Here is a 69,115-nt window from a genome sequence, read left to right as displayed (position 1 = left end):
TTGGGCAATAATTTATTTTATTCCTTAAATTTCCGCCTAAATTTCAGTCAGCTTTGATTGCACTGCGCAATGTTCGTAGAATGGTCATAACTTTCTCTACAGAACTCTGATTAAGACGTTCAAGGTATCCACGCGAAGCTCTTTTGAAGAGAAAGAGAATAATATGCATTCATCACTGATTGGACTCCAAAACTGCCAGGAAACTCGGCTTGAACTGAGGATGCTGCACCTTGGCCTTTTTGCACCTTTTTCTATCATTTATCAACAAACACATCAAAAATACCAAATGTATACCATATGCAATTTAAGAACAATAATTTGCATGATTGACATTCAAAACTAGTCAAATCTAGTCCTTAAAATCATGCAAATTTTGTGTTTGTCAAAGGAGCATAAAATTCCAGGGAGATCAACCTAGAGCAAGATTAATTCTTTCGGGTTTTATCTAGGTTTTTTTAGATAGAATTATCTATCTATTTGGATTATCTATCTAAGGATAACTAAATTTATAGAATCCTAGTGGATGAAAGTAATTGACTCTATGTAGTTCTTTTTATTTGTTTAATGTTCAGAACTCGTTTTACTTTAATTATTCCATAATTTATTACTGCGTGGTTGTTACTTTGATTATTGTTAATCTCTGATCGGTGATGACTTTGATTGGTTTATATTTTATGTGTCAATACAATATCTGTGGCATGAGTATTGATACACGATAGAAATAACTTTTAGTAGAGCTCGACTCGAATGAACATGGAACTAAATAATTAAAATTACTAATGAGTTGTATCAACAACCTAGAATTCTTTTATCTCCTAGAATTCTTTTATCTCATCTGGTGACATCCTGATCCAAAATATACATCATCTTATCCGAAATATAATATACATCATCTTGTATTTTATCATATTTTATTATCATCACATATCATATTTTCATTTCTATGGCTGCCAAATGATTTAGTTATGATAGTCTTATGTGTGGTTACTTTATAAGGTAGTAGAGACAAAATAGTAAATTTATTCCTTTTCTTTTATTCCATGCAAATTAGTGACGCATGGTTAGAGAATATTAGTGATTATTATTTTAGTATTTCAGATATTAGAACATAAATAATAATAGAAAAGCTTCTTTTATTTGTAACAATACACGTGTGAGGAGTGTGACTGAAAATATCTAAGTTATTTCATGTATATCTCAGTTATAGACTATATGCATATCTAGATTTAGAGTTCTCCCAGTTTAGCCAAAAAAAAGGAGGTAGAAAAAAGAAGAGAGATGAAAGTCTTAGGAGTACTCTAATCAAAGTTGAGAAATATTTGAAGATAAGATGCTTTATTCTTCTAGTTATATAACTAAGCATTGATATGCACATGAACATATAGGAGTTCATATAGGACTGTGATAAAATGCAAATTCTAAATATTGTACAAACTTTAAATTATGATCCGGATCGTTAGAAAATATCAATATATGACAAAATAACAGCAACAAAAAATGTCTACACATTGTCAATACAACATCAACCATTGACACTGTGTTGACATTTTTTAAAGGCAATGGGACTTTCGGGGCATATACAATGGAATCTCGGGCAAATATCAAGCTTGATTTGTCACAAAATAATAAATCGGACAGGGTGACATAGGGAAGTATTAATATGACAACCCTCTTTATTGTAACACATACCACCATTTTAGGCCGTTAGATCTAAAAATCGTGTGATTCTCAAGCTGCCACGTGGCAACCCAATTTAATTAAATTGGAGCATAAAAAAATATTTAATGGAAAAATCGACATTCTCTATTTTTAGTCTATTGCCAGATTGCAGTGTTACTCTATGCACATTGCAGTGTTACTCTGTGAATATTGTTGTGTTACGCGCCTGCAACATTCGTAACAGGTTTTTATCTTACTAGATTGCAGTGTAACCAAGTAGTATTTGCAGTTTACATACTCCCTCCGTCCCGTGTTACTTGCACTATTTTTCTTTCTGGGCATCCCAAGTTATTTGCACTCTTTCCATTTTTAGTAAAAATTAAAATTCCCTTATTACACTTAATTGAAGCTAATTTAATGACATTTATTAAATTAGAAATTGGGGCTACAATAGCTCTTCTGAAAAGAGGTCGATTCACATTATGACGGTATCTAAGTGGAGGGCTACGTCTGCGGTAACGGGGGGGGGGGGGGGTGTCAGGAATGATGGTGTCCGTCTCGGACACCATTGAGAGAAGAGATATGGGGACAATATGAACAAGAGAAGAACGATGATTCAGGCCCCAAATTTAGAGTTTCAGTTTTAATTTTGGGTTGGAAGCAAAATATTGGATGAACAAGAGAAGAACGATGATTCATAGGGTTTCAGTTTTAATTTTGGATTGGAAGAAAATATTGGATAAAAAATGACCTTAAAATTCACCAACTTTATTAGCAATTCTACTTAAAACAGTAATTACTCATTCCTTAATCTCCGTACCGAAAAGTAAACGTGCAACTAACCCGGGACGGGGAGAGTATTATTTTATTGTACTTGATTTAATTCTTTTGTAATTGACTAAAATACCCACACCTACAATATCCAACACATAAGAATGCAATCCGAACTCTATTTCATCAATTCAATCTTAGGCGTTCATCTTATAGATCTAATGGCTAGGATTAGTGGTATAATGTCACTATAAACATGGTGGTGACTAGAGGTGCCCACGATTCGTAAACCGGCAGTTCCGGTTTGGAACCGCCGGTTCCGGTTTTGAGAAAGGCGGAACCGGAATCGAACCGTGAGGCTATTTCACTGTTCCAGTTCCGATTCCGGTTCGAAAATCGGCGGTTCCGGTTTCGATTCCAAACCGCCGGTTTTCAAACGGTTCACACAGTTCCGGTTCAATTTTGGCAATTTTTTTTTGCTATGGAATTTAAAATTTGGACTTATACAATAAATTGTAACAAGACAATGGATAATTTAAATTGAAATAAGACGAATAATGTGAAAATCATATCAATTTTATTGAATTTGAGTTGTAACGGACAACGATACATTACAATTTACAATACATATACAAGTATACAACAATGTAATATAATTTACAAGTATCGTCGGAACATAAATGAAAAAAACATGAAATGGGGGGGAAAGGAAAAAATTGAAAAGGGCTTGAGCTCAACTTAAACTTTCAAAGTTAAACTTTTCAAATTTAAGTTGAGTTACCTACGTATCCACAATTTTATTGAGGAATCAAAGCCCACGTAGTTCTCTTACCTTGCTTACCTTTTTGGTCGGTCGTGCTCGCCATTCAACCCCCCTCCCCCGGTCATTGATATTGTAAAGCGCCCTCGCTTCCGACCTCGTCATCGGTGGAAAAGTCTTCGCAATCACTCTCTACACGGAAGTCGAAATCCGGCTCTTGTGCTCTTATGTCCGCCTTTGCCCAATCATCAAGTAACATAATGGCTTCCATGTTTTTGTTGGAGAGATTGCTCTTTTGTCATCTAGGACACAACCGCCGACACTAAAAGCTTGCTCAACGGCGACGGTCGAAGCGGAAACGGTGAAAATCTCCTTAGCCATTATCCAGAGTATCGGAAACTCTCGATAGCCGATCAGTTCCCAAGAATAGATACGTAAGGTTGCTTTTACGTTTTACCAGTGTTGTCTTGCCTCATAAATCCAAATCAAATAGTCAAATCCAAACCGCCGGTTCCGGTTATAACCGCAGGTTAAATTGATTTTTTTTATCAACGATCATTTTAAAAAGGTACATTACCGTCTCCCCTCTCATCTCTCTCACCATAAATACAGTCGTTTCATTACTTAAATTCAGCCGATTCTGAACTACACTCACCTTCTTCACTTTTTCAAACCACCATTCTCTTCACAATCCCTTTTTTATTTGCTCAATCTTAGCTATGTCCAGTGTAGGAAGTGAGAAGAGAAAATGCAAGAGGCTGCGGGCAGTGCCACTACCCAAAGGTGGCACTCAATTCGAAAAGATAGTAGATCTGATCGCCGGAGATCTCAAAAATAGAGGGGAAAATAGATCAATTTGAATTCAAAATCAGAATTAAAAAAAAAAATTGAAAATCGATCGAAACCGGCGGTTTTGGGGTTATCGATCGAAACCGGCGGTTTTGGGGTTAAACCGGCGGAACCGCCGGTTTCACAGTTAACCGTCGGTTTTTACCGGTTCCGGTCAAAAAACCGCCTGAAAAAGCTGCCAACGGCTGACGCCTCGGATACCTCGCCGGAACCGTGAAACCTGCAGTTCGGAACCGTCCGGAACTGGCAGTTTGGTGACGGTTTAGGTTCGTAAAATCTTGAGCCGGAACTAGCCCGCGATTCCAAATACGACGGTTCAGGTTCGTAAAAATTGTCACGGTTCCGGTTTGGAACCGGAAACTGTGGGCACCTCTAGTGGTGACAACCTAATGCTCCCCGAGTGGCATATTATTTATATAGAACCGTTTCTGAAATTTGTTCATTTTATTTATATTGATTAAAGAATATATTTGATAGTTGAGATATGAGAGTGGGTAAGAGAGAGTTAGCCGGAAACATGAAGTAAATCGTTAGTAACTTCAAGATACACAATATAAACGATATAAGAACTAGAACAGAGCAGTAAAACACTATATCAAAGTGGTTCGGCTTGCACCAGGTACAGCGACACAGATCCTTTGATATCTGGCCAACAATATCCAGCCAACTCCGATTTGCACCAAGGGAAGACACAGGCAGATCTCAATCTGTCTAACTCGATCACATTGGAACCTTAGATCGACATCCACACTTGACGCCACACAAATGGAACCTCAAACCTCCACAGTAACATTCACACTATAAGAAGCTTCCTCGCACACCACAAGAACTAACAATCGGTCTAACTCTAAGACCAGAAACCACAAATCCCTCACACTTGCAGAGTATACACTCACAAAGAAGAAAGAGTAAGGCAAAGAATCCTCAAGCGCGCACACAGAGAGGAGGCAAGAAACAATAGAGTGGAAATCCTAATTGCATTGTGAAAGGTAAGCAATGCTCGAAAGAGAGAGAGAGAGAAGAGGGTGGGGAGGAATGAGTGAATAGTGGAAGAGAGAAGTCACCGAGAGTAAAAAAGAGTCAGTGAGCTCAAACCACCAAGCGAGTGATACGTGGCTAGGGTTACACAAATTGGGCCACCAATTTAGGAAGTGGATATTTGGCCCGCGACATAACGTGATTGGTCTTCCTGAAAATGGCCACAAATTCCACATTGATTTAGTATTGAGTTGCGATAAGTTATTTTGTTGCAAATTCTCAAGAAAATAACTTAGTAGGAATTGAGGATTTTTTTTTATAAAAATCTCTAGTTTGGGGTGTGACATTATATAAGAAAAATGATAATATTAATCATTGTTTGAAAGAAATTCAGTTATTGAGTGATATAAATATAGTTTGGAGTAGATTGAAATAGTCAAAACAATTGTGAAGCAACGCAACGATCTGTCTAACAGAAAACTTCCCCACCGTCTCTATATTAGGAAGAGTAAACCTTGACTGATGGTTGAAAACTGCATTACCTGAATTCAACCTTAGAAACTCTCGCTCGCATATCATCTTCTATTATACACAAAAGGTCCATGACTTCAACCTCGCTCGAACTCGAAACATATATGTTGTAGCTAATGGAGAGTCTGAACCCGAAGTTCGATCAAGATAAGTTGTAGGCCAAATAGAAAAGAAAATGAGAGAAATAAAGATATATCCATGGTTGTTAATGGTGTTATTTGGTTGTTGTTGGATTTTAGAAATCGTTAATGGTAATATTGGAGAATGGGATGAGGTATGGAAGAAGCGATCCGAGGAGTCATGGAATCGAACACTTGAGACGTATGAGCCCGTCCCTGAACACATAGTTAGTCATTTGAATGTTCATGCCAACAAGTAAGCCGAGTAGTATTTGTTTTTTTTTTTAATATGAAAATGAAATAGAGTTATTTGGAGTGATGCGTTTGTGCAGGGCAGTAAAAGAGGTGGAAGAAATAAATGCAAAGGAAAATAGCACTCGAAGGGAGCTACTAAAGGGCTACACGGGTCCGTGCATGGCGACAAACCCAATCGACCGTTGCTGGAGATGTCGGCCGAGGTGGGCGAAGAAGCGGTTCAGGTTGGCGGACTGCGTGCTAGGGTTTGGATACAAGACGACAGGCGGCAAGAACGGCGACATCTATGTGGTGACGGACTACACCGACCACGACATGGTAAACCCTAGGCCGGGAACCCTCCGGCACGCGGTGATCCAGAAGGAGCCGCTGTGGATCATTTTCGAGCGCGACATGCTCATCACCCTCCAGCAGGAGCTGATCATGCAGGGCGACAAGACTATTGACGGGCGTGGCGTCCGAGTCGACATTGCCTATGGCGCCGGCATCACCATCCAGTTCGTCAGCAACGTCATCATCCACGGCATAAGAGTCCACGACATCTTAAGCAAGAGCGGCGGCATGGTTAGAGACTCTGTCGACCATTACGGCTTCCGCACTGTCAGCGATGGCGACGGCATCTCCATCTTTGGGTCACAGAATATCTGGATCGATCATGTCTCGATGAAGAATTGCACCGATGGCCTTATCGACGCCATCGAGGGATCCACGGGCATCAGCATCACCAACAGCCACTTCACTGATCACGATGAGGTATAGTATATCAATCATAATATGGACTCATGAATTACTATCAAATCCCTATATATATATATCTCTTATTTGTTATTTTTTGGCAGGCATTGCTCTTTAGTGCAAATGATATGGCTACTTATGATGATAAAATGCAAGTTACGGTAGCTTTCAACCATTTTGGGAAAAGAATGGTGCAGAGAATGCCGAGGTGCAGATTTGGTTATTTTCATGTTGTTAACAATGACTATACTCATTGGAAAATGTATGCCATTGGTGGAAGCAGTCATCCCACCATCATTAGCCAGGGCAACAGATTTGTTGCCGATCACCCTTTTGCCAAGCAGGTACGAAACTCTACTTATTATATTTTCACATTTAAACCCAATTTGCATCACCAAATCATCAAGAATTACAAGTCAATTACTCCATGATGTTGAAGGTGACAAAAAGGGAGAAATCTCCAGAATCAGAGTGGATGACATGGACATGGGTATCAGAAGGAGACCTATTTCTGAGAGGGGCGTATTTTGTCGAATCAGGAGATAGAGATTGGACTAAGAAGCATCCTGAACTTTATGACAAAATTCTGGCCGCTCCAGCTATACACACAGCAGAAATGACTAAATTTACAGGTGTACTTAATTGTATTGTAGGAGAACCCTGTTAAACCATGCTTTATTTAGTTTACTACTAGTATTCACACAACCTACATCTGTTATCACCAGATTCCCTATATCAATGTTAGAATTTCAGTTTACTAATCTTTTTGAGATCCATGTCTTGATTTTGTAAGATTCGAATTTATATTTTTTTGGAAATATATTGTTTAAGATCCCCAATGCAATTGTGTTTTAGATATGATTCAAACTTTGTGATTCAATGTCTAGTGCAATTGTTTTATAATCAGATATGATGCAGAATTTGTGATTCAGGTGTTAATTTAAATGCAATACCATATAACTAGGGATGTCTATCGAACCGACCTTCTCAGATTCGAGCTACTCACATTATGATTTTTTTGGATTAAAATTTTTCAACCTTAATCCTAACCCTTCGAATTTCGAGCTAACACGTCAGGCTAATTGAGTCAAAAAGATTTTTCAGCAATGCTAAGTTCCAATTCTTGTTCAATTAAAACTTCGAATATGTTTTACATCACAATAATTAGCCGCTTTATATCGTGATGTATATTGGCATCATTTGCTTCGAGTATATGCATTCATGATTTTGGATGTGAATATCCAAATTTCAAGAAAAAACGTTTGTGACAAATCATGTTCGTCATACAATTAGAGGGTGACGTTAATTTCTACAACAGTCGACTTGAACAAATAAATGAAGTTCACAAAGACGTTATCCTTTTATATTACACTTTTTCATCCATCTGTCTTTTCCATTTATTTTTACTTAACTTTTTATAGGTAAGTTTTAGTCCTTGAGTTTAGCATACAAGAGCAAAGGATTCACATATATTTTCATATTGATCAAAGGAGTGTAACTCAAAAAAAAAATCGATGGTCCGCATTTTGTGTCTATCTCCCTGCTATCATTTTCGGCATATTTTTTCATTAATTTTAATTATATAGAGTTTGTTGCACCATTATATAATTATGTTTATAGAATTTGTTGGTATTTTTATTAGATAAAAATAAATTATTAGATATAATAAATGAAAACAAGGGTATATGATTTTAAAAAATTGAAATAAATTATTTCTTTATAACACTACAAAAAAATCGCAATTTAGTGACGGAATTATCCGTCACTAATCAGTGAAATTTAGGCACTTAACAGATTTCGTGACAGATTACTTATTGACAGATCCGTCAATAAAAAACATGTTAGTAAAAAATATTAGTGACGGATAAATCCGTCACTAAGATTACAATGACAGAAATATAAGGTGGCTGATGGAAAATTCGGATTAGTGACGGACGATTCTGTCACCAATTAGTGACCGAAGATTTTCAGTCACTTATCTCTCACTAATTCTTGAAATTTCAGTTGCCGTCGCTAATTCCGTCACTAATATGCATTTTTTTTGTAGTGTAAAAATATCCCCTTCACCCTCGTTCATCCACATTTCCTCATCTTCATCTTCTTTCTTTCATTTCTACTCTTTTCATATTCTCTTCCTATGAATCCTAGAGAATTATAAAAAATAATTCAAAAAATAAGTTTGAAGTCTTGGAGTAAACCCACATAAGCTCACAAAATCCACCATTTGCTCTATCTTCTATTCTAAAAATTGGTTTTTGCCAACTTCCAAGAGACAATAACATTTTGGACAAAAGTTATAAATATCTATAGCGAGGTATAAGTTGATAGCGATGGTGAGCACACTAGTACTATACTCTAAGCCCACTTGAAGAGAACCAATCACAAACCTCAAAGTGGATTTCGGGTCAACCATATTCAGATCGCATGCTAATTGAGTGAATGCTAATTGGATTGCGATTTTATCGGATTAAAATTTTTCAACCATAAACATAAGGATTTTCAGCTGGCCAGCGGACCAATAAGGGTGCTACCAATAAAATTAATACTCCCTCCGTTCCAGTTTAAAAGTTACATTTTGTCATTTAAGTCCGTCCCAGTTTAAGAGTCACATTTAGAATCTACCATATTTAGACATAAAATTTAACCTCATTATTCATCAAATTTATACTCATATGCCATTACTTTCATAAAAATAAAACAAAACAAAATTCTAAACATACAAAAAGTCAAAAGGGTCTCACTTTCCACTACCTCACTTAAATTATTACACACTCCAACAACCACTATCTCACTTCATTTATTACACACTCCATCATATGACTAATCCAATACATAATTATGAAATTTAGTCATATTTATGAAATGTAAACCATTTAATTATAATAATTTTAAAGATATATGGTTAAAACATATCTTGATTAAATACTAAGATTTGAATAAGTAAAATAAAATATAAGCATATTTAAAAAAAAATTAAAGCATGTTTTTAGATTCAAAATATATCATTTGAATTTGCTAGTTTACACGTCTATTATTATAATAATAAATATTTAACAAATATGTGTATGAAATATAAAATGGTTAATTTTATTTTATAAAATTATTTTATTATATATATTATAAAAGTTCATGAATTAAATATCGAATTTGTTGTCAAATAAGAAGGAATAATAGATAATAGTTATACCTATGCTCAACCCGTGGGATTGTGAGTCAGCCAAGCTAATCGGATTGCAATCTTTTCATATTTAAAATTTTCATATTTTATCTTCCAAATTTAACGAGCTATTCAGAGCCGTCCATGGATTTGATTTTAAGCTGGACTAACTTCCCTCTATATGCAGTTAGAGCGTCTTCGATAAGAATAGCCCAGCCATAGCCCAGTTATAGCTCAGCCACAAACTCTTCCTGACACATCATCAGCACTAAAACTCCTCATGCCACATCATCAGGACAAGCAACTGGACAAGTAATAGCCCAGCCACAATAAACAAAATTATTAAAAACAAATAATTAACAATCACACAAAATACAGAAATAAATTTACGACACATATACGGAAAAATTCAATAATTTCATTTAAATTAAAAAAAGTTCATTAAAAAAATTACATAATTAAAAAAAACCCCTCTTCCACACACGAATTACGGAATTACAAAATTAAAAATTTCAATCACGCAAATACGGAATTAAATTTACTTCACAGATACGGGAAAATGCAATAATTTTATTTAAAATTTAAAAAAAGTAAATTATAAAAAAATTACATGATTAAAAAAACCCCTCTTCCACACACGAATTACAGAATTACAAAATTAAAAATTACAATCACGCAAATACGGAATTAAATTTACGACACAGATACGGGAAAATGCAATAATTTTATTTAAATTAAAAAAAGTAAATTATAAAAAAAATTACATGATTAAAAAAACCTCTTCCACACACGAATTACGGAATTACAAAATTAAAAATTACAATCACGCAAATACGGAATTAAATTTACGACACAGATACGAGAAAATGCAATAATTTTATTTAAATTAAAAAAAAGTTAATTATAAAAAAAATTACATAATTAAAAAAAAATCGACTATCCGATTCCGGGCCTACAATGTCCGCTAGCGGATCGGCTAGAGCCCGCGAATCGGCTAGAGCTCGCCGATCAGCTAGCCGTTTTGCCGCTCGCCGCCTACAATGGTTCGGCTAGCGACCGGCCAACGCCGGGAATCGGCTAGCCGGTCCGCTAGCCGATCATTGGAGATGCTCTTATGCACCAACATGCCATTATTAATGGCGCAAATACTAAATACATTTCCAACAAGAGTCTAGAATTTCCATGTCAGAAATGATGTGGATCTCAACTTGCATACAAATTTCCCCCACAGATTTTTGGCTTACATATCACGCCAACTCAATCCCTCTCATTTACAACTTCTTACGTCATATTGCTCAGGCACCGAATCCCTAACTTTGCAGATTAATTTTCCTGTTTTGTACACCTCTGTAATATATTGCGAGAGGGAAAAACTCCTACTGCCGTTTCTCAATTTCAGGTTTCGTTTTTTCCCATATGATTTCATTATTTGCACTGCACAGGAACCCTAGATTTTTTTGGCGTTGACTTGTTTATATACTTGTGCCGTGGATTCGTGGATCTAGGATCTTTGGTTTTCTTGACGGTTAATTTCGTGTTTGGTATTCCATTCTGTGGGAAAATGTTATCTTTGTTATCTCTCTCTTATTATTTGGAAATGTTCTTCGTTTAAAGAAAAATTAATTTGGTAGACTTTGAATTAGGGATGTTGTATACAATTTAATAATTCGGCTTGTTGTCATCTCTTGATTGTTAAGGAAATTACATTGGGTTCAAGCTGGGTGTTAGTATCAGTGGGGGAAATGGTGTATTTGACTTGTGTTACTTGCAGGCAATTAAGATGTCAACGCCAGCTAGGAAGCGATTGATGAGAGATTTCAAGCGGTTGCAGCATGATCCTCCCGCTGGCATCAGCGGGGCTCCATATGATAATAACATTATGCTCTGGAATGCAGTAATATTTGGGTATGTAATGTGAAGTAATCATTTCGTACTAACTGATGACGAAGGAGTCGGACTATGTTTGTCACTGATATTTCTTACTATCTTTGAATTACAGCCCAGATGATACTCCTTGGGATGGAGGTAAGAAGATTACTTCTTCTAGTTTGTTTCTAAACAGATGTTATTGAATATGCACTCATCTAATTATTTATACATATTTTGAAATGCGTATGTTAACTTCTCTGCTCTAAGAGCATCCACAACCGTGCTCTTGCCAGCGGCACGGTTGTGGGCCCGACCCCACTTTTTCTGCCTGCTCTCTGGCAAGAGCACAACACCCACAGCTGTGCTCTTCCGCAAGGACGAGCACAATTAATTTAAAATTCAATTACACAAAAACATTTCCATAATACTAAAATTCATTAAAAAACCACAATAAATATTACAAATTACAAATAAAATAAAAAAGATATAATTAAAATCCTAAAAATTAAAAATTACATAATTAAAATCCTAAAAATTAAAAATTACATAATTAAAATACTAAAAATTAAAAATTACATAATTAAACTCCTAAAAATTAAAAATTACATGATTATTGGCTAATATTACCCGAGGAAGACTACGCATCCGGCGGTACCAACCCCAATTGTTTTTTGAGACCCAATATCATGTCCTCGTGCGTTTGAAGTTGCGTGGGGGGGTCATAGTTGACCTATCGGCCATATTGAGTTGGGCCAAAAGGGCCCCACAACGAGTTGTTCAGGGGTGGAGGTGGAACATAGGGTGCGGGTTCGGGGGAGGGGGCCGATGGAGTCGCGGAGCGCCGGCGGTCGGCCGCCGCCTTCCTTCCTTGCGGTCGGCGTTGGGAACCGCTTGGTCCGGCGTCGGGGCTACCCAAGTTAGCTCCGGCGAGTTGGCTAGCCACTTCTTCGGAGCCAGAGTCGGATAGGGATACCGACCTTGACCGTTTGGAGGAGCCGCTCGAGGAGGATGTTACGCCTCACATATACCTCGGGTGGAACCGCGTTTCTTGCCAAACGTTGAGGTACTTGAACGACTTACCGTTCAAGGATTGGTAGGTGCTCAGCGCGGCAGTGATGATGTCGACCTCGCTCCGGCCGCTCCCGGCATTCCTCGACTCCTGGAGGAAATAGCCATTTAACTTGCCAATTTCTTCGTTGGCTCGGCCGATGCAGTTGCGCGCCATACTCTCGTTGCGCTCGATCGTTCCCGGCGGCCGGTTTGCATTGTACCGGCGAGAGACGCACCACCAAAAATGATCGCCGGATTGGTTCGTGCCAACCGCCGCATCTTCGGAGATTTCGAAGTACGCCTTGAACAATTTATCCATCTTCGACCGAGTGTACGGTGTTCGGACACCGCTACGAGTAGGAGCCGGCGGAGTTTGGGAGGGGGCGGTCGGCCTAGGCTCCGGTGTCCACCCGTATCGCCCTTCGGAGGCACCTTGGTCGTCTATTGGGTATGGCCGGTAGCCACCCGGAACGGCCGAATCTTGGGTGAGAGGAGGGGCCGAATATTCCGTTTCCGGACTAGGAAACGGTTGTGCACCAAACCATTCGGGGTTCCAACCGTGAGAGAGCGGGTTGTCATCGCCTTGGCCGGACATTGTTAGGGTATGAGAGAATGAAGATGAAAATGGATATGAGAGAATGAAGATGAGAATAGATATTGGAGAATGAAGATGAGAATTGTGTAGTTTGATGTGAATTTTTGGGTGTGAAAGTGGGGGTATTTATAGATGAAAGTGTGTATTTTTGGGGGGAAAAAAATAAAAAAATAAAAAAAAGTGTAAAAAACGGTAATAAACGGTTATAATTTTTTTGGGAAGTGAATTTTTTTTTATTTTTTATCGGTTTTTTTAATTAAAAACCGATTTTAAATAAAAAATTTTTTTTGAAGGCAACGGCTATGCCGTTGCCCAATCCCGTGCCGCCACGTTAGCTGCTCGCTGGCGCGGACGGCGGTGGCGACCGTCGCCACCGTTGCGGATGCTCTAATGCTTGCTTGATTGTTATCAGTCATGATACACCGGAGGGTAAAGTACAAAAAAAAATTGTGTGAAATTGTACCATAGTTTCTTTTTCCCTTAAATTGTGTTTTCCATGTAAATCCCCAAGGGGTTAGGATTTTTTTTCCTTTATAATTAATCTCGTTTCATAATCCGTTTTTCCATTAGTCTGAAAGAGATTTACAATAATGATTATACTATAATTTTATATTTTGTTTTTGAAATCATATCATAAATAATCATAGCATGACAGTTGGTTCCACTTTACATTACTTGTGTAGCATGCTTTTTTTGGTTCTTTCTTTTTGCATCGTTTGTGTTTCTCATTATTTGCATTGATGATGGTACTGTTTGTGTTCAGGCACGTTTAAGCTGACTCTTCAGTTCAGTGAGGATTACCCAAATAAGCCCCCAACTGTTCGATTTATATCCCGAATGTTTCATCCCAATAGTAAGTTAATTCAACCATTTATGGATATGGTAGTTTTAAAGGACTTCAATTGTAATTGCTTACTTTTTTCTTTGCTGTTGTCCCATTATATTGTTTGCTAAGTCAAGACTGATAGTGGACATTGTGAAATTGTAAATTGTTCGAGAGCTAGTTACTAGTGGCAAACATAAAGTTTCTGACTCCTGATATGTAAATAATGAAAGATGTAGTTGAACATTCCCTATAAAAAATATAGGCCAGGCCTGGATAGTTTTTCTGTGCTGTGTGCTCGCTTTAGTTTGTAACTATAGTATTTGATCGCTGTTATGGTTTTCAGCAAAACTATCCTTCAGTGGCTTAATCTGTGCCGAACCCTAATGTACAGAACTTCTAATCTGACTCCGACTCTAATGAATCTCTAACAACTCGACCCAAGGTAATTAATAATCATCGATCTTAATCACAAACTTTGACCTCATGGTGATATTTTATCCTGAACAAAAAAATTACAAATATAGCCTGGATTTTTCTTTGTATTACTTAACAGCCTATAGTAATAGTATAATTCAAATTATATACATTTTGGAAAGTTAATAGTTTACATCTTACGAAATATTCCATTCTTCCCATTATTTACAACACATTTTTTTGGCATATGTATCTAGGAGAGTTAGAAAATGGTGTAAAGTGGAGTGATGAATTTATATTATATAAAGCTGTTTCAGTAATTAAGGTGATTTAATTATAAAGAAAACATGCCATGTTGTATGAAACGGCCTAAAAGGAATTCATGTCATGAATTATGGGAGGGAAGAGTATAACTTTTAACTTGCACTTTTAAAAGTTAAAATATATAACACATGTAATTAAAAATGAAAGAAATGTGAAAACGTGCTGGTTATAAGATCCTCTAACCATTGCCAATCAATTTTGTTGTGGTTTCAGTGACAGCTAATTGCCAGCCGCCAGTTAGAGCTAGTTAATTGTTCGGTTGACACTTTTATCCCAGTTACCTTTTAAATATGTTTGAGCTAAAATGATAAGTCGATGGATGTGTTTTTGCCATGCATATTCTAGGAACTTACATTCCCACGGAATACTCCATCTGTTTGTTTTTTTATGTTGTCAGCTAACTGGTCGTTCATGTTTTACAGTAAGTAGGTCTATGGCTGGGCATATTTGCTCTTCTGATGTACTTTTCCTCATCAGTTTATGCAGATGGAAGCATTTGCTTGGATATTTTGCAAAATCAGTGGAGTCCTATATATGATGTAGCTGCTATACTTACATCTATCCAGGTACTGTAGTAGGGAAAATAATTGCTGTCTCTTTTTCTATCGATCAATGGACCATCAATAGTAGAGCGTTTGATCTTTGAAAGAATGAAATGACAAAGAGACTAAAACGAATGTGGAGGTTTCTTTTAAGAAGCTATAAATTGGGCTGTGCAAGATGAATAGATTTTTAGTCACATGTAGATTATTATGTCTTTTATAAGGTTGTACTATTTTGTAATATAAGCTTTTTGTTCATAAAGTAAATTGGTTTTTTGGTGTAATCTAATGATTCTAATTTAATCTAAAATCCACCATTCCAATTGCTTTGAAGTTTTGTTGCATATAAAACGTTCCAACCGATTAAAAATGTACTTTGTCCAAATAAGTGATGGGAAATTTTGTTATGTTAAAAGTCTGATTGTTTTTTGAACTGTTCTAAGGCGAAACTCGAATTTGTTTTCTGTGTGCTTCGCGTCATTTTTAGTTTAACAATGCACATCAGTAGTATCAGGTAAGAAGTACAAATGCAATCTTATTCTTTTGTTATTAAAGAAACTAAATTTTTTATGGACATAGCTAAGCTTTGATGCATTAATCCAAGCATGCATAGAGGTTATTTTCAATTTTTCACTGGAAACTGTATGCTCATGCTAAATGTGTTCCTTCCACTGGGGATATGCTAATCAGTTAAACTCTTCATTTCTGTATAACAGTCGTTGCTTTGCGATCCAAATCCAAATTCACCTGCAAACTCTGAAGCTGGAAGGTTGTTTAGTGAGAACAAACGGGAATACAACAGGAAGGTGCGAGAAATTGTTGAACAGAGTTGGACAGCTGACTAATCCTTACTGGTGATGGTAATTGATGAGCTCAGTTTCCAATCCCCTCTCCTGGCAGATGATGTTCTCTGTCATGAAATGTCTGTTTTACTGCAATTTCTAAGCTTGCAACTTCCATAGCTAGAAAATTGCTGTTATGAATGATTGTTTTAAATGATTATTTTCAGGACTATGAATTGTCTCTATCTTTGTTCTGATGCTCCAGGAGCATTTATGTACATAACCATATCTTGTATTGTATTTGCATGGGACAATTTTCTCAGATTCTAGTTAAATGGTGGAATGATTGATAGAAAATACTGAAACCCCTTTGAAATATAGCTGTGGTAATTAGACTACTCAAATCCCTTGCTAGCCTTGTTTGTCACCTTTGTGAAGACGTTTCTTTTTGTGTTTTTTCTTTCTTTCAAGTTTCCTGTTTGTTAGTTTGTTCTTTGTTTAAGTGAGACTAGTATTGCTGAAGTCGTTATTCTGTAACCCTAAGTTATGATCTTAGTAAATAGTCGAGAACATTGTTTTAGTAAAAACTAGTCTCTCTCTTCACAGTTGAAGTTAGTTATGAGGTATTTGCGTGTGTTGGCCTAGTAAGATAGTGGTTAATGTTTGAGATCAATGATTTCGGATTCGTGACTATTATATGATGCGTCCTTTAATTTTTTGTTCACTTATCACTAAAAAACTATTCGGGGCCTTCAAAAGATGTCAATATTGTTATGTTGTCAAAAGTGTTTAACAATTATTATCTCCTATTGAGATAAATTTCATGACACAAGTTGATGTTTTGTATATTAAGTCGAGAGAAATATATTTTTATATAGTAATGTGTGAGAGAATTTTTTCTAAAAAAGAAATGTTATACTCCCTCCGTCCTAGAAAGATTGTTCCATTTTTTAATTTTTGTCCTTCTCACAAAATTTGTCCCATTTCACTTTTTACCATTTTCGGTAGTGGACTTCATATTCCACTATATCATTCCAACTCACATTATATTATAAAACTAATATATAAAAGTAGGACCAACAATCCACTAACTTCTTCAACTCACTTTTCATTATATTTTTTAAAACACATGCCCGGTCAAAATGAGACAATCTTTGTGGGACAGAGGTAGACATGCCCACGGTTCGTAAACTGGCGGTTCCGGTTCCGGTTCAGAACCGTCGGTTCCAGTTTCGAGAAATGTGGAACCGGAACCGAACCGTGAGGCTATTTCACGGTTCCGGTTCCGGTTTCGAACCGCCGGTTTTCCGGCTAGATGTCACGGTTTTCCGACGTTTTTTCATGGTTCCGGTTTGGAATCGTCCAGAACCGGCGGGTCCGGCACGGTTTCGGTTCATAAAATTTGGAACCGGAACCGGCCCGCTGTTCAAAATATGGCGGTTCCGGTTCAAGAAAAAAATCACGGTTCCGGTTCGGAACCAGAACCGGAGGTTATGGTTCCGCGGTTAACCGCCGGAACCGAAAACCTTAGGCATCTCTAGACGGAGTGAGTACTTTTTATTGGATAAATTAAAAAGAAAAGTGATACATGCGACACATATGTGCTTGACGAGCGGCTCCATCTCCCCCCTTTACCATCATCACATTCCATAAGAACGAGTTAGCGTTGCTGATGCCCCTAAGTCAACAATTATTTATTACTCCATCCATCAGAAAGATAAATGTCACACTTTTCTTTTTGGTTTGTTTCATAAAAGATATCATACTTTTTTCAATTATCTCAAATTAATATACTAAAAAAATATATTCTCTCTCCACTTAATAATAAAATAATATTATTCCCTATGTCCAACTTTAGGAGTTCCGGTTGAAATATTTCATAAATGGTAATAGACCCTACATTCCAATAACTTTTTCTACTCACAATTTATTATAAAACTAATATATAAAAGTAGGACATATATTCCACTATCTTTCTTTATCAATTTTTCTTTAATTTTTTAAAATTCGTGCCGAACTCAAATGGAACTCCTAAAGTGAAACGAATGGAGTATCTCATCTCATGACATTGTCCAAAGTCCAAACGATGGGTAGAGCATTAGATTAAGTTAAAATGTTGGGGCATTTTCGAAAATAAGCAAATATCGGAATAGTGAATTTAAAATGTCATTGAATGTTGGGGCTTTGAGTGGATCTGGTTTAAACTACAAGTGGTTCCCACTCTCTCCGTTCACCTCCGCCGGTCCCGCTACGGTGTCCGATCGGCTAACGCAGCCGTTAGGAAGAATCATCTTGGGTTACGTATAAAGCTTCTGCTGTTGACTGATCATAATTTGTGGGAGAATTTGTTGCAGTTTATTTGAGAAAACAAATTTTGAGGAATGGATTTGGACCAGTGGATAGCAAAGGTGAAAGACAGCCAGCACTTATCCGAAGATGAGCTCCAGCTCCTCTGTGAATACGTATTACTTCGTCCTTACCTTTCTTCCTTTGATTGTATTTTCATAATATTATACTCTTTTCAAGCTAGTTCTTTAATAGCTAGGGTGATTCTTTAATCGATGGGCTGAACAATTGGGAGAGGATTGAGCCTTCATTTGGATCTAATGCCTAGGGTTTTACATATTTTTATTTTCGAGCTTGGGGATGGGGCCCTTGGTTCAACATTCAGCATGATAATTGCATTTTCAGACTGGAGCTTTGTCTCTTCTTTCTATCTTTCAGTTATGACTGTAATATAACATGTCTAAATGTTGGATTCAATAATTACTGTGCAATATTTGATGGATCATTTCTTCTCTTATATTCTAAATCTTAGGTAAAGGAGATACTGATTGAGGAATCAAACGTTCAGCCTGTCAATAGCCCAGTCACAGTATGTGGGGATATTCACGGCCAGTTTCATGATTTAATGAAACTTTTCCAGACCGGGGGTCATGTACCGGATACAAACTACATATTTATGGTAGATATCGTAGTACATGTCTATCTTTGCCAATTTGACTGTATGAAATAATGAAACTACATATTTCTTTGGCAGGGAGATTTTGTGGATCGTGGCTACAATAGTCTCGAAGTTTTCACAATTCTTTTACTTCTCAAAGCAAGGTATGTAGAATATGAAATTTAGTAAACTGGTAATCAGTTATGTCACATTGTTAACATTCTAGCTAGTCTGTTCATCTCATGTATCTTAGTTCTGAATTCTGATACTCTGGCTTTGCATATTTGTTGTACACCTTTGTCATGATTTTGTAATCAGCGTTATTAGTGTTGCAAGTTTGCTGAAATTCTAGCTGTGATTGTTTCTTAGTACTGTTATGTGAAAATTAAGAATAACACACTATAGTTATGGCATTTTTGTGCTACTTATTTTCTAGAATAACTTTATACTTTAGTATTGCAAAAATTCCTCTCGGACTATAGGCACTCAGCATTTAACAATGTTACTACATTACTTTCAAAAATGAGATTTTCAGATTACTCATAATGATTTTTTTTATTTACTAGATATCCTGCTAACATTACTCTCCTTCGTGGAAATCACGAAAGTAGGCAACTAACACAGGTATCTATACTCTAAACTCATTAAGTGATTATGCTTTCCTTTGCTATGTACTTAATTTTTAAGTTCTAGAAAATGAACGACATAACTTTTGGTAATTTGATAGTGCATCCATGCATACTAGTAGTATGTTGAAGATGGAAGAAGGCAAGTGTTAATCATTATCAAAATTTTACCCTCTTTGTAGATATATATGAAAATTTATCTTGCTTTAGTAGTGTTAAGTCTATCTTGGGATTTCTGTGGTTAGGAGTTGGGGCAATAGTACGTATCCTCTAACTTAGGATTTATGGGATTGATCAAGTCTTGTTTGACTTTAATTTGGTTCGAATGGTCAAGTTGGATAAATGCGATTAGTTTCTATATTTTGATCATCTGTGTTGTGATTTTTTATTAGGATTGAGTCTTATAAATAATCTTGGAAAGTAGGTTTTGGATTTTAGATGTGAACTTTTGATATTTAGTCATCTTGTAGGTTTTGTGTGGGGGCTTTACTGAGTTCTTTGTAGGCAATTTTGCATAGAAAATTACAGCAAAAACTATATAATCCATTCGTCTATGAAAATTAGTCTCATTTTTTCCATTTTAATTCGTCCACCAAAACTAGTCCCTTTTCTATTTATGGAAACTTTTGGACCGCTCTCTCTCTCTCTCACACACACTTTATCCATTTTTTCTCGTTCTCACTCTTACTTTACCAATTGCGCATTAAAATCTAATGAGACTGTTTTTGGTGATGGAGAAAGTACTACTTTTGATTTGATAATTGAAGTCTACTTTGTTTATGATGTAATCATGTAATGTATATTTTGCTCTTATGTGTATAGCTCTTGGAGACTGTTATTGTTTGTCACTGAAACGAGTTAATTGTTGATTGTAAACTACGTAGTAGTGTGTTTGACCCAATAACAATGCAACAACACAGCAAGCTTCTTTAGCAAAATGGTCCAACCAAATTTCTTCAAGCAACTGTTGCACTCATACATTTATAAATATATAGTTTGCAGTATATGTGGGACATTGCCACGTCAATGGATAGCACCCTTGAGGTGGTCCTAATACCATACAAATTTTATATTTCAAGTTTGTATTTTTACATGCGTTACCACCTTAATTCACTGGAGTATGGCCTAGTAAAAATGCAAAGGCATAAACAGAGCATTCATGCTTACTTTGCCAGAATAATTTGATCAAGTTGCTAGAGTATCCAATCGTACCCATGTATAAGCTCTTTAAACATGTTCTATCCAGTAAATGTGTGCCATTACCTTACCCAATCTGGAGGTGCAACATCCTTGTCTTATTCTTTTGAATGTAAGATTAGTACCCCACTACCCCTACGTTGATCAAATACCATTTATAACACTTTGAGCTAGATTGTTAAACTGATGCATGACAGCATGAGTTGACGCTCCCATTCATTGACCCTCTAAAATGTTAGGTAATAAAAAACCCTCATAAGAATCTAGAAGCTAGCCAAGTCAAAGGTGTGTCAAACTGACATAAACGGATGGGGAGTCACATTCTTGAAATGTAAGAAGATATGATGTTGGAGAAACCAATCATGAAAAGATCTTTCTTACCAGAAACTAGGAAGATCCATTAATATGTATCTAGAGTAACATTTGGAAGATCCACTAATATGTATCTTGAGTAACATTAGGAAGGTCCACTAATATGTATCTAGAGTATGCTTTGGAAACAAGTGGAGCATCCACACTCTGAAACATTGATGGATGTCCGTGTGCAAACACCAGGGGATGAAAAGAGTCTAATATTCATGATAGCAACAACAGGCGAACATGGGCAGGAAGTTGTATATATGTAGTTAGCAGTGTTGTTAGGGTCGAGGGGCGCATCGGGTCGATGAGGTAAAAATTCGGGTCGCGGGTCGACGAGTCGACTGGGTCGAGAGACCCACAAATCTAGGCTAATTGTTTTGCCTTTTAATATTAAATAAAATAAATATATTGCTCTAATGTTTATAATATATCAAATAATATAAATGTAGACGCAATTCATGTGAATAGAGATAAAGTGGAAAATAGAAATGATCAAAATATCAAAACAATTCATAAGTCATAACACAATAAATAATTGATACAATTGTCTGAAAATATCAAAACAAAGGAATATATGAAGGGTGGCAACAAAAGATCTTTGAATTGTTTATTTGTTTAGGAGTGAAGAGGCCGAATTCTAAAGTGTAGAAAGTAGGTTTGAAAAGTTTGATGTGGTGCATGCATATATATAGAGAATTGTGATTCAGAGAGTCAGAAAACATGTGAGAGATTTGAGAAAATCAGAGATAGCATATGTTTAGGGCGACCCAGGCGACCCACTCGACCCAACGGCGACCCAGGCAACCCACTCGACCCAACGGCGACCCTGTATCTCGATCAATCCACCCATGTTGGGGCGGTGATGGTCTCGACCCAGGCGACCCGGGCGACCCGAGCGACCCGAACGACATTTTGACAACATTGGTAGTTAGTTATTTGCGTAGCTTGTACTGCCGGTTATTTCCTCTTTTTTGCGATTTTATATGAATAACACATGTATTAGAGAAGTAGGGGATCATATTAGAAGCATTTGTAAAGGATGATGAATCTTCTTTGTAGTTCATCTTGGTGCATCTAGATTCTAGTATACATTCGCCAGTCTGTTCCTTGTTCGAGAACTTGGCTTGTGTCATCCGTCGTGCCTTCACACCAGTCACCCATATTTACGAATTCAACTACATTTATTGTGACGAAGTTGGGATGTGCTTCATATGCTGATATCTTGGCAACTAATCCTTCCTAGTAAAATGCGGCGTTTTCAAATTTTGATCATTTTTACACCACCATCTAAGCCTGTGGGCCATGTACTACCACAACTAGAAGTTTGGATGATTCAGAATGTAGCGCGGTGTTAATTACATGATATGACCTGATATTAAATTTTGGTGGTAACCAGGACACAAACAAGTTGAATTTAAAAGAGAACTGAACTTAGCTTGTAGTTAATATAGGACGGCTTTATTGAGACTGGAATGTTACCAGCCAGGCAGCCACTGGGTATTGAGATATCAATGGCCGTCTTCATAGTCTGCAGGGGGGGACATTTTAAGTGAGGAGACCTACCAGGGTTACCTGCATCTAATAGAAAACAATGTATGACAAAGTGTCCCTTATACTCATCTGATTGTGGCCATAAAAAAACAAAAGTATCCATAGCCCAAACTGCATCTCTCTGGAGGTGGAAACTGGAAAGCTAAAGAAATAGGCATGGGAAGGAGAGAGCTTGTTGTCAATAGTTTGGAAATGTATTGAACAATGAATTTATAATATTTAAAATGCCACAGTTCAAAAGATTGAGAAACAGTATAAAAACTAATAAGAGAAATTTATTCTTAAAAAGATATTAACACTTATATTCAGTCACAAACTACATGACATGTGTCCCATTTTCATACAGCTCCCTATCATAGAGAAATACTCCCTCCATCCTCAAAAAAAATAGACAAACTTGTAAATGGCATGGGTTTTAATGTGCAATTGGTAAAGTAAAAGAGAGATGAGAAAAAGTAAAAGAGAGAGAGGAAAAAGGTTGTGGAAGGAGTGTTAGTGGATTGTGGGGTCCACAGTATAAATGATATGAAGGATTATTATTTGTTGATAACTTTCCATATTTAGACTTAGTCTAATTTTGGGGGACGACCCAAAATGGTAAAACTAGTCTATTTTTTTAGGACGGAGGGAGTATCAAAGTATTCATAATTACACTGAAACAAGAAATCCTATAGTTTACAAATACTCTTCACACCTGATCTACCTCCAATGAATTGGCATGGTGTCTCATAGCCCTAACATAGATCATCGTAGTTGCTCACCAGTACAGCTATAGGATAGTGTAGACCTTTCATAAATATTTCTCTATCCATATAAATAGGTCATGCACAAAAAGGAATACGAGGAGTTATCGTCAGACACAGGGTAGGTGGAACAATTGACTCCTCTAAGACTTAGGTTAACGATTTCTGGAATAATGGATGAAAGCACCATATCATCATTCTGTCCTATTCGTGGGCATGGGTTGTTACATATTTGAACTATCAAAGTTGGAAAAAGATAATCTTTGTAATTAGGCAATGTATGCAATTCATGGTAGGCCTTTTGGAATACTAAGGTCTCTGTGATATCATCATATGTGGTTGAAATCACAGTGCTTATATCAATTATATTAGGGGGATTTAGAAACTTGTCCTTTGGGAAAGAATTGGTGCTGAATGGTAGGCCTCTGTGCATCACTCTTTCTATTTTTTCATAAAAAAGAAGATAAACATCAGGTAGCAGTTTTTGGTCTATAGATACGGATATTACTCTGAGTTCTTTGTTACTCTACATGTAGTACTGGTTCTATTTGACATGACTCTGCCAGCCCTTGAAAAGGGAGATGAACATATGCTATTTTTGCATTATTCATCGGATAAAGATAATTCTTGTTCTCTCTTGCAACATTTGGATTACAGGGAAAAAATTATTGATAATTGAGATCTTTAATTTTTGGCAATGTCTTATTGAAATGTTTACTGGTTCCTTAAGGAAAAATGCTTATAAAACCCTGGAATATGACATTGTCCAGGATCTCAAATCCTTTCATTATGATTGTGTCATTATTCTGCTATGCTGATCAATTTCATATACTCTAATTTTCCTAACCATCTTGAATCGTACTATACCTAGGTTTTGTAGATATAAGTTACTCAACTACATGCAACTTGGTGCCATTTTTAATATTGTTTCTTTGCTAAAGCCAAACTATGATTTTCTACAAGGTCTATCTTATAACTGCAAATTGCCAAATGTTCATGATTTTTGACATTTCCTGTTATTGTCAGGTTTATGGATTTTATGATGAATGCCAGAGGAAATATGGGAATGCAAATGCTTGGCGATATTGCACTGATGTTTTTGACTATCTTACTTTATCTGCGATAATAGATGGGACGGTATGGATTATATCTCTTGTCCTCACACCACACCCCGGGGAATAGAACCAATTTTAAATTGTGAAACTTCACCCATATTATCCATTGAATTGTATAATTATTTTATTTTATATGCCATGTTAATCTTCTTATCTTCAGATCTTCCCCCGACAAAAAGCTCACCATATTCAGAAAATCCCAATTTGTAATTATGTTGGTTTTAGTTGATAACTCATTTTGTAATAAGACATTTATGTTTCTTGAGTTTCAGGTACTCTGTGTGCATGGTGGCCTATCCCCAGATGTTAGAACTATTGATCAGGTACAACCATGATCATTTTCTAAATTATTTATTCTTGGTGCATATTTCATCACAAGAAGATTTGAGGCAAAGTAGTTTGATGATAGGCTATCTAGTGAGAAAGGGCTGGATAATTTGGCAAAAAAATTATTGCATTCATTGTTGACATGCATTATTAGAGTTTTCATGTTTGTTCTGCTCAGCGAGATGGCTGCATATATTTCGAGTGGAGTGGCCTTCCATTTTTTGTTTCTATGGAGCTTTCTCATTTATTTTGATAAACTTTTTATTCAGATAACACAGTATTTGGTATCTGAATGTGCTTTGTCTCTGTTGCTCAGTGTAATTATTCATGTGCTGATTTTTTCATGCCAGATTCGTGTTATTGAACGAAACGGTGAAATCCCCCATGAAGGGCCCTTCTGTGATTTAATGTGGAGTGATCCTGAAGATATTGAGACATGGGCAGTTAGTCCCCGAGGAGCAGGTTGGCTTTTTGGTTCCAGGGTTACTTCTGAGGTGAGTTGACTTAATGTGCTCAAAGCAGTCAGGATACAAAAAATTACTAGCAACTTTGTGTAAGATTAGATTGTATGGAAAGTCTGGAAATACAAATCTTGTTGATTTAGTTATTACTTTTTGCAGTTCAATCATATTAACAAACTTGATCTGGTATGCCGTGCCCACCAACTTGTCCAAGAAGGTCTGAAATACATGTTTCAAGACAAGGGGCTTGTGACGGTGAGTTGCTAAATTACATCCATAGAAATTGTTTCCCACTGTTGGCTTTTCTTACTTTTTTAATTTTTATGCTGTGTACTGTGCAGGTGTGGTCTGCACCAAATTATTGTTACCGATGTGGCAACGTTGCTTCCATTCTGAGCTTCAATGAGAATATGGTAGTAGTCTACCTCTGATCTGATCTGATCTGATCTGATCTGCTCTGCTCTGCTCGTTAACTCGCTAATTTGCTCGCTGTTGGTATTTGATTAGGAAAGGGAAGTGAAGTTCTTCACGGAGACAGAGGAGAATAACCAAATGCGAGGACCCAGAACTGGAGTACCTTATTTCCTTTGAGTTTGTTTTCATCCACCATTCAAACTTGCCTGGACTTGCCATACGTAATGTTCATGTGTATGCCTGATAGTTTTGAGTGATTTAAGCTGTTTTCATTGTTTGGATTATTTATAACATTTCTACTTAAAATAATTGGTAATGTACGATCTGTAGCTCTTGCCTCATCCTTTTAAATTTTAATGCTCCTTTTTCTATCCTCACTACTGTCAATACTATCATATTTGAAAGAAGTATTTAAGTATATTAGTTCGAAAAAAAGTAGCCAACTGCAGCAATTTATTAGTTGATTTATTATATCATACACTTTGATCTTTAGATTATTGAATTATTTAATTTATCAATAATCTAAAATCTATTTTAATCAATAAATTGACTGCGAGAAACCTAATATAAGTTTCCTGGATATTACTACATTTTTATAAAAAAAAATTAAGCAAAAGAAAAAAAAAACAAAGCAACAATATTTTATTAATGATTTCTTTTAAGTCCTTGTTCGTAAGTTTTGTGTACACCCAATATAAGATGAGACCATCAATTTATAGTCAAGTAGTATTATATAGAGTAAGGGCCAAAATTTGTCCTGAACATATGGTCATTTTACCTTTTTGGTCATAAACTTTATCTTTTGGATTTTTTGGTCCTGTATATATGAAAATTATATCATTTTGGTCCTTCGTCAATAGTTCCGTTAAAAACTTAACGGTCAACGAATTTAATCCGATTTTGACCAAATTAGACTTTTAATTCTGATTTTTAAAAGTCTAATTTGGTCAAAATCGGATTAAATTCGTTGACCGTTAAGTTTTTAACGGATATATTGACGGAGGACCAAAATGATAAAATTTTCATATGGGCAGGACCAAAAAATCCAAAAGATAAAGTTTATGACCAAAAAGGTAAAATGACCATATATTCAGGACCAATTTTGGTCTTTACTCTATTATATATTTAAATTATTGTTATAAATAAAAATATTTTTTTAAATATTCTAATGAAATCTTAATTACATAGTAATATACAAAGTTGCATTGTCATTAAATAAAAATCACCAGTCATATCTTTACGATATATTCATCATAAACAAGGACTTTTGCTTAATATTTCATTATACTCTATTTGTCTCTTATAAAATAATCTTATTTTACTATTTGAATCCGATCTACAAAATTTATCTATTTTTTTTATAAAACTTTTTCATTACAAAATATAATACTAAAAAAAAGTTCTCATTACATATCAACCTTACTTTTCATTTTTCCTAAGAGCATCTCCTATGGCGCCCCTCCGGTAGGACGTCCGGTCGGACACCGGGAAGGGCGACGGGACGTCCGCCGTTGGGAGGTCGGAGGTCGGATACGGACGTCCCGTGAGGACGTCGGGTGTCCTCGGACATCCCGGCGACGGGCGGGCGGACGTCCGCCACTGTGGGTTCAATTCGGACGTCCGGTCGGACGTCCCGTTTTTTTTTTTTTTTTTTTTTGAAACTCTATATATACGGCTCGTTGAATTTTATTTCATTCGCACCACTTGCGTTAATAACAAGTTTCTCTCTCTACATCTATAATCTCAAGTATATCTAGAATGTCTAGTGAAAGTGATAGCGAGAATGAGTTGGAGGTCGCTGTTTCAGGTGCTATACAGAGGCTGCTACAACAGAGGTTGCAGCGGCGGCAGCAGGCGGCGGTACCTCGGCCGATCCATCGTCGAACTCAAGTACCCCGTGACCACATTGCTGCACATATTCGGTTGTATGCGGACTACTTCGCTCCGCAACCGCGTTTTGGGGAAGCCTTATTCCGGCGACGCTTTAGGATGCATCGTCCGCTGTTTCTGCACATCGTGGGTGCTTTAGAGAGTAGATACCTGTTTTTTAGGATCAGAGAGGATGCAGCTGGCAAACCCGGACTCACGTCCTTGCAGAAGTGCACTGTCGCAATCAGACAACTGGCGTATGGAGGCGCGGCCGACATGTTCGACGAGTACCTCCACATTGGCGAGTCGACAGCAGTCGAGTGTCTGCAAAATTTTTGCGCGGGCGTGAGAGCGATATTCGGGGAGCGGTATCTTCGGAGTCCGAGCCCCGAAGACTGCCAGATGCTGATAGATATGCATGGGTCGGTGCACGGGTTCCCTGGGATGTTGGGCAGCATAGATTGTATGCACTGGGAGTGGAAGAACAGCCCCGCCGCCTGGAAGGGGATGTACACTACCGGCTTCAAAGCCAAGCATCCCACGATGATCCTTGAAGCTGTAGCTGACTACCGGTTGTGGATATGGCATGCTTATTTTGGAGTCGCCGGGTCCAACAACGACATCAACGTTCTCCAGTCGTCGCCCCTGTTCAACGATCAGTGCAATGGCGTTGGTCCCGCCATCAGTTTCGTCGCCAACGGCAACCAGCATAATATGGGGTACTATTTGGCAGATGGGATATACCCAAACTGGCCTGTCTTTGTGAAGTCAATCAAGCATGCGACCGGACAAAAGAAGACATACTTTGCGAGCCGTCAGGAAGCAGCGCGCAAGGATGTGGAGCGGGCATTTGGTGTGCTCCAGAGTCGGTGGGCGGTAGTGAAGGGTCCTGCACGGCAGTGGTATATTCCCAACATCGGCGATGTCATGTACGCATGTATCATAATGCACAACATGATTGTCGAAAATGAAGCTGCGGAACTGACTCAGTGGACCAATGAAGATGATACGGGTGCAGGTCCAAGTCACGGCGTGGCCACCGCGAATGTGAATATGGGGGTACCTCATGGAGAGGTCGAGCGGCTGCGTGCATTTGCCGACATGCGGCAAACAGATGCCCATATTCGACTTCAGCAGGATATTATCGAAGAGGTTTGGACTCGGAGGGGTTGACGTGATAATGTATGAATTTTTTTTTTATTAGTGTGTAATTTTTTTTTTCGAATCATGTATGTTTTTTCCGATAAAGTTGTTAATTTTTCCCGTTCGTATTCTCGGTCAAATTTTATTTCCGTAAACGTAAATTGTTTTATTTGTGAATTTATGATTTTTTTTATTGCGGGATGTCCTAGTGGGAAGGGCGATGGGAAGGGCGGATATGCATGGGATGTCCTAGTGATGTGGCAGTGGGGTGGGATGTCCTAGTGACGTGGCAGGAGGTGTTTTTGGGATGTCCTAGTGGATGTCCGAGTGGGATGTCCGCCCACTGGAGATGCTCTAATAAATCGGGGATTTTCTATTTCAAAATACGCCATATTTTCTTCTGATAATTAGAAAAGTAGCCCTCCAACTAAGGCTGTTTTTATTATGCAGCAGGTATCCATCTGAAATTGGAAATTAACCCCATTTCTAGGGTTTTTCTTCATTCGCGTGCCCGGTTACCCTGCCAGCCTCAACCTTTCGCCAATCACTATTTACTCCTCCACAGGTTAATTTCAGCTCAACATCAATTGTCTTACAGTTTACTTCTTATTTGCTGTCCAATCAACTGATTGATTGTTAGAGATCAATTATTTCCCTGCATTTGTTTTCGTGAGTTTCCTGCTGTTATTCTGGTCGTTTTTTCTATGACCGTGATTTGGTTTGACTTGTATGTAGTTTAATTTTCGTTTCTCAGTATCTTGGTGCATTGTTGAGGTAATGCCAATCGTTTATTATTCAATTTTTTATTCGGGTGTCAACGCATTGCTCTTTAACTTTCCGAGTTGTTTTTACTTTTACTTTCCTTAGAGCATCCACTAGGGGCGGCGCGCCGGCCGCCCGGGAGGCGGCTAAGCCGCGGCTGACTATAGTGGGCGGGGCGTCCGCCCAGTTGCTGACAAATTTTTTGGGGCGGAAGGGCGATCGGCGAGTAGACGCCGAGGCAACGCCGGTGGGGGAGTGGCGCGGAGATAGGCGCGCCTGTCTACCGGCGCGGCGGAAATGGGAGCATGAAATTTAAGTGGATGAGAGGCAGTACACGTTTTTTTTTGGAAAAGGGAGTATGAAATTTGTTTTCTGTTTTAAAATGGTATTGGAGTGTATGTGTTTTCTTTCAAAATTGGGAGGATACTATTTTGTTTCTTTCCTTTCATTTTGGACTGGTATAATTTAATTGGGATTGGAGAGTATATTTGGTCCCAATACTTTTTTTTTAATTTTAGTATTATCTCGTTTTCTAATTATTTACATTCCTATAATTTTAATTATAATTGAATTAAAATATATAAAAAAAGTGAAAAGTGGCTAAAAAAAGTGTCCACTATTGCTGCGGACACTTTTTTTTGTGGCCGCGGACAAATAAGAAGTGGCCGTGGACAAAAAAAGTGGCGGGGCTATTGGAAGTGTCCACCCTATAGTGGATGCTCTTATATGCATGTGTCTAGATTACGCATTTTGGTGTTTAAATATCGGCTAATGGCTTGATGATTATGATATCCTTAGAAAAAATATAGTATTGCGCTCCCTTGTGAAATAAATCATCCAACAAAAATTTAGATCACCTGGCACAAAGATACCAAATTTTGTGTCTATATAGAAATTTAGGCTGATGGAAGGCACTTGTAAGATATTATAAGCTGTAAATTGGTAGTTATTGTCCTTGTTTCTGTAACATGGAAAATGACTTATTTGGTGTGTGTGAGTTGGCTAAGCGGTAGAGAGGTTAATGCTTGAGGTCAAAGGTCTCGGGCAATGTTATCAAATAGCGGATATGGCGGCGCCATGGCGCTATGGCATGGCGTTCGGTGGTGGAAACGCCATAGCACCATGTCGCTACCATAGCACCGCCATATCTGACATTTGACAACATTGCGTGTGTACTGCATTTAGGAATAGGGCATTATGCAAGAAACATGGTGGTTAGAGTGGTATATTATGCTTTATTAATTGTTTAAAGTGTTTTAGATGTTATATTTTTAATATTTTTTAATTTTTTAATTATATATAAATATATAAGTATTATTTTATTTATTTAATTTTTGACCGCCATATCCGCCATATTAATACGCCACATCCCTGGGGCGGTTTTTAGGCAAACCGCCATAAGCCGCCATACGAGATTGATAACATTGGTCTCAGGTTTGAGGCCTCCATGGCGCGGCCTTTAATTTAAATTCATTTACCCATGAAAAAATGACTTATTTGCATACGGTAAATGTGAACAATTAGGAATAGAATTTCATCATGCTCCTACAATCCTGATAAAAGTTTTTGAGTGGTGCCTGTTCTCTGATTATGTTGTGGTGTGCAATACTCTTGAGCTCTTTCATCTTCTCATATCTCCAATTCTCCATATATAGAGGAGGTGAACACCTTCTTTTTTTCTGTTCTTTGCACATTTGTCTATAAATATTTGAATGAAGCAGTTATATTCCCTAACTTCTTCGTGGTGGCACATCTGGATACCATAAGTGCATTACTTCAAATTTTTTTGCAGAACCCTTATTTTCTTTGTAACTTAATGCCTCAGATATGAATCTCAACATAGCTTCATCATATAACTGATACTCCAACTAACTGCATGCTTTGTTGATAATTAGAGGACATGGACATCTAATCTTCCACAGCTTGATATTACATACATTTGGTGGTTGAGTTTGTTGAGTGCATAATGAAAGGACACTGTTAGCGACTATAAGTTAATGAAGTATATGATCATAAAAGAAAAAGTAAATATATGACTTCAATTGCTGTTTTTGAATCTCCGAAGGAAGGGTTGCAAAACTTGCAATAGAATTTAAGTGAGGGAATTGCTACAGAAAACAAAAGTTACAGAATGTATACGCAAACATTCCTTCTTTGTCTGATGCATTTCTTGATCTCCAGAAGATACATGCCATGGCAAAGGGGAAGCTTATACTGATTTGCCAGTCTGGAGGCGAGTTTATAACGAAGGATGATGGCACTTTGACGTATGAAGGGTCAGAGGCGAATGCTGTCAATATCAATCATGAAACCCTGTTCGATGGCCTAAAACTAACGTTAGCTGAAATGTTTAATTTGGATCAGAACACCATTTCTATCAAGTACTTCCTCCCAGGAAATAGGAGAAATCTCATTACATTAAGAAATGACAGAGACCTGAAAAGAATGATTGATTATCATGGGAATTCAGTAGCTGCTGATATCTTTGTTAATGGAAAAGATGGATTTGACCATGATGCGTATAAAATACACATGAGCAGGTACACAAGCATGGTGCTTCTTAGCTTTCACTTCTTTTCTAGCAATATTAGTGTTCTATTTTGTCTTAAACTGCAATATCCTATGAAGTTGATGTCTGTAGAGATCATGTATGTGGATATTTATGCATCCTTCATTTTTCTAGTGTATGAATTCTTTGGCTTCAATTTACAATGTAGCAATTGTAAACTTCACCTTGCTGGTAAAAGTACTCTTGAATAAGCTTACAGTATATATATGAATGATAACTGCAGGGACAGTGGTGTGAAACTCGCTGAGACAGTAAACCATATTCCTGGACACTTAGCTCCTGCTTCTCCCAATGTCAGTAACCTAAAAAATGTGGCTTGTGATGCTAAAACTTCACCTGATGCTGCAGCAGCAGCTGATAAGGATGCAGAAAGCTCAAGTCCAGGTCAAACAGATACAACTTCACCTGTGTCTTCTGGACATTGTGCAGACCATGATTGTGATTATCAGCCACAGTTAGGTGCCAATTCTGATAATCTTCAGAGTCCAGTAGGTTTAGACATGAGTGATAGTCCAGCAGATACTGTCAAAAAGAGGAGGCGTACTGCCTCCTGGATGATTGATGCTCATGATCCAACTGGTGTTGCTGCTAGCTATATTGATGTGAACAGGACAAAGCAGAAAAGAAATAACCAAGGAGATGATATTTTAGCTGCCATTGATGACTTGGAACACTCTGGAGATATTGCTGGAGTGGCAAATGATCTTGACAACTCACCTGCAGTCACTTTACCTGGTGATGGTATGCCAGAAAATTTAGTTGATTCGGGGAAAGATTGCATCACTGGTGTAGGGCAGGACTTTATAAGTGTGAGAGAGTTTAGAGAGGCCCTTCAAAAGTATGCTATAGCTCACCGCTTTGTCTACAAGTTGAAGAAAAATGACTCAAATCGTGCTAGTGGCAAATGTGTTGAGGAAGGCTGTTCATGGAGTATCCTTGCATCTTGGGTTCCTGCTTCTCAGTCATTTAGAATTAAGAAGTTCAATAAATCACATACTTGTGGGGGAGAATCTTGGAAGAATGCCCTTCCAGCAAAGAGGTTGCTGGTAAGTGCTATTAAGGACAAATTGCGAGATTCTCCGCATCACAAACCCCGAGAAATTGCTAAAAGCATTTCTCGAGACTTGGGGATTCAGTTGAAGTATACACAAGTAAGGCGTGGGATAGAGGGTGCCCGGGAGCAACTTCAGGGTTCATATAAAGAATCATACAATCGCTTGCCTTGGTTCTGCAAAAAGGTAGTTGAGACAAATGCTGGTAGTTTTGTCAAGCTGGAGACTAATGAAGAGAAAATACTCCAGCGCCTTTTTGTGTCATTTCTTTCCTGTGTAGAAAGCTTCCAGAATGTTTGCCGTCCCATTCTTTTCCTCAATGCTACTTCTCTAAGATCAAAATTCCAAGAGAGCTTGTTAACAGCTACTGCAGTGGATGCAGATGATGGATTCTTTCCAGTTGCATTTAGCATAGTTGATAGTGAAAATGATGACAATTGGCATTGGTTTCTTGAGCAGCTAAAATCTGCCATATCAACTTCTTTACCCTTGACCTTTGTCTCAGATAGGGAGAAGGGCCTAGAAAAGTCTGTGCATGAGGTATTTGAAAATGCTTACCATGGCTATTCCATTCATCACCTTTTGGAAAGTTTCAAGAGAAACTTGAAGGGTCCATTCCAAGGAGAAGGAAGGGGTGTTTTACCTGGAAAACTTTTGGCTGCTGCACATGCTGTTCGACCAGGTGGTTTCAAAAGAATCACAGAAGAAATCAGGCAGATATCTTCAATTGCTTACGATTGGGTAATGCATATTGAGCCAGAACATTGGACGTGTTTGAGTTGTAAAGGTGAGCGATATAACTATATTGTACAGAATGTAGCAGAACCCTATGGCAAGCTGATGGAAGAAATTAGAGAATCAACTATAATGCAGAAGATAGAAGCACTTGTATACATGATAAGCCAACTAATAGATAGCCGACAAATGGAGTCGAGCACATGGGCCACAAGACTGACTCCATCAAAAGAAGAAAGGATACAAGAAGCAGCTCTTGATGCACAGTGTCTTAGAGTGTTCATCTCCTCAGATGTTCTATTTGAAGTTCATGATGATTCTACACATGTTGTCGATATTCAGAACTGGGACTGCACTTGCCTAGAATGGAAAGCCAGTGGCCTACCCTGTCGGCATGCTATTGCTGCTTTCAGCTGCTCGGGGAAGTGCGTCTACGACTTCTGTTCACAATACTTCACCTCGGATAGTTACCGCTCAATATATTCCAAGTCCATAAATCCTATTCCTGGGATTAGGGGTTCGCCTACAGCAGAAGAAGATGGCGATGAGAAGGTTCTTCCTCCGGTTCCCTGCTCTCCAAATCAATTAAAGGAGCGGAGTAAAATGGATGATTCGGATAGGAGAACAGTGACTTGTTCTAAATGTAAAGAACCTGGACACAACAAGGCTTCATGTAAGGCCACTTTATAGAAACTATTGTTATGTGTAGATGTTGTACATCCTATATATTATCCTATACAGCTTGATTATAAGAAGTAGTAGTTGACATGGTTCATTAAGTGTGCTAGTCTTGCTTTGATCCTCACCTTGTATGACAATTGGTATCTTATTTATTTGGCAAGTAATATTGTCATTAGTCATTACTGTGTCTGTGTACTTAACATGAATGCTCATTAGCGTAATAGGAAATGAAGAATTTCAATCCTTATTTTTTAGAGTCGAACAAATAAAGTTTAATTATTTAGTTAACTAATAAAAATTGGTCAAATAATTAAACTTTATTTGTTCTACTCGAAATGATATAACCTAAATGATATACATCATATCTTCAAATCAAATCAAGGGCCAAAATGTTGGTTTTGATCTGTTCGGATATTTAGTTTTCAGATTTTCTGCTCATCCCTATATAATAAGTATAATCACCCCAAATATGAAACAAGAGATACTGTATATGAAAATTGGTGCGCTACAAAAAAAGTGGGAAAAAAATAATGTTATTAAAGTATAAAAGTATCTTAGATGTAATTATTTATATATTTAAAGATAGTTCATAATGAGAAAAATAATGTTTTCAAAGGTGCAAATGTTAGAATTTAATTTTCCGTGAATTAATTTTGCACTTACAAAAAAAAAGAAAAGAAAAGAGAAATTATAAATTTGTCACGTAAGAAATCATACTATTAAATAAAAGGAGTAAAATAAAGTTGGGAGTATTTAGGGTTGAGGTATTGAAAGTTGATAAATCCAAGTTTTTGAGTGAAAGCGTACATAATTTCCCCCCTAAATCCTAATATCATACTACTTGATCGGTGAAAATGGGCGGTGGAGACGATGAATCGCTCGATGCTGCGGCGGCGGCTCGCAGAGAGAGGCTGAGAGCCCTTAGGGCTGCTCAGGAACTCCTCAACACTCCCGACGACGATGCTGCTTCTGAGAATCAACCCGAGGCGGAAGAAAATGAGTAAGATTCCTTCTAATCTTCAATTCTGCTGCTCACAGTTTATGATTAGGGTTTGTGCACCTCCCTTGAAGGACGAATAGCGCAATGGCCATATATTTTTTCATTTAGATTTATTTCGTTAATCTCTTTATTTTATTTCATATACTTTTCCTTAGGAGCCATTCATTGCTATTTTCTACTAGTATTTTGCTAAAATTTGTTTGGACTATGTTCCTGACTGCTCATCTCTGTTTCTCCTAGCAATGTTAATATGAAATTTCGGAATTACCTTCCTCACGACAAGCAATTGCAAGAAGGTAAACTTGCCCCGCCCGTGTTGCCTAAATTCGTAGACCCTGTACTGGAAGCTCCTCCACCCGAGGAAAATAAAGAGGTACTTCATGGAGTTTATCACATTTCCTCACCATCTCCTATTTTACTCCCTCTCAAATATACCATCCTTTGATATTAACTGTTGTGATTTAAATAAAATAGGATCCTTTCCTCAACATAGCACCAAAGAAACCAAATTGGGATTTGAGAAGGGATGTGCAGAAGCGGCTTGACAAGCTCGAAAGGCGCACTCAGAAGGCTATGTTAATACTCATGGGTATGCTATCTTTTTCCTCTACATTTCACCTTGGTTGTCCAATTTACTGGTTATTTGAGATGGTTTCTCTTGTTCTTGTTAACATTTTCATGTCTCATGTCCCAAGTGCATTTGGATTTACGTAGTTCTCGTAACAAGTCTCTTTTACTTCTCGACTAGCTTCTTCACTAATAAAACTAGTATTGTTTGTGTTGTGATTTGTGATTTAAATTTTTTTAGCTGTAGAAAATGCTGTTATTTAAGCTTGATGAAAGGATTAGGTATCGGATGATTGAGAAAAGTTACGAAACTGTGCCCAGACAGAGCTTGTGTTTTGATTGCTTCAGAATCGATAGACTTAGATTTACTTTTGAGGATGATGATTTATTCCTAAAGGGAAAGGGAAAAGAAATTAAGTTAAGGAGATACTGTGACTTGAAAACTGCAGTAATTTTTTAGGTGTTGGGTTTTGGAGGATTTGAGGAAATTATTTAACTCGTCTAGCACAGAGTTTGTATTTAGTAGCTTAGATTATGTTAAAGGACCTCTCTGGTGTAGCTGCCTCATGTGTACACTATAATAATCCAAATTAGTTCTTGTGTGTAAGATTTTTATATATGGTTGAACTGCTGAAAGGCAGTCTAGATCGCCTCTATGCAACTTTATCATGATAGATAATGCTGACTAGCAGATTTATTTGGGATAATTTTGCATATTGGCTATGGCTAACCTTTGGTAAAGCATGGTTTTGAGTCTCTTACTGCACATACTTAAGTTAATGAAGCATGCTTGGAACACTTGAGTTGTTTAGCCTAACATATGGCTATGTCTTTGGTAGGGGAAACTTCTAATGTTTGGTTTATAATCATATCTAAACAGTGTCTGAGTGGTCTGATAATTGGATATGATTAATTCCAGCCGAAAACATGGCTAGTTTTGTCACCGTTGGCTTTAGGGCAATAAGGCTCCGTCTGTATCTTAGACTTAGGAGACTGTAAATCAGTAAAAAATAGTTTTCTAGGATTACATTAGATATAATTTCCATGTGTTTTTATTATTTACTTGGTGTACAGCACTGCCTTGTGGAGCCAGGGAAATGCATCCGGGCATAAAACACATTTAAAACCTTGACTATCATTGCTGAGCATTTGTTGTGCCTTTGGCAACACAACAGACTTTGGTTGAACCCCAGCCACTCTCCTTTAGTACATCTGTCAACACAACCGTTGTTGTGAAAAATAAAACATGAAGATGATAATCATCGTATCACTTGTCAAATGCATGTTTATACTCATTATTGATTGTGGCTTGTGCAGAACGGGAGGAAGCAAACAGGAGGTCAGAAGCCACAGAAAATGGTGGAGAAGATTGATGTAGTGACATCATTATCCTTGTTTTTTTTTGAAATGTAACTGTGAAAAACTTAACTAGCCTTGTGTAATAGACATTTTTTATTATGAAAAGGGAAGATTTTGCAACTTTTGATTCTGGTGGATTGTTTTTTATCAAAGAAAGAAGCATAGGAATAGAAAAGGTAGAATTTGGTGTTGGGGTTTTAGCTATGATGGCTGTTAAGTGGTTCATCCTCCCAATCGTTGGGTTTCCGGGCCGAAGCAAAGTCTGCAATGTTGGTACTGTCTCCATTGTGAAATATGATAAATCCACAAGAATTTGATTAGGAAATACAAACATCTCATGTTACCTGCAACTAAAATACAGCTGATGCTATGTTTAGGGGATGTGGAATGCCACACAATAATTAATCATGTATTGTGCCACAGAATTCAACATTTTCAATTATACATGTATCTGAAGTCAAGGTTTTTTGTGAATGTTGAAACAGCATTTAAGAAACAAAAACTCTTTCATTTCACTACAGTTTTGGTGAATGTTGAAACATACAAAAACGCTTTCATTTCATTTCATTTCACAATAAATAACTTATGCAAGATTCTATAAAATGAAACCGAGTGCAAAAATTTCCCACCAATGCTTAAAAGAGGTGAGCTAACACAACACTCCTCACAAAATACTACTGCTCCATAAGCTAGTTTTCTGTCTTAATGATTTGAGTCACAACACCAAGACCAATAGTCCTTCCTGAAGCTCTAAGGAATACTCTTCCCAGAGCTCTGCAGCTGCTGTACTCCTCTACACATACCGGACCTTGCAAAGCCACCTGCCACGGCGAGGAACAAAACATCAAAACACACCCTTCACAACAAAACGAGACACAAAGTCACAGAAAGAAAATTTTGCACCAACCTCAACCATGGCATTCTGCTTGGACAACAAGCATCTTGGGGACTTCTTTGTTACTTTTCCCGCCTTTGGATCAAGCAGAGACAATATCTTCACAATTTTTGCAGCCTCTTTCGCGTGGTGTATGTGAAACTCCAACTGAAAAACATTGTGGAGGATGTGGACGTCAACTCCTTTAACTATATAAACTACAAAATTATACTATCTTTTAGTGTTTGTTGATGTTAACCTGAGAACCAATAACGATCGGAGTTGAAATTTCAAGGACCAGAATCTTCATTTCCAACTGGCAGGCAACTTGAACTGGGTAGTCGGGGTGACATATCACACTTCCAGCTGTTACACGATTTCCCTCAATACCTTGCAAATTCACTGTTACGTTGTCACCAGCTCTTGCAATACTACATGGCTGAGAGTCACGTTCCAATGAGCGAACTGTAGTTATTTCTTTTGAAGGCATAACCAATACCTGTAGGCAAAATATATTATTGGAAATTGCAAATCCGCATTCACCAAAGTATCTAAAAACAAATGCAAGTACAGAAGTTTCCTTTTCATTGCAGGGAACAAAATACTAAGAACTGACAACACATATATTCCCCCATTACTTGATATATCATCTGAACAAAAAATGAACAGAGAATAAAAATAGCAAACATAAAAAGCCACAAAGCAAAGCAGAAACGAGGGCAGTGCTAATTTACAGCTTACATATACGGCAAAGAAGAAAAATACTGAAAAAGCTGCATGGTTCCAGTGCCCTTAATGAAGGAAGCCATCAACAATCTCATCATATATATTCTATTTAAAAAAAAACATCAACCTACAAATCAACTATAATGGTCAGAGGTTAAACCAGTGCAGAGTGGAAGTATGGTCCTAATAACATATTCTAAGCACTTCAATAAAACATCCTAGGAGCAGGATAGGTGGAACTTTTACTTTATATATCTTAAAAGCAGACATAGAGATCAAAATCCTAGAGTCATAAACCTTAAACTACTTCATTTTGAAGTTTCTTACTGCCTTGATTCTACTATGAACAATCTCTAATATTACCAATCATGACATGGAGTTACAAGTGCCATTACAATGAAACCTATCCTATTCCAGTCTAACGTTAACCGAGACAGGTAATTTTCAAATTACAAGATCACTCCTAATACGGTGCAAAATGTCACTGGATTGAGAAGTATAAAGTTACTCAAGAAGAATGTTGGCATAATTCTGAATGGATCATATCTCACCCTAAACAAAAGATTTAATTTCATCAAAATGTAAAGAAAAACAAAACACTCTACCTTAAGTCCTGGTCTAATAGCTCCAGTTTCCAGTTTCCCGCATGCAGACACCTGACTTTGGGATTGTGACTTAACATCACATATAGGAATTTGTAGTGGTTTGGAGTAATCTCTTGCAGGAAGTTGCAGAGAATCTATTGCATCCATCAAAAAAGGTCCTCTATACCTGCATAGCAAAATTAGAGGAAGGTTGCCTCAGATCTAAATAGTAATCCAATATAGTCAACAAGAATGTTAAATATTTTAATAGTCATCCGATCTAGTACATTTCTAGAATAATATAGTGTGCTGCAGAATTGTACAGCAATTAAAACATCTAACAACAACACCCACTATATAAATAAAAACTATTTTCCCAGCAACAGATAGAAAACGCAGCAGTTATACCATGCTCTGAAGCTCTGTAGATTCTAGGCTCAACCGATGCTCAGAAATTATGCATGCTATGGATAAAAGATTTATACAAAATAACGAATTCAAGCTGTCCAACGTATTATTATTTCGGTTTATACACATGAGATCAAACCCGAAAATAGTTTGAGTAAAATAGATGTGGCAAGAAACAGTATGTTAAATAAAAAGGTGAAAGAATGATTTAGAATTTCAGAGGCATACATAGCATGACAGATGACACAGAGAAATCTTGGGAAAAGAGAGACAAAGTAAGCAGCAAATGCAGCTACTAACCACGATAGCCGTGAATCAGAAGAGTTTGCAACTAAGTTCTGATTTTCCATGACACTTGCTGGAACCCATGAAATAGAAGATTCTTTAAAACCACAAGTGCGGAGAAATGTCCCTAGTTTCTGCTTCACAAAATCAAATCTTTCCTTTGAGTATCCCACCACATCCATTTTGTTGACAAGAACAATAATCTGATCAACTCCGAAGCTTCTAATCAGCTGTGCATGTTCCCTCGTTTGCCCCCCAGTAGCATCTATGCCGGCTTCAAATGAACCCATTGAAGCATCAACCACTAAAATTGCAGCATCTGCTTGCGTTGCTCCTGAGATCATGTTTGGTACAAAATCTCTATGTCCAGGGGAGTCAAGCAGCACAATGTGATATTTTTTGGAAGTGAAGAAAGCAACACCCACTGTCATTGTTATACCCCTTTCCCTTTCTTCAGCACTTTCATCTAATGCCCATGCATAAGCAAAAGATCCTTTTCCCTGGTCAAATAACAATGGGCATATAAAATAATTATATATCCACTGGAACATATAAAGTTGGCAATGCTATTACCTGTTGTTTAGCTTCTTTTTCATATTTGTGCATCAATTTCTGCGATATCCGTCCCGATAAATGAAGCAACCTTCCTGAAAGTGTTGACTTCCCAGAATCAACATGGCCAACCTGAGTACACAAGAAATCGTTAGTTTTGGGCGCAAATAAATTGTTTTGTTATGACTTCTGACAAAATATCAGATGCTTACAATCGCAAGATTTAGCTGGCTCAGTTCACCATCAACTGTTTCCGGGATCATCCATGTCTCAGGAGTGAAGTCAGAAATTGATGCTGTTTTTCTCTCAATAGTCTTTTCTACTTTTCCAGTTTTGGAAGACATAGCCTCAGTATTCACATTTCTATGAGGCATCCCTGGTATGCTTCCACTGGTTGGAGCATAATCTTTCTCATTAACTCCATTACCTCTCTGTCTTGTTACTGATGCTGAAGTGGACTCTTGATCCTTAGCAGACAACTCCAGTTCAACTGGAATATTTGTGTCCCTCTGATTATCTGAGGAAGATTTATTAAATTTTGGTGATTGTATGAGATAGGCTAGTCCGGAAAAAAAAATCTGCCAGTTTATTTGCCAAAAAGAGTGTCAACTATAGAGCCTAACTACTAGAGATATACCTTTGGATTTCATTTTCAGTGATTGCAGTCCACTTGAAACCAAATCATCCGGAGAAGGAACATTAAACTTGAAGGGGGCTGCCAACAACAAGTGAAATATTAGGGGAGTGAGAACAGATGGAGAAAAGAAAAGAAAAGATTATGAGTCCTCATCTTTGCGGTACAGATAATCATCTACGGTGTGTAGAATAATTTTCATAAAAATATGATTACCGAGTAATGATAACTGACTCAAAATGTTCCGAACCTATATTAACTCTTTTATGATTTTGATTACTAAAAGCACTACTGAATTCCGAAAAAGTGCTGCGCATATTTCTGAATTTGTGGAAGTTAAGGTGGTTATCTGTGGAAGAAACATCATCCTGCACTTCAAAGATGAATGGTTGGACCCTATGTTGCGGCAATGATGCAAAAAGAGACTTGGCCATCACAGATACTCCAGAATCTTTGCATTTGCCGCCCACTGCATGGAAAGTATCTACTCTATGAAGGATTTGACGAAAATAATAAGAACCTATGGTGAAAAGAGACTAGATGCACGATTATCGACACTAGCCTACGGTAAAATTTAAAAAGAAGAAAGATTAGGTGGCATCAGTAATATCTCATAACAGATTCCAATGAAACTTTGACGATCTAGTGGCACTGAAAAGAGGAAAGGATAAGAAATCCAGAAGGCAGCCCCACTTCCCTTATTGCATGTGATTCAGTTACGAAACAAGCAATTACAATTAAAAAAATAAAATATAAATCGAGAAATTCATGTTACAAACAGTCCTACCGGCAACATCATTGATTTGGATATTGCTCTTGACCAAAGGGTTACGTAAGATCCCACATATATCACATGCAGACATACTATCTTCATTATCGTAGGTACAAATTGGGCATCGCCAGACCTTAGCCGACCTGACTTCTTTTGCAGGCATCGTCTTAGCTGTGATTCCTATCAGAAAACAAATAAGAGGATGTTTAATTGAAAAAGTAATATCGAACCTTATATCGAGTTAGAAGATCCTGAATACCATCATTGAAATTCAGATGAACTACAAAATTTGATGTCTTCAAAGAACAAAAAAATAGTTTCTCTAACATTATGTAAAAAACCAGCATTTCTGGATCACAAGATGCAGCCTTTACTGGAAAAATCTAGAGAAACCAACTGCTAATGATGCAATGTGTTTTTTATTTCCTTTCATGGGATAAAAACTTGAAAGAAAATTGCTAGTTTTTCCATAACTGTTCGAGTTTTTAATATGCAATGAGCTGTACAGACAACAGGAGTGTCTATATCCAAAGAAGCAAATAGATAGAACGGTGATCTTATAAGGACCACAATATGCAATTGAGGGAAAATAAAATTTCACCAGGTTCCAAGTTGGACAGTATAAGATAAATCTCATTCAATATAGTGAATACTTATGCATGTGGCCTCTACCCTTCAATATATGACCGCTGCTTAGTTAACTACTGAATTCCATTAGAGCACAACTTTTAATACCAGGCCTTGCACCTTCCTACTAGAGTGTACAACAAAGGGAAAGACAGGTGATACAAAGAAAGTAAAATTTGTAACTGGAAGTCAGTTGATGAGAAACAAGCTCTCTTTATCTTCACATGCTCTATTAGTAGTCCAACACCAAACTTTTATAAGCCAACATAGAAAAAGGAAAAAAAAAAGACTCGCCATTTTCTTCAACTTCTTCATCATAATCATAATCATAGTCATCATTATAGTCATCTTCGTAATCATCATCGTAATCAACTCCATAGTTCACTTTGCGAGGCATGTTCGCAAATCCTGCCATATGAGTAACAAAAACTTAATCCGGCATCAAGGAATTCAGAATTAGACAACAAGAAAAGAATGATTGGTTTCTATGATTTGAAGCTGCTCCCAACATACCGATTTTTATGAAGAAATTGCAAAGGGAGAGTATTTGAAGTCTGTGCGGTATGAGTTAGAAATATATAACAAGTTGAGCAAGAAATTAGTTAGAGCTGAATGGCATCATCTTCTTCCTCCAAAAGAAGAAGTTTTCCTAAAATGTGGCCAATCGTTGTAACACCGCTGCAAGGGGGAAAGGGGTAAAATGTCATCCTCCATAAATTGAAATCACGCAACAAAAGGAGTGTTGAGAAAAGTGAATCTGAAATTGCAATTGGTGATAAATGGAAACTAACCGAGACGAATTCGCCGGCGGTGAATTAAGCTTTCCGGTTCACTTCTGCACCGCACCCTCTGTGTCTCAATTTTACTGAGAATTGATATGCTAGTACCAAATACTGCAGTAAATATGTTTCGATTTTATGATAAAGAAATAGTAATAAAATTATCAATAAAACTTTATATTTATGGATTGTTGCTCTTTCTATAGGTTTCTCGATCCTAGAATGTAATCCCAGAATCTATCTTTCTACTAGAGAATTTCCAATAAATTTTTATACGAATAGATATTTATAATAAGTAAAAATCCTAAAAAGTACTTCATCCGTCCCACAAAGATTGTCTCATTTTTCCATTTCCGTCCGTCCCACAAAATTTGTCCGATTTCACTTTTTTATTATTTTTGGTAGTGTACCACATATTCCACTTACTCATTCATACTCACATTTTATTATAAAACTAATATATAAAAGTAGGAATCACGTTCTACTAATTTTTTTAACTCACTTTTCATTACATTTCTTAAAACCCGTACCAGGTCAAAGTGAGACAATCTTTGTGGGACGGAGGGAGTACAAATCCTAATACAATTAAAGTTCTTACCATATTTTGATTGGAACTCTTTCAAGGTCTATTTGTACACCTAATTAAAATTAGAATTCTATGAAATTGACTGATACTCCTGCAAATTAAATTTGAAATATATTGAGCACACATAAAATCAAATATTCAATTCTCCTCATTTTCGATGATTTATAGTAGTAGTACTTTCTAGCTTATTTAGAAGTATATCCATTCATTCACCGTGTTCCATCTGCAAGATTGTATTTCGGTATTATTTTAGTTTATTTGATTCATAAGATTCAATCTCACAACTCAATCTTAGATGAATAATAATAGGATAATTAGTCATAGCTAATCTCATCCAATTAAAATAATCTCATAACTTATACTAAACCATCCATTTAATTTTTATTGTGTGAATTAATTGTGATAGAAATTCATGAGTTTCATCCTAAAAGCAATGGTGATATGAGGAGTGACCCATGAGATTTATATAGTAATTTTAATTTTATTTGACATCGACGTGAGATAGTTATATGTTAGTAATTTTTTAGTTTCAATCGCCGACAAATTGCACGAATTCTATTTTGGTGGAAGCCCACGCACGTTGTATATGTAGGGGCCAAGGCTATAATATATCATTGGAGAATTTGATCTTCTTTGCCAAGATATGGCCAGAAGCATCAAGCTTGAGGCAACAGCTACAACACACCGAAACTCTCGTCCCATTTCATAACACGAACGGCAATTCATCACCATCTTTTTCAAATTTGCTCTACGATTTTAAGCGTTTTTTCTCCATTTGTCATCGTTCTTAGTTTAATCTTATTCGGCTAAGAATTTTGTGTTGCTCCAAATATCAATTAGATACATTGTGAATTGATCAATGCTCAACTCCTATCTATAAATTATCTTTATAAAAGTGTTCTTTGCTTTAATTTATTGCTTTAGAGCCCTCTAATATTGTAGATATTTAACCCTCATCCTCATCTAACACCACCTCCAGCCATACACCAAATCCCATTTTTGGTGTAAAAAAGTTCTGCAACCATGCACCATACCCAACCCCATTTTTGGAGTTTTTAATGAAACAACACTAAATTTAAAGTAAACACCAAAATTGAGTATCTACTGAAAAAAAAAGTTTTAAACACCAAAATTGAGCATCTACTGCAAAAAAAGTTTTGAATATTGCACAATAGTCATTATTATTTTGAGGTACTTGAGTTAGCCGGCCATAATTTGTGTGCTAGTACTTGATACTAATTTGCACATATTGAGTAGAAAATTAGAGATATGTTAGCGTTGTACTAGGGTCTAGGAAATCTGTTTTACACACAATTTTTTCATTGAATTTGCATACAGTATATTTTTCCATTAAAAAATAATTAAATAGGAATTAGCAAGCTGACCATAGTATAATAAATTGAGTTTTTTTGTAAATAATTACTAATAAATTTACTAATATAGGAATGAATATTGATAAAAATCTTGTTTCAATTTATATTTGAATTTTATTATAATAAGTTCAGTGTATTTTAATTTTAAAAGTTGTAATTTTTTAATATAAAGTATATTTAATACATAAATATATTATAATTATTTAATTTACATAAATTATTGATAAAATATTGTGGGACTAATATGTAATTTAAATAAATATGTAGGTATAATTAAAAAGGTATAAAAAGTATATAAATATGGAATATTTTTTTGGGTTTGAATTTGGAGTAAATGATTGGAGTAAAATTACTTTTTGATGTGACTCATACTCAAAAATGGGTTTGAGTTTGGTGTAAATGGTTGGAGATGGCCTAACTTGGTTTTGGATGAAGTAATTGAATAAAATGTTGGTGAGTTTGAATTTTTCAAATGATAACTTAATAATGGAATATTAGGTGAGATAAGAGCATCCGCAAAGCGTCTCGCCCCCGTCTCGGAGAGACGAGACGGCAGCGAGACGCCGATGCAACCCTCCGTCTCATCCCAGTCTCGTCCCTTGTCTCGTCCCGGAGGGTGGGTTCACGAGACAGCTCGCCACGCGCCAGCGCCACGTGGCGCGCGATGGCGCTAGGCATGACGCCCACTCGCCGGCCCGCGAGTGGGCGTTGTCATGTTGACGCAATAAATCATTTTTTAAAATTTGATTTTAATAAAAAAATTAAAATTAAAAAATTAAAAAACGGTAATATTACCGTTCAACGGTAATTTTTTTATTTTTTCTTTTTTTTAATTCTATAAATACTCCTCTTTCATTCTCATTATACACACAAACACACATCTATTCTTCTCAATTCATCTCTCTTTTTTCTCCAATTTTCATCTCAAAATGTCCGCCGACGGAAACTCCGGCGGCTCCGGTGGCTATGACTTGAACACGTTTGGCGAGGGCATGTACAATGTCTTGGGTGCTTCCGGTTCCGGTTCGTCGACGCCGGCGGTGTACCAACCACCCTATTTTGACGTGGATGCTTACTCTCGTCCCCCTGCCCCGAGGTATGGTCAATCGCAGGGATTATCCCATATTAGGGAAGATTTTCCGGCTGAACCCACTCCGGAAGGAGGACGAGACGGTGGAAGCTCCGGGGGTCGCGTATTCGATGAAGAGGAGGAGGAGGATGTAGGCCATCATCCATACAGCCACAAAGACACGATGACTCTGTTCAACGCTTGGGTCAGCGTCTCGTACGATCCCATCGTCGGGAATCAACAAACCCGCAACTGTTTTTTGGGAAAAGTCACCGACGCCTACAACGAGAATAAGCCAAAAGGCTCACGCCGCCGCACCATGGAGATGCTCCGCAGTCATTTTGACCGAGTCGATAGAGATATCAAAAAATTTTGCGGAATCTACAAGAATGAAGCGGCGAATTACCAAAGTGCAGCCAGTGGAGCCGACATTCTGAGAGCGACTTTGCAAGTCTTTTTTGACGACAACAACAAAAATTTCAAACCTGGCAATGTTTGGGAGGTTGTTAAAGACGTTGAAAGGTGGGCTGGCGGACATCCATCCCACTGTGGAATGCTCTTAAGCTTTCAGTCTTGTTTTGAAAACAATCTTTGATCAAAACCAAACAAATTTACATGCTTTCTATTATATTTCGAATCAAAATAATCGTACGCCCCTTGTGGTTCGACACCTAGTAATCCAATCACAGCTGTATTCTTGCCGTAGTAGTAATATTATAGACAAATAATTGATTGACATTTATTCAATAGGGTAAAAACTCTAAAGTTACACATCAACACCCACAACACACATTACACACCCACATAGTACATATAAAATACAATTTGAGCGCACACACAAACTCACAACAATGTGTGACCAATACATTGTGCAGGGAATGTATCTAATTTATAAATATTTAGATTCCAATTATCTATTTGAGATATGTAATTCAAATTGTTGAAATGTAATTTAATTTTAAATTCAAATATTTTTGTCATATCAAACTTTGAATTTAGATTTGAAATTGAAAGCATCAATTCCAATTCAATATCCTCACTTCCATATACTAAACAAAGCCTCATAATCTATTTCCTTATATAACCAACCATCCTTTGGACCACCCATGAGCTGGATAGAGTTGCAACTCAACCCAGCCCAACACAGCTCATGCCCAACTTGTCACTGTAATGAAACTGCTCTGGGTTGAGCTCTTTAGTTGAAGTGAGCTCCAATTAGACCATTTAAAAAAAATCAGGTTTAGACATATCAGAAACTCAGTACAAGTCCAACCAAGTAGTACTACATTTCTAACTTGTACCTTTCTTGATTTTTGAACTTGAGCAAAACTACGAAACCTATTGTTCTTGCTTTCAAAAAACATGAACAAAACATAAATCTTAATTCGATGGATGTTTTAAAGAGCTTAAAGGGAGAATTTTTGCAAAGCTCAAACAAGTTAGAGACTTGGAGTGAAGTTTTGAGCAATCAAAATAAGACGAGTGGGGAGAGAAGTGGATAACAATCAGAGTTCTTTCTATTTTTGTTCTAAGTTAGTAATAGAGTTCCATTTTAATGAAAGAGTGTAGTTTTCTTTTGACTTAGCGAGTGATGCATAACTGTTATGCGTCATTATTTTAGTGACACACAACCCTTATGCGTCTTCTGTTAGTGACGCACAACCCTTATGCGTCGTTAAAGACGCATAACTTTTATGCGTCTTAGTGTGATGACGCATAGAGGTTATGCGTCTTTCAGTCAGGTCTCGATCATATTAAATAATTTTCACTCTCTAATTTCTAATGGCTGTAGTTGAAGTCATCCTTTCTGAACAAACAACCGTGCCACCTATAATCGAAGGAATATGATTTATAAATTGGCATTGGCAGATTTGAGAATCTCCCTAAGCTCTCATGTTAATTGATTGTAAATTATAAACATAGTTCCTAGCTAAATAATTAAGTTTTCTTTATTTTATAGAGTAGCAGACGTGTTCTATTTTATTAAAGTACAATATAAAAAGTATTGAAATACCATTGGATTGTCTAAAAGTATATTTATTATTATTCCTATTTAAAGTATTAATATTAAGTTTAGGCATGTAACAAAGAAGCGCTAATTATAGACAAAATTAATATTGATAATATTTAATCAAAAATCTTTTCTATTCGTACTATTTTACGTTTCATCTTCCACCCAAAAACCTACAAATACACTTACATACCTACATACATATATAATAGGGATATTGATATTGACACCTAAGAGCATCCGCAACGGCGGTGGGGAAGAAGGCCGCCGTCCGTGCCAGCGGTGAGGACGAGGCTCGCCGCCGCTGCGCTCGCGCCGCTGGCATGGCGCTGCTCGATGCATCGAGCAGCGCCGTGCCAGCGAGCAGTCGACGTGGCGGCACACGATTGGGCAACGACATAGCCGTTGCCTTTGAATAATTTTTTTTTCAAATTCGTTAATTAATTTTAAATAATGATAAAAAAATAAAAAAAAAATATTTTCCAAATCTAAAAAATATGGCCGTTTTTTTGCCCGTTTTTCTGAATTTTTTATATTTTTTTCCCCAAAATCATCTATAAATACACACATTCATCATCCATTTATCACATCAAATCATCTCTCATTCATAATTCTCATACAAACTATCAACACATTCATCCCTCACTCAAAACCTCAAATGGATTTCACCCATATTATGGCGTAAGCGGAGCGCGAAGAACAAGAATACTACGAACAACATCGTGCCGCTTACGAAACATATGTCGCGGCGAATACCCCCGCTCCTCCTCCTCAACGAACTAGATCAAATCGCCGCTACATCCATCGTGACCGGGAGGGAGCCCACGAAAGGCTCGTTGCCGACTACTTTGCCGACCAGCCGCGGTTTCCGGCAGATTACTTCAGGCGCCGTTTTCGCATGTCAAAGCGCTTGTTCATGCGAATTGTCAACACATTGTCCGCACGTGTTGAATTCTTCCAAACAGGTCCAGATGCAGCCGGCCGGCAAAGTATCACGCCGTTGCAGAAGTGTACGTGTGCCATCCGACAACTCGCTACTGGGCAAACGGCCGACATCTTCGACGAGTATTTGCATATCGGTGAGTCCACTGGAGTCCTTTGTCTAAAGAATTTTTGCGAGGGCATTCGTTCAGCTTTCGGGGATGAATTCCTTTGGGCACCCAACACCGATGATTGCCAACGGTTGCTTCGTCTTCACGAATCAGTCCATGGCTTTCCCGGAATGCTTGGCAGCATTGACTGCATGCATTGGAGGTGGAAGAATTGCCCGAATGCTTGGAGGGGACAACACTTAAGCGGTCACAAAGGCGGCGGCCCAACACTTATCCTTGAGGCGGTCGCCGACTACCGCCTATGGATTTGGCATGCATATTTCGGCGTTGCCGGAGCCAACAACGACTTGAACGTGCTCTATTCTTCACCACTCTTCAATGATGTGATGAATGGTGTAGCACCGGCGATCGACTTCACCATCAACGGAAATACATACCACATGGGTTACTATCTCGCCGATGGTATCTACCCAAGGTGGTCGACGTTCGTGAAGACGCTCCACAACCCGCACGACCCGAGACGGGTTCTTTTTGCGCAGCGTCAAGAGTCCGCGCGGAAAGACGTCGAAAGAGCCTTCGGGGTCCTTCAAGCCCGATTCAACATTGTGAAGGCCCCGGCTCGGCTGTGGTACGTGAATAATATCGCCGACATCATGTTCACATATATTATCTTACACAACATGATTATAGCCGACGAAGGGCCGAGGGCGGCTAGCTTCTACGACGAGGATGAAGCCGGAAGCTCAACAGCGAGGTCTCCCCCACGCCGAGGTGAGCATACGACGGTTGGCCAGAGGATCGAGACAATGCACACAATGCGCGATACCCGAACCCACATTCAGTTACAAGAAGACCTAATCAACCACATGTGGATGAAATTCGGCAACGAGTAGTGGTTTTTTTTAATTTTTAGTATTTTAATTATGTAATTTTTAATTTTTAGGCTTTTAATTATGTCGTTTTTATTTTATTTGTCATTTGTAATTTTATTTAGGTTTTTTAATGAATTTTATTATTATGGAAATGTTATTGTTTAATTGAATTTTAAATTAATTGTGCTCGTCCTTGCGGAAGAGCACAGCTGTGGGTGTTGTGCTCTTGCCAGAGAGCAGGCAAAAAAAGTGGGGCCGGGCCCACAACCGTGCCGCTGGCAAGAGCACGGTTGTGGATGCTCTAATATCATGGGACTTTCAAAAGGTTGGGTTTTTCCCACGAACTTTGAAATTGGCAAATAACATCACGAACTTTACTCCGAGTTTGTTATTTCCCACCAATGAAAAAATTCCGGCAAATAATATCATGATACGGAATTTTTCGTATTTTCTTGACAACAACTTCGAGAGTTTCAAGATTTTCAATCTTTGAGAATAGTTTTTCTTGAAGTACACCCTCCAAATTTGTTCTTCAATCTATTAATATAGCCGGCATTTTTTCATTGGTTGGAAATAACAAACTCGGGGCAAAGTTCGTGATATTATTTGCAAAATTCAAAGTTCGTGGAAAAAACCCAACTTTTTGAAAGTTCCATGATATTAGGTGCCAATATCCCTATATAATACAAGTGCATCTAATTTAATTGAAAATCCTTTCTATTGTGAAGTACTACTTGCGTGTTCATCGTCGATCCAAAAACTACAAATACTCTTATAAATGTGCAATGATATAAGATGACATCATAAATATACACTCGACAACGATCAAACCAACGAGAAATTATAATTCATCTTTTACACGAAAAAAAAGTGAATTCTCAATCGGAGGATTCACCGGAAATCACTTCCACGATTTCGCCGATTTACTAGTTCCACTGTTTACGACGTCGTTCCGATTCAAACGAAACGTGCATTTTCTCGCCACCGACAGCAAGCTCGTGGTGGCGGCTGATTCCACTTCTTCCTCCGGCGCGAGCATACATAAATTCCGGCAGCTCCTTCGGCAAACTTACTCTCTGAACAGAGAAAAAGCGATCCGCGGCGGCGTGCGGCCTCGTCTGATGTTCGTGTCGAGGAAAGACGCACAATGCTTATGCCTCATTAAAGAAAGACGCACAATGCTTATGCGTCACTAAATAAAGACGCACAATGCTTATGTGTCACTAAAGAAAGACGTACAATGCTTATGCGTCACTAAATAAAGACGCATGATTCTTATGCGTCACTAAATAAAGACGCATGATGGTTATGCGTCTCTCTATTAACGACGTATAACAGTTATGCGTCACTCCCTGAGTTGGAATACAACTAAATCGCTTCATTAAAATGGAATTCCATTAACATGCATTACCAAAAATAGAATTATCCCATAACAATCATAATATTGCGATTCGAGAAGAAAAAGCACTTGTAAACAAAGGCACAATTGCAAGAGAATTGATCTGCAAAATCTCCCTAGTAACTACTATTTCTTCTCTGATGTCTCATCCTGCCAGGCAGCTTGCCACTGCTTATCGTAGAATGTCGTCTCGTCCACCAATTTCTTGATGGTTTCAAAGTCCTCATTCTTTCTTACGAGGAGCACACCTGCTACAGCTACAAACAACAGCGTTTTACAGAAGAAGTTGCCCATTTGATCAACCAGACCTACCCCAGTGAGGCTGTCCACGAAGTAGGCCATGAAGAATCCGATCATTGCAGCACGACCTGCATAAAAGCCCGTCAACTTGCTCAACTTATAGTGATTCTTACAAACTGAGGTAGAGAAAATGAATGTGCAAACCAACCATTTAGCAGCTCGGCTTCGGGAAGATGGAACCTTTTCATCCACGCCCACCAAGGAATAATGGAAGTGTCGAAAACAACAGGCTCTTCATTGTTTGATGATTGCGGGCTGTCTTCCATCCACTTCCTCCTCTTCACCTCTGCAATACACAAAGAGACAGCAAGAGGTGAGTCTAATCACCGGCTGATCAATGAGGGACAAACTTATTAGAGTAATTTAAATCCGACACAAGTATTTTGCTTTTCAGATACTACCATTTAAATGGGAATTTACATATCATTTGAAATTATGAATGTACTTCCTTATGCAATTAAGCTGAGCTCAAAGAAGTGGAAGTGAATGGTTACATTATGGTTGGACTGAAACGGCGACAAGCCAAACATATGTAAAAGGGGATTTCATCACTTTATCATTTCTGACAGAAATTCCAAAATTTGAAGCCGAGACAACAATTGGGTTGAAGGTTTTCAATCAAGATATGATCATTACTTTATTTGAAGTGTATACACGGGCTCACTAATCCCACCTTTACTAGATAAATCAACTTGTATTGCAATAGAAATAAAATGACTCAATACCACAAAGAAATTGAAGACAAAGAGAGGTAAGTTCACCCCCACATTTTAAAGATTCGATTTTTGATACATAGAAAAGACAATAATAGAGCAAGAGCTGAAACAATTAAGATAAACCGAGTGTCTTTTGGAGAGAGAGAGAGAGAAGTGGACCAGCATCAATGACAGCATCCCAGTTAGTGTTGCCAGCTTTCTCAAACTGCTTCAAGTCCCAAGTTCCCCCAACCCACCTAGCATCCTGAAAACCATTGATAGGCTCCACTGCCACCGGCGGCGGTGTTGCAGAGCCGTTGGAGCCAAGAGACTCCACAGCAGAAGTCTCCTCCGGAGCAGTAGGAGCCACACCAGAGGCGCTATCGGAGCTCAAGACAAAGGGGGGTTGAAGCTTCTCGAGGTGTCTGAGGGGGAGATAACTAGGCCTCAAACCTAGATGGGTTTGGGCATGAGAGTGAGGGGTGAAAGATGGAAGCTTTGGGGAGAAAATTGCCATCGACATTTCTGAGAAATTGGGATTTACCAGAGAGAGAAAGAAAGCGAAAGCCAAAATGGGAGCTGGGATTTTGAGATTTATGTGAAATGATGTTTTAGGAGAATTTGAGCCGCAGAAAGAGAAGCATTATTTATTATAGCTATGGGAGAAGGATGACTTGTCTCCTTATAATTGGTAATTCCCGAGCTACCCCTATACTATATCGTTTCATCTAATTAGAGCCTCCAAAATAGGAATAGCCCAGCAATAGCCCAGCTATAGCCTAGCCACAAACTCCTCCGGCCACATCATCAATATTAAAAATCCTCCTGCCACATCATAAATAGTTCAGCCATAGCCTAGCCACATCATAAATAGCCCAACCACATCAATAGCCACATCACTCAAAATTATACTATAAAACAAATAATTAACAATCACACAAAATAAGCAATTTAATTTACGAGACATATACGAGAAAATTCAATAATATTATTAAAATTTTAAAAATACATTAATTAAAAAAATTACATAATTAACAAAAAAAACTACTGCCGTGCAGTCCTCCGCGCCCATAACTCTTCAATTAAATCATTTTGGAGTCGAATATGAGCCTCCGTTTGGTGCATGTCGGCATGTGCTTGGAGACGGCCGTCTTCATCGTGAGGTACCCCACTCCGTACGTTGGGGGCGGCCACGTCGTGGCTTGGACCGGCTTCATTATCATCGTTGGCCCAATCAGTCAGTTGTACACCTTCATCTTCGACAATCAAGTTGTGCATGATAATACAGGCGTACATTATATCTGCAATGCAGTCGACATGCCACAAATGCGTTGGCCCCTTAACTGGCGCCCATCGAGACTAGAGCACACCAAATGCGAGCTCCACGTCCTTGCGCGCCGACTCCTGCTGTGCCGCAAAGTAGGCCTTCCTCTCATCTGATGCGCATCGGATCGTCTTCACAAAGACGGGCCACCTAGGGTATATCCCATCCGCCAAGTAGTAGCCCATATCATGCCGGTTGCCGTTGGCGACAAAACTGATGGCCGGACCGACACCTTGACACTGCTCGTTGAAAAGTGGCGACGGGTTGAGGACGTTGAGGTCGTTGTTCGAACCGGCTATCCCAAAATACGCATGCCAAATCCACAGCCGGTAATCAGCTACGGCCTCGAGGATCATCGTGGGATTCTTTCCCTTGTAGCCGGTCGTGTAGAACCCCTTCCAGGAAGAGGGACAGTTCTTCCACTCCAAATGCATACAATCTATGCTGCCTAACATTCCCGGGAACCCATGCTTCTCCCCGTGCATCTGCATAAGATCCTGACAGTCTTCGGGGGTAGGGCTTCGAAGGTACTGATCACTGAATACTTCAATCACGCTCTGACAGAAATACTTCATACATTCCAGGGCAGTCGTCTCACCGATATGGAGGTACTCGTCCCACATGTCTGCCGCGCCTCCGTAGGCCAATTGCCGGATTGCCGCAGTGCACTTTTGAATAGGTGTGTGGCCGGGCCTGCCAGACGCATCGTGTCTGAAGCGGAAATACAGATATCGTTGCTCCAAATCGTTAACAATACACATAAACAGGGACCTGCTCATCTTAAAACGGCGCCTGAAAAGATTGACGTTGAACCGCGGCTCCTGTGCCGCAGTGCACTTTTGAATAGGTGTGTGGCCGGGTCTGCCAGACGCATCGTGTCTGAAGCGGACTTCCCACAATTAAAAAAATTTAATGCAATAAACGAGAATTCCGCGCGGACGTCCGTGGGACTCAACGCCATGACGGACGTCCGCACGCCCGTCGCGACGGAAATCTCGCTTAACGCCGCGGAATTGCAATGTCCTCGGCGGAATTCTGTATCCGTGCATACCATGCACAATGGCGGACATCCGCCGCGGAATTCCGACACGCCCGGGACGGGCGCCATGCTCTAAAAGCATGGCATTTCACTTTTTCATTTAAACATTTGGCATTTCACTTTTTCATTTAAACATTTCATTTGCTAGGCCATCCACAATAGGAATAGCCCAGCAACAGCCCAGCCATAGCCTAGCCACTGCCACATCATCAGCACTAAAAATCCTCCTGCCACATCATCAAAACAAGCAAATAGCCCAGCCATAGCCTAGCCACATAATATCCACATCACTATTAACAAATATATACAAAATTAAATAATTAACAATCACACAATATACGAAATTTAATTTACGAGACATATACGGGAAAAGTTTAATAATAATATTAAAATTTAAAAAAGTACAATATTTTAAAAAAATACATTAATTTAAAAAAAATACAATAATAAAAATGAGGGTCAATTCACTCCTCGTCTCCGTCGCTGTCGCCACCATCGCCGCCGCCGCCGCCGGTCTCCCTCCGTGCCGCCTCCAAATCCTCCTGCATGCTCAGGAGCAATGTTTGAAGCAAACTCTTCTCCACGGGATCCACCGCCGCCCGCCATTCGGCCATCGTCTTGACCATCTGAGCGCGCGTTTGTTGACGCGCGAAGAATTTGAGATCCGCTGTGGATTGGCCAAGGGGGGATGCCGACTGGACCTCCTGTGAACCCCCGGCGACCCCCATCGCCTCCCGTTGAGCCCGCCTGTGCCCAACCGGGCGAGTACGGCGAGCAAACGAACGAGGGGTCGGGACCTCCTGGGCTTAGGGGTTCGCCCGGAATAGTTCAACCGTTGCTTCTTCGGCCAGCCAGAGTCGACACCTACTCGGAACTTCTCGGAGTCGTTCAGCACAAGATAGCAGTTCCAGTAGGTGAATTCCTTGTACACCCCCTTCAGGGGGAAGGCTTTCTCCGCTATCCTCCTGCAGTCGTCCTCCGTTTGGCCACTGCTCATCATGCGGAGGACGTTGGTGTACAAGCCCGAAAATCGGGAGACCGCAACCCTGATTCGGTCCCACCCCTTCCGGCAATCCTCCCCATTGCGTGGCCTCCCCTCCGGGCAAAACCTCTGGTAGGCTGCTGCTATCTTGCCCCACAAGTTGACGATCCTCTGGTTGTTCGAAACGAGAGGATCGTCGCAAACACTCACCCACGCCTTAGACAGCGCGACGTTCTCCGCGTCCGTCCACCTCCTCCGTACTGCGTTGTCGTCCTCACCCGGCTGCGAGGACTAGCCGACCCTTTTCCCCTTGCCTTTCTTCTTTGGGGCGCCCCGACCCCGCCCTGCGCCCCCCGTTTGAACGGGAGCATCCGGAACACCGGAAAGATCTATCCCCAAGTCATCGAAGGAGAAAGTGTCAAACTAGGCCGGAGGCGCAGCCTCCGTTGGCGTTGATGTGTGCGACGAACCAGTCGAAAAATCAAAATTGGGGCGATAGACGTCCCCCGGCGTCCCCTGTGTCGCGGGCGTCCCCTGCGTCGCCGGTACCCCCCCGGGCATCATCTGCATCCCGAGTGCCCACCCCGGCATCTGGACACTGGGTGCCCACCCCGACATCGCCGGAAACGCCCCCGGCGGACTCCCCCCCGCTGGTATCCCGGGCATCATCTGCTGCCACGGGTACATGATTTTGGCTAATTACATTGCCAAATTGTTCATGTACCCAATCTTTCAAGAATATGATGCATTATAATGAATTATGTAGGGCTTAGGGGTTCGCCCGGGAGTTATTGATGGTGCAATAAGTGTCTCAGCTGTGCAGGTTCATTTTCAACTCTTCTTCATATCTTTTTACTTTTCGTGAAGGTAATATATGCAATCAATAATGACCCTTTACTCCTTTAGTATACGAGAGGAATAGGACTAGTTGTGGATGCATTTACATTTCAATAACATCTTGGTAGCTTAGTTACTACTCCCTGCGTCCCTAAAATTGCATTATCACCTTACAAGAAGTTTCATCTATGTCGCTCATTTATTGATTATGAAATCATTTGGTTGGTGCCCAGTGCCAGCAAGTACCTGTGTATTACACTTTTCACTTTATTTCTGTATTTCAGTATTTTAGATGATTTTCATTATGTTTACTCAAATATGCAAATTGAGCATCATAATTTTTAGTATTTCACAATTTATTAGCCATATCTCTATTTGGTTTTAATAATCCAGTAGTTGGCCTAGATGAAATGAAACACATTTCTACATGTGCAATTGGTAAGTGCTAACTTGATCTTACCTTTTCATTTGTCAAACTAGTGGTTATGCAATGCTGACAGATCTTCCCATGAACCACGTCTGAGACTGAAGTACGTGATGTCTTACATCTCAATCCTTCTTATTTTGCACGACCGTCATGACTAAGTCATGCTTTCCTCATGTAAAAAACAATTTACTTTTCTTTTGTTCTAGTAGTATGACTCGTATTATTATTGTGTGATTTTAGGGCCTTCTTTGGATCACTATATCGATGCTTGGCACGGGGAGCTAGGGCAGTCTTACAAGTATACCCTGAAAATTTGGCACAATGTGAGCTGATCCTGGGATCTGCTATGCGAGCTGGGTTCTCTGGGGGTGTAGTTGTTGATTTCCCACATAGGTATGTGGAACATAGTAGAGCTGCCCTTTATTTTATGATTGTAAATGTAATGCGTTCTAAATATAAATGGGCTCTATGTTTCCTTCTTCGGAAAATCTTTGAAGTAGTTTCACTTTTTCAACATAATCATTAAATGGGAAAGGTAAAATACATCAAGTAGAATAAGAAACTACTATAAAATCCAGGCCTCCAGGGATATAGTCAGCAATCTTCTTGCTCTCATGTCAATACTTTGGCCTATTTTATAGTGAAAGAAAGGCAATATGGTAACTTTTGAGTAAAACCATGTAATTCTTTGGCGAATGATCCTTCAAGCAATGGTGTTGGGCTGTTGGCAGCTATTGTTTTTCTTCTTTGGGATGGATTGCAAGACTAGTAGTACTATACTAATAAACTAATAATCCTTTGACAAACTATTCATACCTTTTTTCTTCTCAACTGAAATAAATTTCCTACTTGTAGCTTTAGAACAGATTTTTTCCTCTAACTAATAAAATATGGAGTACATCAATTTTTTTGCTCTAATCATTAATTCTGTATCCTAGATCTGTTCTTGTAAAATATACAAAACCATTATACCAACTCTTGCTGAAGGTGTTTACTCAGCTCTTTATCATTGTTACAGCACCAAGATGAGAAAAGAATTCCTCGTTCTCACGTGTGGTCAAGCATCGTTGAGCAGTGCCACTCCACAGGCAAGAGGTGAAGATGGAGAGGGTTGTTCTGATGATGAAGCTTTTAGCGAGCGGACTTGATGAACTCTCGCATAATGTAGCTTGTTGCTAAATTGTTTGTGCACGGCACTGCAGTTTTCCGTGTCAGACAGGCACAGGCCAAGGAAGAAGCATAAACTAAACAAGAATGTGAAGGGAAGGGAGTGGGTTATGGAAAAGAAGGAAAAAATGCGAAGAAAGGGAAATGTTGTTCCAGCTGATTCAAAGTACACTGCCCGGAAAAGAAAAACCCGGTTTTGATAATCTTTATTTCTTTGTGAAAAAAAAACAGGGAGTGCAAACTGAGAGGAGGGTGATTGTTGTTGTCGGAGGCACAAAGATTGTGGTTAGGGGAGGCAAATTAGTTGCTGTTGGTATTTGTATTCCGGTTGAAGTTATCAGGTGATATTGTATTTGTATGTTTGGGTGAATGCTAGTTGGTCATTCCATATTTGTTTAAGCCTGCATTTTATTGTATTCTAGAGTATTTAACTAGGGCTGTCAAAATGGGTATCGGGTATCGCTGTCAAAATGGGTATCGGGTATTGGATACCCGATACCCGAACCCGAAAAAATCAGGTAATTGGATATCTGATACCCGATCGGGTAATACCGGAAAACCCGAATTATTCTCAATCACATTAGTTCTATATTTCATACTAGCTCCTCTGAAGCATAATTTACACATTAGAGATGCTCTCAACTAACAATGAAGACAACTCTCTCACAACCCATTCCATTGTTGGTCTACCTAGTGGATCATCGTTGGTGCAATCCAAAGCCATTTTTATGAGCCCAGCGCCCTCACTTTCGCTATACTTCCCCTCAAGTTTCACGTCTATCAGCTCTCCCACATCCCCGGATTCCGCTGCCGTTCTCACAGCCGTGGAGAGCACTGTCTTGCCGGAGAGCACCTGGAGGATGATGTACTCCGACTCCATGTACCCCAGCGCTGCACTCATCGGCGGATCCAGGTGGGGTCGCGCGGGGTCGGCCGACCCCACCGGCGGTCCATCGAACACTGCCGGAAAACATCATCTTCGACCTTTGACCTGGTGCAGTTCCGTCTCCGACCCCACGGCCAGCTTCAACTCTACCCGAAGCCTTCCGCCTTTTCCAAAAACTAAGAGGAGAAAGGAACAATTCTAATAAGAATAGAGTAGAGATAGATAAGGGGAGGGGTTGCAGAAGAAGCTGATGTATTCTCAACGAAGAAGATGAACAGAGAGGTTAATATTGATTTTTGGGCTGAGGAGTGGTTAATATGATTGTTGGGTTAGAAAATCTATAAGTAAAAAATCTAATTGATTGTCTCTGGTCACTCGCCGTTAATACTGCTTTTTCATTTAATTCGCCTGCCAATAATTTTCTAAGCCATGTAGTATTAACTTTTTTTCTCCTTAATTTTCCCACAAATTTACATAAATTCCTAATTTATTTAAGTTTATTAGTTAAAAAAATCAGTCAACACTATCCTTTTTAAATAATTTTATCTTTATTACAAGAGTTACAACTTTCTTTATAAATAAAAATTATATATTTCTACCCAATTATTATTTTGATTAAATAGAAAGTTATAGTAGGAGACTAAGATTAAGATTTTTGAGGGGCATAGGCTTTGCACAAAAAAAATTGGTGCGTTATTGATATTCTTTTAATCATGTTTTATTATTTTTTTACTTTTATTTTGTTTATTTGACCTAATTTTTATGATTATAATAATTATATACTTATGTTTTTTTATTATTAATTTTAATTACCATCCATATTAAATTAATGGATAAATCTATTTTAAAAATATCTTGAGTTTGTATCTGTTCTCATGAGTTTTATCTGTTCTTTTGGTGCTAATGTTGAACACAATCAACGACTGGAAGATATGTTTGCAATTATTTCCAATGATAAAATTTCGGCCAGCTTCAAAATATGAATATTCGTAAAAGTTAAAAATATGAACTCGTAAAAGTCAACTATCGTGATAAAACAAAGATAATTTTATTTGTAATGTATTTTTATAATATATATAATATTATTATATTAATTATCTCGTCCGACCCCACGATTTTTAAATCCTGGATCCGCCCATGACTGCACTCACTTTCAGCGCCGAGTAGACCACGTCGTCGGCCAGCAGCTTCAGAAGGCCGCAGTCCACAATCAAAGGCCTCATCTGCTCGTCCAACACCACTTTCTCCACAGATATGTTTTGGTGGATGATGCCACCCTTGTTCCACTCATTTCTATGCAAATACTCCATCCCCGAATTTTTTTTATAAATCGGGTATTCGGGTACCCGATTTTTCGGGATTGGATACCCGAATCGAGTATCCGGGTATCCGAAATCATTTTCGGATCCGGTATCGGGTACCAAAATTTGGGATTTTTGGGATCAGGTACCCGAAAATTTCAGGTCGGGTACCCGCTGGTACCTGACAGCCCTATATTTAACAAATAAAGAAAAATAGTAAAGGTAAGTCAACTCTAAATTTTCTTTCGATTTGCTACACTACATACTACTACTAGATAGCATAATTTTTTATAATAAATGTGAAAAATGAATATATTAGAGCATCCATATCCGTGCTCTTGCCAACGAGTACGGATGTGGGCCCGGACCCATTTTTACTCCCTGTTCTTAGGTAAGAGCACAACACCCACATCCGTACTCTTCTGCAAGGACAAGCTTAAGGGTCCTACCATTCTATTATTCAATTTAAATAAAAACATTTCCACAATATTAAAATGCATTAAAAATAACTGGAATAATATTACAAATTAAAAAAATTAAAAATTACATAATTAAAATCCTAAAAATTAAAATTTTCATAATTAAAGTCTTAAAAATTAAAAATCACATAGTTTAAATCCTAAAAATTAAAAATTACATAATTAAATTCATAAAATTAAAAAAACCCACTACTCGTGGCCGAATTTCACCCAAATGTGTTTGATTAGGTCTTCTTGTAGCTCAACGTGGGTTCGGGTATCACGCATTGTGTGCTTTGATTCGATCCTCTCACCCACCGTCGTATGCAAACCTCGGCGTGGGGGAGACCTCGCAGTTGAGCTTCCGGCTTCATCCTCGTCGTAAAAGCTAGCCGCCCTCGGTCCTTCGTCGGCTATAATCATGTTGTGCAAGATAATAACGTGTACATGATGTCAGCGATATTTTTCACGTACCACATCCGAGACGTGGTCTTTACGAGCGGACTCTTGACGCTGCGCAAAAAGAACCCGTCTCGGGTCTTGCGGGTTGTTGAGCGTCTTCACGAAAGTCGACCACCTTGGGTAGATACCATCGGCGAGATAGTAACCCATGTGGTATGTATTTCCGTTGACGGTGTAGTCGATCGCCGGTGCTACACCATTCAACACATCATTGAAGAGTGGTGAAGAATAGAGCATGTTCAAGTCGTTGTTGGATCTGACAACACCGAAATATGCATGTCAAATCCATAGGTGGTAGTCGGCGGCCGCTTCAAGGATAAGTATTGGGCCGCCGCCTTTGTGGCCGCTTAAGTGTTGCCGCCTCCACGCAGTCGGACAATTCTTCCACCTCCAATGCATGCAGTCAATGCTGCCAAGCATACCGGGAAAATCATGAACTGTTTTGTTCATAGTATTCTTGTTCTTCGCGCTCCGCTTCCGCAATGAGATGGATGAAATCCATTTGAGGGTTTGAGTGAGAGAGGAAGATGTAGATATAAGTTGTATGAAAAAATATGAATGAGAGATGAATGAGAGATGATTTGATGTGAAAAATGGATGATGAATGTGTGTATTTATAGATGATTTTTGGGATAATAAAAATGAAAAAAAATCCAGAAAAACGGTAAAAAAAACGGCCAGATATTTGAGATTCTGAAAATATATTTTTTTAAAATTTTGGTATTATTTTTTATTTAAAAAATAAAATAAAATTCCCAACGAAAATACCGTTAGCCAATCAGAACGCGTCACGTCAGCTGTTCGCTGGCACGGACGGACGGATAACGTCCTGCTCACCCGCTTGTGATCTAATTCTACTGAACAGACAAATATTGTCCCAAAAATAATGAAATAAAGTAGTACTACTAGTAATTAGTTGTATGAAGATAATCCAAGGGAAAAAATTGAAGATTGGAAAGTACAAATAAGTCCTTGCTGAAATGTAGTAGGGTTTAATCACTGAAACTCCTTCCTCTGAACATGGATCTCCTCAGCTAATCAGTTCTCTCCAAAACCCAAATTCTCTCACTGTTGAAATTCCCAATTCTGATCCGATCCATCAAATTCGTCCAATGGTCGCAGCGAAAATGGAGAAATCCGCTGCGGATCTGCCGGCGTCGCCGGGATTGAGCTCGGTGCTCAAATCTCTGAAGCTGAAGACGAAGCAGCAGGAGCTCCTGATCCGCGTCTCAGTCCTCTTCCTGGTTTACGTCTTGGCGTTCATCACTCGTCTATTCAGCATCTTGCGCTACGAGAGCATGATCCACGAGTTTGACCCCTATTTCAATTACCGAGTCACTCAGTTCTTGACTCAGAACGGCTTCTATGAGTTCTGGAACTGGTTCGATTACGAGAGCTGGTATCCGCTTGGGAGGATTGTTGGCGGGACTCTCTATCCCGGTCTCATGGTCACTGCTGCCTTCATTTTCTGGACTCTTCGCTTTCTCCGGTACTTTTCTTCGTGCCAGATACCTCTAGGAAAGAAGTAGCATTGAGTATCATTTTTGTATGTTTGGTTTGTGAATATATGCTTAGCTGACCACTTGATGCGTGGATGCTAGGAATCTGTTAAAGGTTTTTCCTTTTTAACTTACAAAATGGGGTCCTCCTGGATGCTAACATATTAGTAGTACTCAGTTTTTGCAGTCCAGGAAAATGGTTTGAATATGCTCCATTTGTTATTGATGAGGACAGGTCCCCTTTTCTTAACAAAATTCTTCCCTTGTTCCGGCCACATTTTGTCTGACATTATGTTTAGAGTCTCAAGCTCAAAACTCTCTGGGAAAGATGAGAATAGTTGCTTTTTTTTTTGGCAAAAGAAATGCTATGTCACCTTTAGCAATTACACATGCGTTCTGCAATTTTGTACACTGGAAATAGGCATACTTTGTTAGAGAAAAGGAAATCTAGTTACGGATTAGATCATAAGATTTTCTCTCGATTTAATGCTCTAACCTTTATTCTTCCGACTCAGAATGTGAGATTTTTTGGTTCATGGGAAGGCACTATGGCTCATACTTAAAAGAAATACCCACAAACTGGTCTTATTGATCTGCTATTGCTTGAGGATTTATGCATATTTCATACTGTCCAGCACCTAGAGATGTAGTCATGTTGAGATCTGAAGATTTTCTCCATTCCATGCAGGTTTGCTGTTCACATTCGTGAAGTTTGTGTGCTCACTGCACCATTTTTTGCTGCCAACACCACTATTGTAGCTTACTTCTTTGGGAAAGAATTATGGGATTCTGGAGCTGGACTTGTAGCAGCTGTATTAATTGCCATATGCCCTGGTTACATCTCGAGGTCGGTGGCTGGATCGTATGATAACGAGGGTGTTGCTATTTTTGCCTTGCTACTTACATTCTATCTGTTTGTTAAGGCAGTGAATACAGGCTCACTTGCTTGGGCCCTGGCCTCAGCTTTTGGGTACTTCTACATGGTTTCGGCGTGGGGTGGTTATGTGTTCATTATTAATCTGATCCCACTATATGTGTTGGTTCTATTGATTACTGGAAGATACTCAATGAGATTATACGTAGCTTATAATTGCATGTATGTGCTGGGAATGTTACTAGCTATGCAGATCCGTTTTGTGGGCTTTCAGCATGTTCAGTCTGGAGAACACATGGCAGCGATGGGGGTGTTTTTCTTGATTCAGGTGCGTCTTTTAAGATACTAAGTGCAATTATGTAACTTGTACAGCAACTGGTGCGTATAAGCTTATAGGTTAACCTAAAGGGGACACGGGAATTTATCAAATATTCTCATTTTACCACCTTAATGTGAAAAGGATTGCTTTATTGGTTCGAACTGAAAAGTAGTTAGATCCTGATACAATTCAGTCGGTGTTGATTGCTTCTTTTCTCCGCTAAAGTAAATACTTAATATGAATCATATGTTTTTGCTAATATACCTGGAACTGAGGGCTGAGGCTGATCAAATGGATTTTTTAGGATATATTGCCCTCTATTGGGCAGATGGAGACTATAGTCCACTTGGAAACTAATCCTAATCAAATTCTTTCTTTTGCTTGTTGTCCTTTATGCTTATGGATCTTTCCTAATTTGGGTAGAAGAATAAGGTGATTGATTATTTGGGAAGCTGTGTTCAATCCCTAGTGTGAAAGCATGTTTAAGCTGGTGGAAATTATTGCTTCCTTTTCTAAAAGCTACATTTAACATGTTGTGTTGCAGTTTCTTCCTTCTCATCAGTATTCAAGACCAACTATTTCAAGGTTTTATGTGGTTATCATAAAGGCTATACTAACTTCAAGCTACCTTGTGCAGGTTTTTAATTTCTTGGATTGGGTCAAATACCTGCTAGACGACCCAAAGAAATTCCACACATTCCTGAGGTTCACAGTGACTAGTGCAGTAGGTTTGGGTGCAGTAGCTCTGGGAGTTGGCACTGCTTCTGGGTATATATCTCCGTGGACTGGTCGGTTTTATTCACTCCTGGATCCCACCTATGCAAAGGATCACATTCCAATAATTGCGTCTGTCTCTGAGCATCAGCCAACAGCTTGGTCCTCGTTCATGTTTGATTTTCATATATTGTTGTTCCTCTTCCCAGCTGGTCTTTATTTCTGCTTCAAACGTTTGTCAGATGCCACAATATTTATAGTGATGTATGGTCTCACTAGTATGTACTTTGCTGGAGTCATGGTGCGGTTGATCCTTGTGGCAACACCTGCAGTATGCCTTATTAGTGCTATTGCGGTCTCAGCTACTGTAAAAAATCTAACTCAGCTGGTGAGGTCAAAGAGCAAGCCTGCTCCTGCAGGCTCTAGTAAGGGAGCAAGTAACACCAAAGCTTCATCTAAGGTGGGCATCCAATGCTTACTTTCCATCATCCATATCATGTTTCATTACATTTTAAATTTCCTATCTGTGTCCCATTGTGTAGAGTACACAGTTTTATGATTGTTGTATCTGTTTTATGGTGAAATCTTTCAAATATGCACCTTATTTTATTTTTACTTTGGTGGGTTTGATTATTGTATTGACATGTTGGACACTTCAACTTACATTACATTACTTGCTGCAACTTAAAGTAGGTAGGCCGATTTTCGAAGTGAATCCAATCATACATTGTTAGGTAAAGTTCATGTGGGATGTATAAATTTACATCTCTTTAGTTTGTTTTGAATAATTAGTATATTTATAGGATTCAGACTATTTCCCTTTCTCAACCTGTAAAACCTAAGAGCTGACTGAAAAAAGCAACTGCCTTTTATCAAACACCACTAAATTATTTTTATTTTATTTTATTTGTTTTTTGTTTTGTGGTTTTGGATTTAAGTTTTCTTGAGTCTTAAATCCTTGAGATAAGTTACAAGGTATGCTTATCTTGTTGTTTTCTTTTTCAAACAGGGTTCGCTAGAACAATCTATGCCTTTTGGAAGAAATGGTGCCATTGCCTTGCTTCTTGGAGCATTGTACTTGCTAAGCAGATATGTTATCCATTGTACGTGGGTTACATCAGAGGCATACTCTTCCCCATCGATTGTCTTGGCCGCCAGAGGTGCCCATGGCCAAAGGGTGATATTTGATGACTACCGTGAAGCATACTTTTGGCTACGACAGAATACCCCTCCAGAAGCCAAGGTGATGTCTTGGTGGGATTATGGTTACCAGATTACAGCCATGGGGAACAGAACTGTGATTGTTGATAACAACACTTGGAATAACACACACATTGCTACCGTTGGACGTGCTATGTCATCTTATGAAGATGAAGCTTATGAGATTATAAAATCACTTGATGTTGATTATGTGTTAGTTGTTTTCGGGGGTGTAACTGGCTATTCTTCAGATGATATTAACAAGTAAGAACTCTACCATCGAAGTCCTCTAGTTATTCTATCTTCTGCCCGCAAGCATGTTTTCATCGCCAGACTGATATTACTTTTTGTTTCTGTCTGTTATTGAACGGGTCTTCAGTGACTGTCCAATTTGTTCAAGTATGATAGGAGATGTTTAGAATTTACTTTCAAGTTCATATTCTTTTGCTGATTGCTACTTCTGATAGTATCAGAACTTCTGGCCAACTGATATAACCCAATTTGTCTCAGATTTTTGTGGATGGTGAGAATTGGTGGTGGAGTTTTTCCTGTAATTAAGGAGCCTGATTACCTTGTTAATGGAGAGTATCGTGTTGACAAAGGTGGAGCTCCAAAGATGTTGAATTGTCTAATGTAAGTTGATTTTCCTGTCCGAGTATATGATGAAATATGACCATATTTTCTGCAGTTTCATTGTCTGTCTTGCTGTTACTTGCGTCTTTAGTGTTGGTATAAGCATTGAAATTACTATTGGAAATTGACCATGAAAAGACCTCTTTTTGTTTCTTTTTTATTTTTTTCTCTTGAAATTATGCCCGTTCACTGAAAATTCTGTTACAGCTTGGTTGTCAATCTTACTGTTGTAAAGTGATGAAATTTATTGGAGTGAAATACAAGTTATAGGATCACTCTGTTATAGGATTAGTGGTTCATTCCATATTCTATGCCATATGATGGCTATTATCTACTTGGGTAAATAGTATTCTACCTATGTAAATTGTTATCTTGGATTCAACTAATGTAAAGCTGCTGTATAGAACTGTTATTCGCCATGCCTCAGCCACAACATTTTCCGTTAATTGTTTTGACTTGTTGCTTAGGTACAAGCTTTGCTATTATCGATTTGGTGAGCTGACAACAGAATATGGGAAGCCTCCTGGGTGAGTCAAGCATTTGTATTTTTTTCTAATTATAACTACACTTGAGTTAGACTGACACTAGTAATTCTGAAGATGATACACCATATATATACATGTTGTGATTATTCCGTCATTGACATTTGCAAGGGTATTGTTGGTGACAGGTATGACAGGGCTCGGGGTGTTGAAATTGGAAACAAAGACATAAAGCTCGAACACTTGGAAGAGGCATTTACAACGTCGAACTGGATAGTTAGGATATACAAGGTCAAACCGCCAAACAATAGGTGGTGATCACTTCTACGTTGCAGAGCATATGCATAGGACCGTTTTGGATTCGGAATTTTCTTTTTGTAACGTTCAGAGATCCAGAATTCTTGTTACACTGTTACCTCGTTTCTGTAAGCTGAATCTACATATTAACCAAGTAGTTCCTTATGGTTGAGATTTGTCTTACCACCTACTATTGTTGAGGTAAAAAAAACTGTGCTTACAGCTAGCTTACTACACCAAAACTTACCCATCGATAGATAAAATGTCACGTTGAAGAAATATCAGAACTTCCAACTACAGAAGGCTGACTATATCAACATTATACATGCTATTCAACTAAGAGATAGGATTTGTGTATATTTGAAATCTGCCACACACTGGGGAATATATTTTACAGAAATTTCTGCTGAGAGTCTATCAATTTAAATGTACCCAAATGATAAAATAGATTCACTCAACGCACACAGCCATATGTCATTTCGAACTGTCTAAATATTTGAAATTAGAACCATGTCTAATTTATTGATGAGAGAACCAGTAAAAATGCAGCATTGGTACATTTCTGTGTATACAATGATTGTTTGTGCTCAACTTGCTTCATATCTTAGCTGCATTCCTGAAATATAAGAAAATAATGAAATCCGATCAGCTCAAAACAGTACATCCAATCACGAACATCCTTTGCTCAATCTGTCACCAGACTCATAAACTACACCCAAAACTACACCGACAACTGATTTCTTATTTTTATAGGTAGGCAAGAATAGATATGTGGCCAAGCCAAAACATAATTTGTCAGGTTTCACAGTCTAGCTTGCTTTCTAGTTTATTGACGTTCCTAGTTATCACTAAATTTAACCCACCACACAGTTCAATAACAGCAAACACCCAATGCATCAAAACTCAAATTCTCACACCACATGTT

At 38.4% G+C, this 69,115-nt stretch overlaps 9 protein-coding genes and 1 pseudogene across 11 annotated transcripts in view; 7 read left to right on the top strand and 3 right to left on the bottom strand.

The window, feature by feature from the left end:
* The first annotated feature begins 5,616 nt into the window (after nt 1-5,616).
* LOC121807176 (probable pectate lyase P59) lies at nt 5,617-7,524 on the top strand. The gene is made up of 4 exons (XM_042207382.1): nt 5,617-5,923; nt 6,000-6,675; nt 6,762-7,001; nt 7,097-7,524. Exons 1-4 carry the CDS (start codon nt 5,724-5,726, stop codon nt 7,322-7,324), a joined length of 1,344 nt encoding a protein of 447 aa, XP_042063316.1. The 5' UTR covers nt 5,617-5,723; the 3' UTR covers nt 7,325-7,524.
* Nucleotides 7,525-11,042: 3,518 nt separating this feature from the next.
* Nucleotides 11,043-16,573, top strand: LOC121807420 (ubiquitin-conjugating enzyme E2 2-like). The gene is made up of 6 exons (XM_042207646.1): nt 11,043-11,213; nt 11,586-11,719; nt 11,814-11,839; nt 14,092-14,181; nt 15,370-15,458; nt 16,151-16,573. The coding sequence occupies exons 2-6, from the start codon at nt 11,595-11,597 to the stop codon at nt 16,277-16,279; spliced, it is 459 nt and encodes a 152-aa protein (XP_042063580.1). The 5' UTR covers nt 11,043-11,213; nt 11,586-11,594; the 3' UTR covers nt 16,280-16,573.
* Nucleotides 16,574-18,394: 1,821 nt separating this feature from the next.
* Nucleotides 18,395-26,283, top strand: LOC121806388 (phytochrome-associated serine/threonine-protein phosphatase 3). The gene is made up of 10 exons (XM_042206407.1): nt 18,395-18,678; nt 19,035-19,181; nt 19,257-19,324; nt 19,727-19,784; nt 24,664-24,774; nt 25,025-25,075; nt 25,430-25,573; nt 25,700-25,795; nt 25,882-25,953; nt 26,048-26,283. Exons 1-10 carry the CDS (start codon nt 18,598-18,600, stop codon nt 26,129-26,131), a joined length of 912 nt encoding a protein of 303 aa, XP_042062341.1. The 5' UTR covers nt 18,395-18,597; the 3' UTR covers nt 26,132-26,283.
* Nucleotides 26,284-29,393: 3,110 nt separating this feature from the next.
* LOC121808506 lies at nt 29,394-34,947 on the top strand. Of its 2 annotated transcripts, none has more exons than XM_042209035.1 (3): nt 29,394-29,531; nt 31,910-32,268; nt 32,521-34,947. In XM_042209035.1, the coding sequence occupies exons 2-3, from the start codon at nt 31,922-31,924 to the stop codon at nt 34,772-34,774; spliced, it is 2,601 nt and encodes an 866-aa protein (XP_042064969.1). In that variant the 5' UTR covers nt 29,394-29,531; nt 31,910-31,921; the 3' UTR covers nt 34,775-34,947. The 2 variants fall into 2 exon arrangements, with proteins under 2 accessions (XP_042064969.1, XP_042064970.1); XM_042209036.1 differs by having other exon boundaries at nt 29,410-29,531; nt 31,913-32,268.
* Nucleotides 34,948-35,494: 547 nt separating this feature from the next.
* On the top strand, nt 35,495-37,811 carry LOC121806504 (coiled-coil domain-containing protein 12-like). The gene is made up of 4 exons (XM_042206563.1): nt 35,495-35,765; nt 36,006-36,138; nt 36,240-36,354; nt 37,650-37,811. Exons 1-4 carry the CDS (start codon nt 35,620-35,622, stop codon nt 37,703-37,705), a joined length of 450 nt encoding a protein of 149 aa, XP_042062497.1. The 5' UTR covers nt 35,495-35,619; the 3' UTR covers nt 37,706-37,811.
* A 367-nt stretch (nt 37,812-38,178) lies between these two features.
* On the bottom strand, nt 38,179-44,168 carry LOC121806250 (HBS1-like protein). Of its 2 annotated transcripts, XM_042206230.1 has the most exons (13): nt 43,945-44,168; nt 43,667-43,831; nt 43,448-43,561; nt 42,542-42,706; nt 42,005-42,223; nt 41,758-41,835; nt 41,333-41,637; nt 41,142-41,252; nt 40,584-41,068; nt 39,897-40,062; nt 38,825-39,064; nt 38,599-38,733; nt 38,179-38,512 (listed from the first exon to the last, which is right to left on the bottom strand). In XM_042206230.1, exons 3-13 carry the CDS (start codon nt 43,548-43,550, stop codon nt 38,381-38,383), a joined length of 2,139 nt encoding a protein of 712 aa, XP_042062164.1. In that variant the 5' UTR covers nt 43,551-43,561; nt 43,667-43,831; nt 43,945-44,168; the 3' UTR covers nt 38,179-38,380. The 2 variants fall into 2 exon arrangements, with proteins under 2 accessions (XP_042062164.1, XP_042062165.1); XM_042206231.1 differs by lacking the exon at nt 42,005-42,223.
* Nucleotides 44,169-52,272: 8,104 nt separating this feature from the next.
* LOC121810083 (light-harvesting complex-like protein 3 isotype 1, chloroplastic) lies at nt 52,273-53,917 on the bottom strand. The gene is made up of 3 exons (XM_042210980.1): nt 53,470-53,917; nt 52,743-52,880; nt 52,273-52,662 (listed from the first exon to the last, which is right to left on the bottom strand). The coding sequence occupies exons 1-3, from the start codon at nt 53,810-53,812 to the stop codon at nt 52,421-52,423; spliced, it is 723 nt and encodes a 240-aa protein (XP_042066914.1). The 5' UTR covers nt 53,813-53,917; the 3' UTR covers nt 52,273-52,420.
* Nucleotides 53,918-55,572: 1,655 nt separating this feature from the next.
* LOC121808789 lies at nt 55,573-59,310 on the top strand (annotated as a pseudogene).
* Nucleotides 59,311-63,145: 3,835 nt separating this feature from the next.
* LOC121807376 (dolichyl-diphosphooligosaccharide--protein glycosyltransferase subunit STT3B-like) lies at nt 63,146-68,373 on the top strand. The gene is made up of 7 exons (XM_042207590.1): nt 63,146-63,661; nt 64,360-64,873; nt 65,502-66,038; nt 66,588-67,042; nt 67,289-67,411; nt 67,879-67,938; nt 68,082-68,373. Exons 1-7 carry the CDS (start codon nt 63,285-63,287, stop codon nt 68,209-68,211), a joined length of 2,196 nt encoding a protein of 731 aa, XP_042063524.1. The 5' UTR covers nt 63,146-63,284; the 3' UTR covers nt 68,212-68,373.
* A 154-nt stretch (nt 68,374-68,527) lies between these two features.
* The window catches only part of LOC121807377 (E3 ubiquitin-protein ligase RING1-like), a 3,149-nt gene continuing 2,561 nt past the window's right edge, over nt 68,528-69,115 (bottom strand). Inside the window, exon 2 of the mRNA XM_042207591.1 lies at nt 68,528-68,806. The gene's annotated coding sequence lies outside the window, so the exon portion shown is untranslated. The remainder of the gene's footprint in view (nt 68,807-69,115) is intronic.

Source organism: Salvia splendens, chromosome 6 (genome assembly GCF_004379255.2).
Source record: "Salvia splendens isolate huo1 chromosome 6, SspV2, whole genome shotgun sequence".
NCBI classification, from domain to species: domain Eukaryota; kingdom Viridiplantae; phylum Streptophyta; class Magnoliopsida; order Lamiales; family Lamiaceae; genus Salvia; species Salvia splendens.
The sequence above is the reverse complement of the archived record's forward strand: the minus strand, read 5'-3'. Positions and strand labels throughout refer to the sequence as shown.

What these genes read in the sequence shown, in the direction of transcription:
- LOC121806504 (XM_042206563.1), top strand. Translation starts at nt 35,620, where the DNA reads ATGGGCGGTGGAGACGATGAATCGCTCGATGCTGCGGCGGCGGCTCGC. An exon ending in CCCGAGGCGGAAGAAAATGA is followed by an intron (nt 35,766 to 36,005) that starts GTAAGATTCCTT and finishes TGTTTCTCCTAG; the next exon opens with CAATGTTAATATGAAATTTC. An exon ending in GGCTATGTTAATACTCATGG is followed by an intron (nt 36,355 to 37,649) that starts GTATGCTATCTT and finishes TGGCTTGTGCAG; the next exon opens with AACGGGAGGAAGCAAACAGG.
- LOC121807420 (XM_042207646.1), top strand. Translation starts at nt 11,595, where the DNA reads ATGTCAACGCCAGCTAGGAAGCGATTGATGAGAGATTTCAAGCGGTTG. An exon ending in CCGAATGTTTCATCCCAATA is followed by an intron (nt 14,182 to 15,369) that starts GTAAGTTAATTC and finishes TTTCCTCATCAG; the next exon opens with TTTATGCAGATGGAAGCATT. An exon ending in CTATACTTACATCTATCCAG is followed by an intron (nt 15,459 to 16,150) that starts GTACTGTAGTAG and finishes TCTGTATAACAG; the next exon opens with TCGTTGCTTTGCGATCCAAA.
- LOC121808506 (XM_042209035.1), top strand. Translation starts at nt 31,922, where the DNA reads ATGGCAAAGGGGAAGCTTATACTGATTTGCCAGTCTGGAGGCGAGTTT. An exon ending in TATAAAATACACATGAGCAG is followed by an intron (nt 32,269 to 32,520) that starts GTACACAAGCAT and finishes TGATAACTGCAG; the next exon opens with GGACAGTGGTGTGAAACTCG.
- LOC121806388 (XM_042206407.1), top strand. Translation starts at nt 18,598, where the DNA reads ATGGATTTGGACCAGTGGATAGCAAAGGTGAAAGACAGCCAGCACTTA. An exon ending in ATGTTAGAACTATTGATCAG is followed by an intron (nt 25,076 to 25,429) that starts GTACAACCATGA and finishes TTTTCATGCCAG; the next exon opens with ATTCGTGTTATTGAACGAAA. An exon ending in GTTCCAGGGTTACTTCTGAG is followed by an intron (nt 25,574 to 25,699) that starts GTGAGTTGACTT and finishes TACTTTTTGCAG; the next exon opens with TTCAATCATATTAACAAACT.
- LOC121810083 (XM_042210980.1), bottom strand. Translation starts at nt 53,812, where the DNA reads ATGTCGATGGCAATTTTCTCCCCAAAGCTTCCATCTTTCACCCCTCAC. An exon ending in GGATGCTGTCATTGATGCTG is followed by an intron (nt 52,881 to 53,469) that starts GTCCACTTCTCT and finishes TGTGTATTGCAG; the next exon opens with AGGTGAAGAGGAGGAAGTGG. An exon ending in CGAAGCCGAGCTGCTAAATG is followed by an intron (nt 52,663 to 52,742) that starts GTTGGTTTGCAC and finishes GCTTTTATGCAG; the next exon opens with GTCGTGCTGCAATGATCGGA.
- LOC121806250 (XM_042206230.1), bottom strand. Translation starts at nt 43,550, where the DNA reads ATGCCTCGCAAAGTGAACTATGGAGTTGATTACGATGATGATTACGAA. An exon ending in TCTGATTCACGGCTATCGTG is followed by an intron (nt 40,063 to 40,583) that starts GTTAGTAGCTGC and finishes TTTGCTATGCAG; the next exon opens with GTATAGAGGACCTTTTTTGA. An exon ending in AGCAGAATGCCATGGTTGAG is followed by an intron (nt 38,513 to 38,598) that starts GTTGGTGCAAAA and finishes TCGCCGTGGCAG; the next exon opens with GTGGCTTTGCAAGGTCCGGT.
- LOC121807376 (XM_042207590.1), top strand. Translation starts at nt 63,285, where the DNA reads ATGGTCGCAGCGAAAATGGAGAAATCCGCTGCGGATCTGCCGGCGTCG. An exon ending in TGGACTCTTCGCTTTCTCCG is followed by an intron (nt 63,662 to 64,359) that starts GTACTTTTCTTC and finishes CATTCCATGCAG; the next exon opens with GTTTGCTGTTCACATTCGTG. An exon ending in ACACCAAAGCTTCATCTAAG is followed by an intron (nt 66,039 to 66,587) that starts GTGGGCATCCAA and finishes TTTTTCAAACAG; the next exon opens with GGTTCGCTAGAACAATCTAT.
- LOC121807176 (XM_042207382.1), top strand. Translation starts at nt 5,724, where the DNA reads ATGAGAGAAATAAAGATATATCCATGGTTGTTAATGGTGTTATTTGGT. An exon ending in TTGAATGTTCATGCCAACAA is followed by an intron (nt 5,924 to 5,999) that starts GTAAGCCGAGTA and finishes GCGTTTGTGCAG; the next exon opens with GGCAGTAAAAGAGGTGGAAG. An exon ending in ATCACCCTTTTGCCAAGCAG is followed by an intron (nt 7,002 to 7,096) that starts GTACGAAACTCT and finishes ATGATGTTGAAG; the next exon opens with GTGACAAAAAGGGAGAAATC.